This window comes from Thamnophis elegans, chromosome 5 (genome assembly GCF_009769535.1).
Source record: "Thamnophis elegans isolate rThaEle1 chromosome 5, rThaEle1.pri, whole genome shotgun sequence".
Lineage (NCBI taxonomy): Eukaryota > Metazoa > Chordata > Lepidosauria > Squamata > Colubridae > Thamnophis > Thamnophis elegans.
The window spans coordinates 97,317,033-97,387,728 of record NC_045545.1 but is presented as its reverse complement, the minus strand read 5'-3'; the positions used below and the strand labels follow the sequence as shown (position 1 = coordinate 97,387,728).

The 70,696-nt window shown below is 44.8% G+C and overlaps 2 protein-coding genes and 1 non-coding gene across 3 annotated transcripts; all 3 read left to right on the top strand.

The window, feature by feature from the left end:
• The first annotated feature begins 8,502 nt into the window (after window positions 1-8,502).
• LOC116509814 lies at window positions 8,503-8,617 on the top strand. Its single transcript, XR_004255538.1, has one exon. It is a non-coding gene; the product is annotated as a U5 spliceosomal RNA (small nuclear RNA).
• Window positions 8,618-11,571: 2,954 nt separating this feature from the next.
• On the top strand, window positions 11,572-17,832 carry RSPO4 (R-spondin 4). The gene is made up of 4 exons (XM_032218943.1): window positions 11,572-11,754; window positions 13,673-13,816; window positions 15,312-15,497; window positions 16,982-17,832. The coding sequence occupies exons 1-4, from the start codon at window positions 11,577-11,579 to the stop codon at window positions 17,062-17,064; spliced, it is 591 nt and encodes a 196-aa protein (XP_032074834.1). The 5' UTR covers window positions 11,572-11,576; the 3' UTR covers window positions 17,065-17,832.
• Window positions 17,833-34,375: 16,543 nt separating this feature from the next.
• On the top strand, window positions 34,376-68,735 carry ANGPT4 (angiopoietin 4). The gene is made up of 9 exons (XM_032218381.1): window positions 34,376-34,841; window positions 53,179-53,334; window positions 54,546-54,667; window positions 58,826-59,058; window positions 59,162-59,277; window positions 60,531-60,632; window positions 62,104-62,270; window positions 65,706-65,836; window positions 68,527-68,735. The coding sequence occupies exons 1-9, from the start codon at window positions 34,527-34,529 to the stop codon at window positions 68,697-68,699; spliced, it is 1,515 nt and encodes a 504-aa protein (XP_032074272.1). The 5' UTR covers window positions 34,376-34,526; the 3' UTR covers window positions 68,700-68,735.
• The last annotated feature ends 1,961 nt before the right edge of the window (window positions 68,736-70,696 follow it).

Sequence of the window (70,696 nt, the reverse complement as noted above, 5' to 3'; positions counted from 1 at the left end):
TAACAATTAACCAGTGGAACTCCTTGCCTCCAGAAGTTGTGGATGCTCCATTACTGGTGATTTTAAAGAAAAGACTGGGCAGCCACTGGTCTGAAATGGTATAGGGCCTCCTGCTTGAGCAAGGGGTTGGACTAGAAGACCTCCAAGGTCCCTTCCAACTCTATTCTGATGGGGGGGGGAACACCCCACGGAGGCTGCAAACATGACTCAGAGAGAGCAGACCAATCCAAGAATTTTGTTGTTGTTAGTTATGAAGTCATGTCCGACCCATCGCAACCCCTTGGATAACGTTCCTCCAGGCCTTCCTGTCCTCTCCCATCCTCTGGAGTCCATTGAAGCTCACGCCGGCTGCTTCGGTGACTCCATCCAGCCCCCTCCTTCTCTGCCGTCCCCTTCTTCTTCTTCTGCCCTCCGTCGTTCCCAGCATGAGGCTCTTCTCCAGGGAGTCCTTCTTCCTTCTCATTAGGTGGCCAAAGTCTTTTGAGTTTCCTCTTCAGGATCTGGCCTTCTAAAGAGCAGCCAGGGTGGATCTCCTCTAGGACTGACCGGTTGGATGGCCTTGCAGTCCAAGGGACTCAATGCAGGAGTCTTCTCCAACATCAGAGTTCAAAGATCTATATAATACCTGTCATCTTTCTCTCCATCAATGTCTGTCTGTCTCTCTCTAGTCTATATCATTATTAATATGTCTCTGTCTGTCTGTCTGTCTGTCTATCATCTATCTATCTATCTATCTATCTATCTATCTATGCATGCATGCATACATACATACATACATACATACATACATACATACATACATATATATATATATATATATATATATATATATTACCGGTTATCTTTCTCTCAATCAGTGTCTGTTCATCCATCCATCCATCCATCCATCCATCCATCCATCCATCCATCCATCCATCCATCCATCCATCCATCCATCCATCCATCCATCTATCTATCTATCTATCTATCTATCTATCTATCTATCTATCTATCTATCTATCTATCACCTATCATCTTTCTCTCAATCAATGTCTGTCTGCCTATCTGTCTGTCTATCATATCTATATATTGTTGTGGTTAGTTGCAAAGTCATGTCCGACCCATCGCGACCCCTTGGATAACGTTCCTCCAGGCCTTCCTGTCCTCTCCCATCCTCTGGAGTCCATTGAAGCTCACGCCGGCTGCTTCGGTGACTCCATCCAGCCCCCTCCTTCTCTGCCGTCGCCTTCTTCTTCTTCTGCCCTCCGTCGTTCCCAGCATGAGGCTCTTCTCCAGGGAGTCCTTCTTCCTTCTCATTAGGTGGCCAAAGTCTTTTGAGTTTCCTCTTCAGGATCTGGCCTTCTAAAGAGCAGCCAGGGTGGATCTCCTCTAGGACTGACCGGTTGGATGGCCTTGCAGTCCAAGGGACTCAATGCAGGAGTCTTCTCCAACATCAGAGTTCAAAGATCTATATAATACCTGTCATCTTTCTCTCCATCAATGTCTGTCTGTCTCTCTCTAGTCTATATCATTATTAATATGTCTCTGTCTGTCTGTCTGTCTGTCTATCATCTATCTATCTATCTATCTATCTATCTATCTATCTATGCATGCATGCATACATACATACATACATACATACATACATACATACATACATATATATATATATATATATATATATATATTACCGGTTATCTTTCTCTCAATCAGTGTCTGTTCATCCATCCATCCATCCATCCATCCATCCATCCATCCATCCATCCATCCATCCATCCATCCATCCATCTATCTATCTATCTATCTATCTATCTATCTATCTATCACCTATCATCTTTCTCTCAATCAATGTCTGTCTGCCTATCTGTCTGTCTATCATATCTATATATTGTTGTGGTTAGTTGCAAAGTCATGTCCGACCCATCGCGACCCCTTGGATAACGTTCCTCCAGGCCTTCCTGTCCTCTCCCATCCTCTGGAGTCCATTGAAGCTCACGCCGGCTGCTTCGGTGACTCCATCCAGCCCCCACCTCCTCTGTCGTCGCCTTCTTCTTCTTCTGCCCTCCGTCATTCCCAGCATGAGGCTCTTCTCCAGGGAGTCCTTCTTCCTTCTCCTTAGGTGGCCAAAGTCTTTGAGTTTCCTCTTCTAAAGAGCAGTCAGGGTTGACCTCCTGTAGGACTGACTGGTTGGATCCCCTTGCAGTCCAAGAGACTCACAGGAGTTTTCTTCAGCACCAGAGTTCAAAGACCTCCATTCTTTGGCCCTCAGCCTTTCTTATGGCCCAAGAATTATTTACCCATTAGGAATCCTTGAAAGGCTGGTTTGATGCAAATCAGGAGTAGCGTTTTAAGTCACTTATTAGAATGTAAGATTTGCCAGGGACAATGGATGTTGAGACATCTTTCGAGAACTGCAAAATTAACCTTTTCCCCCGCCTTTTAACCACCCATGAGAGTGAAAGCTTCAGACGCCAAAAAGTCTAATGGGCTATTAGTCTTGGGCAGACAGCGTAATGCAAAGTGGTGCCGCCTCACCTTATCGCACCCCCTCTTTTTCGCAGTCCTCAGCCGAATTTCCATGTGGGGGGGTTGGTAGGGAAAACACCCCATTTAGGACAATTGGCCTTGCAAGGAATTAGCCGTGGTTCGGTTTTCCAAGGAAACATTCCAAGGTTATTTCCTTGAATTCTCACCGCAACATAGATTTTACCCAGCTTGGGCGGCAAGGGAAGAGGGTACTTCGAAATACGGGATAGAGTTCACGAGAAGTGAGTGGACTTCAACTCCCAGGATTCCCCATCCAGCCTTAGCAATTATAAGACCAACTCCCAGAATTCCCCAGGCAGCCTTACTAAGTATAGGATGTATGGACTTTAACTTCCAGAATTCCCCAGGCAGCCCTAACAATTATGGGATGTATGGACTTCAACTCCCAGAATTCCCCAGGCAGCCCTAACAACTATAGGATGTATGGACTTCAACTCCCAGAATTCCCCAGGCAGCCCTAACAACTATAGGATGTATGGACTTCAACTCCCAGAATTCCCCAGGCAGCCTTAGTAATTATAGGATGTATGGACTTCAACTCCCAGAATTCCCCAGGCAGCCCTAACAACTATAGGATGTATGGACTTCAACTCCCAGAATTCCCCAGGCAGCCTTAGTAATTATAGGATGTATGGACTTCAACTCCCAGAATTCCCCAGGCAGCCCTAACAACTATAGGATGTATGGACTTCAACTCCCAGAATTCCCCAGGCAGCCTTAGTAATTATAGGATGTATGGACTTCAACTCCCAGAATTCCCCAGGCAGCCCTAACAACTATAGGATGTATGGACTTCAACTCCCAGAATTCCCCAGGCAGCCTTGGGAGTCATAGTTCATCCATTTTTAAAGTTGCCAGCATTGGAACAAACTGATGTAAACATATTGTTTCTATTTCTTGTGCGCTGCCTCTCCGACGGGGTTTGCAACTTCAGCAGGATGTTTTGTTCCGAATAAATATCTCCACCCCAAATAAATAATAATAATTTTTGCAAAAAAAAAAAAAAAACCCAAGGATGGGGCATCAAAGGGAATTTTCTGCCTGACGAAATAAGGGGCCGTCTCTTCCTTTGGCTCCTGCTGGTACCTGTGGCCTCTTCGCCTTAATCGCTGGGTCACAGACTCCCGGGCGATGCCAGAGAGCCGTGGAAATCTGCTCGTTTATGACTTCCACATGCTTCACTGCACATTATTTTCTCTCCTGTCTAATTTCTCTGCCTAATGTTAACATCTATCAAAAACAAGACGCCTGGAAAATGTGCAATTGCTCTCATGCAAGCATTTGGCTTCTTCTTCTTTTTTTGCAATTTACGGATGTATGTATGTGTGTGTGTGTGTGTGTGTGTGTGTGTATGTATGTATCAGGGGTGGGTTTCTCCAGGTTCACACCAGTACTCCAGAACCGGTTCGCGAAATTTAGTGTACCTTTTGGAACCTGTTCAGGAAGGAAGGAAGGAAGGAAGGAAGGAAGGAAGGAAGGGGGAGAGATACACACAGGAAAGGAAGAGATACACACAGGAAAGGAAAGAAGGAAGGGAGGAATGGAGGGAGAGGGAGAGAAAAGAGAGAGAGACAAAGATAAAGAAAAAAGAAAGAAAAAAGAAGTGGGAGAGAGAAGAAAGAAAGAGGTGGAGAGAGACAAAAGGAAGGAAGGAAAGAAAGTGTGTGTGTGTGTGTGAGAGAGAGAGAGAGAGAGAGGGAGAGGGAGAGAGAAAGAAAAAGAAAGAGAACTTACGTCCAGAATTGAGCCCAACATTTTGGTTGCTAAGCAAGAGTGTTGTTGAGTGAGTTTCACCACATTTTCCAAGTTGGCCACGCCCACCCGGTCACATGTCCACCAAGCCACGCCCCCAGTCACATGACCACCGAGCCACTCCCACAAAACAGGCCACACCTACAGAATAGGTTCTAAAAATGTTGAAACCCACCCCTGGTATGTATGTATATGTATATGTATATGTATATGTATATGTATATCCCTAGACAATGATTGCGCCCCGTTTTTTCCCCTCTATCCCCGTTTTCGGAGGGATATTACTCAACTTACAACCACAATGGAGCCCAAAATTTAGGTTGCTAAGTGAGACAGCCGCTAAGTGGGTTTTGCCCCATTTTACAACCTTTCTTGTCATGGTTGTTAAGGGAATCACCGCAGCTGTTAAATTAGTCACACGGTTGTTAAGGGAATCGAGCTGCCCCCATTGTTTTTGCTTGTGAGAAGGTCGCCCAAAGGGGAATCACGTGATCCCGGGGACAATGTGACCCGTCAGGCTTCCGAAAGACGCCCTCATTAATTCATGAGCCTCCAGCCAAGTTTCAAAAGCAACCGAGTCATTTGTTAGGAACTCCATTTCGGCGACGTCCCCTTGCAGTCAGATCTAAACCTCCTTTGAATTATGGCTGAACTGTGCCCCCGTTTCTTCCCTCCCCTCAGTCTGTGTCATAAATCACATTCTCCACTGAGGTGCACCCCTCCCAAGCCTGCTGCGGTAATAATCTGAGATCCGACGCTAGCGTGGAATGCGCCCCTCCCCCTTTCCTCACCATGGCAGCTTGATAACAGTCATGCAAATGCTTTATGATTTGACACGACCGTCATAAATAGGAGACAGTTGTCTGAATTCTGATCACAGGGATGCTGGAACGGTCGTAAGTGTGAAAAATGGTCCTAAGTAACTTTTTTCAGTGATGTTACTTCGAACGGTCACTAAACAGAGTGTTGTAAGCCGAGAACTACATGTATTACAACTCAAGGCTAAATTACATGCAGTAGTCCTTGACTTATGACCACCGTTGTAAATAACAGTGTGTACATCCGTTGTGTGTATGAATGGTCACTAAGCCACCGGAAAAAGAGGACTGTTTTCACACTTATGACCGTTGCGTCGTTCCCAAGGGGCACGTGAGCAAAATTTGGACCTGATTCTATCTATGACGGTTGGGGTGTCCTGGAGGGTCACCTGATCGGGGAAGCCAGATTTGCTTCACAGCTGTGTGGCTCCCTGAACAACGGCAGTGATTCACTTAACGACCGTGGTCATAAAAGGGGGCAAAGCTCACTTAACAACGGTCTCACTTAGGGATGGAAATGTTGGGCTCAGTTGTGTCATAAGCCGAGGACTACTTGAATTTGCACCCCTCTTGTTCTCTTCCCTGCCTTGTTCAACATCAGCCTCATCTCTTTATAGAAGAGCAACAAAGAGGACTAGGGGACTGGAGGCTAAAACATATGAAAAACGGCTGCAGGAACTGGGGATGTCTAGTTTAATAGAAAGAAGGACTAGGGGAGACATGATAGCAGTCTTCCAAGATCTCAGGGGTTGCCACAAAGAAGAGGGAGTCAAGCTATTCTCCAAAGCATCTGAAGGCGGGACAAGAAACAATGGGTGGAAACTAATCAAGGAGAGAAGCAACTTAGAACTGAGGAGAAATTTCCTGACTGTTAGAACAATGAATCAACAGAAGTTGCCTCCAGAAGTTGTGAATGCCCCAACACTGGAAGTCTTTAAGAATATGCTGGATAGCAATTTGTCTGAAATGGTTGAGGGTTTCCTGTCTAGGCAGGGTTGGACTAGAAGACCTCCAAGATCCCTTCCAGCTCTGTTATTCTGCTAATTGAGATAAAAGGAAAAATGTAGTTGTGTGCTCCTTGATGCTCTCTAAGCTTGGCTGTTTTCTTGCAGACGTTTCATGACCCAGCTAGGGAACATCTTCAGTGCTAGAAGAGAGTGGGGTTTGCAGGGAAGAGGAGGACTTGAGGGAAGAGGAAAAGGAGAATTAATCAGTGGAACAATCTGCCTCTAGAAAATACAGGTGCTCCAACACTGGAGATTTTAAAGAAGAGATTGGATAACCAGTAGTCTAAAAAGGTAATAGTGTCTCCTGCTTGAGCAGAGGGCTGGACTAGAAGACCTCCAAGGTCCCTTCCAACTCTCTTATTCTATACCAAGAGTATCACTTTACTGATAGATCCATACAGGCAGAGTAGAAAGCAAAGCCAGATCTGAAGTTTCCCTGCAAAAGTGGCATAGTTAAAATCTCCCGTTTCCCCTCCTTGGCCACCCGCTGTCCAGTCTCCAACAATACAGCACAAGCTCTTTGTTTTGGGAAACCGGCTGCTCGGCTCAGCAGGCTCTCATCCTTAGACCTTGACGTGTTGAGATTCTCCCAGGCTATATAAGGTGCACCAATAATTCCCTCACCACTCTCAAACTCTTTACTAAGGCTGCATTCCTAATACTATTCGTCTTCCCATCGTTCCTATCCCCCATCTCCTCCCACTTAATACTGCAGGACTGTCACTTTGTGGCTTGTATCCTTGCAATTTATACGGATATTGATTGTTTCCTGATTCCTTATTTGCACCTTGTGACTATCATTAAGTGTTGCCCCTTATGATTCTTGATGAATGCATCTTGTCTTTTTATGCACACTGAGAGGATCTGCACCAAAGACAAATTCCTTGTGTGTCCGCTTAGCCAATAAAAGAATTCTATTCTATTCTATTCCATTCCATTCCATTCCATTCCATTCCATATTTTCTACTCTGTTCTGTTCTCTTCTGTTCCATTCCATATTTTATTTTCTATTTCATTCAATTCTACTCCATATTTTCTATTCTGTTCTGTTCTATTCCGTTCCGTTTCATTCCATATTTTCTTTTTTCTATTTTATTCTGTTCCATTCCATATTTTCTATTCTGTTCTGTTCTATTCCGTTCCATTCCATTCCATATTTTCTTTTCTATTCTCTTCCGTTCTATTCCATATTTTCTTTTCTTTTCTATTTTATTCTAGTCAATTCCATATTATCTTTTCTATTCTATTCCATTCCATATTTTCCTTTCTATTCTATTATGTTCTGTTCATTTTCTTTTCTATTCTATTTCATTCCATATTTTCTATTCTGTTCTGTTCCATTCCATATTTTCTTTTCTATTCTGTTCCGTTCCATATTTTCTTTTCTTTTTTATTCTATTCCATTCCATGTTTTCTGTTCTGTTCCATTCCATTCCATATATTCTATTCTATTCTGTACACTCCACTCCATGTTTTCTTTTCTATTCCATTCCATTCCATATTTTCTTTTCTATTCCATTCCATTCCATATTTTCTATTCTATTCCACTCCATTCCATATTTTCTATTCTATTCTATTCTATCCCATTCCATTATATTCTACTCTATTATATTCCATTCCATGTTTTCTTTTCTATTCCACTCCATTCCATGTTTTCTTTTCTATTCCACTCCATTCCATATTTTCTATTCTATTCTATTCCATTCTATTCTACTCTATTATATTCCATTCCATGTTTTCTGTTCTGTTCCATTCCATTCCATGTTTTCTTTTCTATTCCATTCCATTCCATGTTTTCTTTTCTTTTCTATTCCATTCCATATTTTCTTTTCTATTCCACTCCATTCCATATTTTCTATTCTATTCCATTCCATTATATTCTACTCTATTATATTCCATTCCATATTTTCTGTTCCGTTCCGGTCCATTCCATATTTTCTTTTCTATTCTACATGAATTCCTTCCCAACCACCCATAGATGCCAATTATCCCCCCCCCCTCCTTCTGGTCCCTGTGGCGTGGCTGCAGGTGAAAGTGCTGTATCCGCCCCGTATCGTTTTCAAAGGCTGGAGAAGAGGCAAGCCTCGTTTAGCTGACGTCACTTTGCAACCACTGGAGGCGTGGCTCCGATCTGAGCGCCGCTCTTGACTCGGAGGCGGGGAAATGAGCGGCCTCATTTGCATCGGCTTCAACCGTGATGCTTTGCGAAGAGGAAAGACCCGCGACTCTCCCGTGACGGGTGCACCGTTTCGCTTCGTGCGGAAGTCCCGATTTTAGAACCGGCGGAAATGTTCGAAAAAGCCTTTCGGTTCATCCCCGAATACATGGTTGGCCGCAGTCGCCCTAATCTCAGTGTCCATCTCCGCCGTAGGGCCCGGTGTCGGTGGCCGGAGTAAGGTATACTCTGGTTTCTCTTCAGATCGTATAAATCTTTCGCCTTTTACTAAAGATTTCCGTGGAGAGGAACATTTATGAGTTTCCGTTAGTTTTTTGAGGCCCCGCTTCGGTGGGGCTACTTTCGCCTGGTTCTAAAAATAGATCAAAGGGTTATGAATGGGTTATTAACTCTCGCTTTCTACGTGGTCGTGTGGCAGGGACGGCGTTTCTGCGCCTGCGTGCCACTTGTTCATTTGCATTACGGAATAGAGACTATGGAACGGAAGACAATAGAAAATGCAGAATAGAATAGAAAATATGTAGTAGTAAATACAGAATAGAAAAAGGGAATCGACTAGAAAATATGGAATGGAATAGAACGGAATAGAAAAAGGAAATAGAATTAGAATAGGGAAGAAAATACGGAATGGAATGGAAAATGTGGAATGGAATAGAACGGAATAAAAGGGAATAGAATGAAAATAAAATATAGAATAGAATAGAATAGAAAATATGGAGTAGTAAATACAGAATAGAAAAAAGGAATCGAATACAGTAGAAAATATGGAATAGAATAGAACAGGGGATAGAAAAAGGAAATAGAATTAGAACAGGAAAGAAAATACGGAATGGAATAGAAAATATGGAATGGAATAGAAGAGGGAATAGAAAAAGGAAATAGAATTAGAACAGGAAAGAAAATACGGAATGGAATAGAAAATATGGAATAGAATAGAACGGAATAGAAAAAGGAAATAGAATTAGAATAGGAAAGAAAATATGGAATGGAATAGAATATATGGAATGGAATAGAACAGGGAATAGAAAAAGGAAATAGAATTAGAACAGGAAAGAAAATACGGAATGGAATAGGATATATGGAATGGAATAGAACAGGGAATAGAAAAAGGAAATAGAATTAGAACAGGAAAGAAAATACGGAATGGAATAGAAAATATGGAATGGAATAGAATAGAACGGAATAAAAGGGGAATAGAATAAAAATAAAATGTAGAATAGAATAGAATAGAATAGAATAGAATTCTTTATTGGCCAAGTGTGATTGGACACACAAGGAATTTGTCTTTGGTACATAGGCTCTCAGTGTGCATAAAAAGACAAGATACATTCGTCCAGCATCGTAAGGTACAACACTTAATGATCGTCATTGGGCACAAATAAACAATTGGAAACCATCATATTAGAAGACCATCAATATAATTCGTAAGGATACAAGCAACAAAGTGACAGTCCTGCAGTCATAAGTGGGAGGAGATGGGGGATAGGAACGATGAGAAGACTAATAGTAAGGCAGCCTTAGTGAATAGTTTGACAGCGGTGAGGGAATTATTTGTTTAGCAGAGTGGTAGCATTTGAGGAAAAATTGTCCTTGTGTCTAATTGTCTTGGTGTGCAGAGCCCTATGGCATCGTTTTGAGGGCAGGAGTTGAAACAATTGATGTCCCGGATGCGAGGGGTCTGTAGATATTTTCACAGCCCTCTTTGTGACTCCTGCAGTGTCCAGATCCTCAAGGGAAGGCAGGTTGGCAGCAATTGTTTTTTCCTGCAGTTCTGATTCTCCTCTGAGGTCCGTGTCTGTCTTGTTGGGTTTCAGAGCCAAAGCAGACAGTTGCGGAGGTGCAGATGACAGACGCAATCATTCCATCTGCAGAAATTATAATATCTGGATGGCTGAGTAAAAGGGTGTGTTTTCTTTCGGCGCTTATTCTCATGGTTTGTGGGTCCTCGGTTTATGGACTGACAACGGGTCGCACCAATAAGCAGGATGCAGGGAGCACACAAAACCCCACCTCCTCTGGTCCATGGACCTGGTACCCAGAAGGTAGAAGGCCACTGCAGTAGCTGATCATAACCTAGAGCAGTGTTTCTCAACCTTGGCAACTTGAAGATGTCCGGACTTCAACTCCCAGAATTCCCCAGCCAGCGAATGCTGGGAGTTGAAGTCCGGACATCTTCAAGTTGCCAAGGTTGAGAAACACTGATCTAGAGATTGTCTTGCATCTATGCCTTTGGCTGGATCCTAAAGTAGGGTGGGGTAGGTTCCTCAATTGAGTTAAATAGCTCTTGATTTGCTTTTGCTGTTGGTGCAAGGAACAATAATGAATATTTGTGGGTTTGTTTGTAAAATGCATATTGGAGGCTAAAATGTAAGATGAACGGTTGCAGGAACTGGGCCTGGCTGGTCTAGGGAAGAGAAGGACCAGGGGAGACAGGGGAGCATCTTCCAATATTGGAGGGGCTGCCCCAGAGAGGAGGAGGAAGGGGGTCAAGCTATTTCCCAAAGCACCCAATGCCAGACAAGGAAGAATGGATGGAAACTGACCAAGGAGAGGTTCAACCTGGAAATAAGGAGGAATTTCCTGACAGTGAGAACCATCAGCTGATGGAACAGAAGTTGCCTTCAGAGGTTGTGGGAGCTTCATCCCTGGAAGTTTTCATGAAGAGATTGGACTGCCATCGGTCAGAAATATTGTAGGGTCTCCTGCTTCAGCAGGGAGTTGGACTAGATGACCTGCAAGCTCCCTTCCGACTCTGTTATTCTGTAAATTTTTTCCATAAAAACCCAAAAGATTGGGGGGGAGGGGCTGGACTAGATGACCTCGAAGGTCCCTTCCGACTCTGTTATTCTGTAATTTTTTTCCTGTAAAAACCCAAAAGATTGGGGGGAGGGGCTGGACTAGATGACCTCGAAGGTCCCTTCCGACTCTGTTATTCTGTAAATTTTTCCGTAAAAGCCCAAAAGATTGGCGGGAGGGCCTGGATTAGATGACCTCAAAGGTACCTTCCAACTCTGTTATTCTGTAACTTTTTTCTGTAAAAACCCAAAAGACTTGGGGGCTGGACTAGATGACCTCGAAGAGCCCTTCCGACTCTGTTATTCTGTAAAAAAATTTCCCTAAAAGCCCAAAAGATTGGGGGGAGGGGCTGGACTAGATGACTCGAAGGCCCCTTCCAACACTGTTATTCTGTAATTTTTTTCCCGTAAAACCCCAAAAGATTGGACTGGGGCTGGACTAGATGGCCTCGAAGGTCCCTTCTGACTGTTATTCTGTCATTTTTTTTCAGTGAGTGCCGCCATGTTTGAGAACTGCACTGGTTGTGTGATGTGCTCCGAAGACAACGGCTGCGTCTCCTGCCAGCAGCGTCTTTTCCTCTTCATCTGGAGGGACGGCATTCGGCAATTCGGGGCCTGCGTCCACGGCTGCCCACTGGGCTACTACGGGCAGCGGAGCACGGACGTTAACCGATGCATGAGTAGGTAGCCAGGACGGTGGGAAGCCAACTCTGGGAGGAGTTGCGAGCGTGTCAGCCAGGTAGAAACCTGCCGGTAGAAGGAATGCGGGCAATTTGGGACAGTCTTGAAATCCTCATTTCTCAGAACTCGGATAGAGCTGAGGTGGCGCAGTGGTTAAATGCAGCACTGCAGGCTATTTCAGCTGACTGCAGTTCTGCAGTTCGGCGGTTCAAATCTCACCGGCTCAAGGTTGACTCGGCCTCCCATCCTTCCGAGGTGGGTAAAATGAGGACCCGGATTGTTGTTGGGGGCAATATGCTGACTCTGTAAACCGCTTAGAGAGGGCTGAAAGCCCTATGAAGCGGTATATAAGTCTAACTGCTATTGCTATTGCTAACTCTTTATCGGATTCCTTTTTAATTTATTCAAAAAATTAAAATAGGAACTTCCCCAAAAATGATATTACAAAGGCAAAATCAAACTGGGCAAAAGGTTTGAGAAAGAGGTGGATTTTAAAAGGAAAAAGATTGAAACTCAGATACATGTAAGATAAAACCACCTTTATTGTCCCTTATGACGTGGACGGATCCTGGATGGATTAGAGATAAGCTTTCGCAGCTTAAAACAGGACTAGAACTCCCAGTCTCCTGGTGATTGGCCCAAAGGCAGCCAGCCAGCTTTCATACCTAAGGTGGGACTAGAACTCCCAGTCTCCTGGTGATTGGCCCAGATTCACCCAGTCAGCTTTCATACCTAAGGCGGGACTAGAATTCCCAGTCTCCTGGTGATTGGCCCTGATTTACCCCAGCCGGCTTTCATACCTAAGGTGGGACTAGAATTCCCAGTCTCCTGGTGATTGGCCCTGATTTACCCCAGCCGGCTTTCATACCTAAAGTGGGACTAGAATTCCCAGTCTCCTGGTGATTGACCCAGATTCACCCAGCTGGCTTTCCTACCTAAGATGGGACTAGAATTCCCAGTCTCCTGGTGATTGGTCCTAGTGGACAACCGTTTAAATAGGAGCCAGCCGTGTGCAGCAGCTGCCAAAAAAGCCAACACAGTTCTAGGCTGCATCAACAGAGGGAGAGAATCAAGACCACGTGAAGGGTTAATACCACTTTACAAGGCCTTGGTAAGGCCACACTTGGAATATTTGCATCCAGTTTTGGTCGCCACGATGTAAAAAAAGATGTGGAGACTCTAGAAAGAGTGCAGAGAAGAGCAAGAAAGAGGATTAGAGGACTGGAGGCTAAAACATACGAAGAACGGTTGCTGGAATTGGGTATGTCTAGTTTAATGAAAAGAAGGACTAGAAGTTGTGAATGCTCCAACACTGGAAGTTTTTAACAAGATGTTGGATAACCGTTTGTCTGAAGTGGTGTAAAGTTCCGTGCCTAGGCAGGGGATTGGACTAGAAGACCTCCAATGTCCCTTTCAACTCTGTTATTCTATTCTATTCTATTCTATCCTATCCTATTCCTATTCCTATTCTATTCCTATTCCTATTCCTATTCCTATTCTATTCCTATTCCTATTCCTATTCCTATTCCTATTCCTATTCCTATTCTATTCTATCCTATTCCTATTCTATTCTATTCTATTCCTATTCTATTCCTATTCCTATTCCTATTCCTATTCCTATTCCTATTCCTATTCCTATTCCTATTCCTATTCTATCCTATCCTATCCTATCCTATCCTATCCTATCCTATCCTATCCTATTCCTATTCTATTCTATTCTATTCTATTCCTATTCCTATTCCTATTCCTATTCCTATTCCTATTCTATCCTATCCTATCCTATCCTATTCCTATTCCTATTCTATTCTATTCTATTCTATTCTATTCTATCCTTATCCTATTCCTATTCCTATTCTATTCCTATTCCTATTCCTATTCTATTCTATTCAAGATGGCTTTTTCTAACCTTTGTTCTAGAATGCCGGTCGCCCAACTGCGAGAGCTGTTTCAGCAAAGACTTTTGCATGAAATGCCAAGAGCGTTTCTACCTGCACAAAGGGAAATGCTTAAACACCTGTCCTCCGGACACCATGGCCTGGCACAGCACCCGGGAATGCCAAGGTAAGCCAAGCTGCAGGAGGGAGTCGCCTCCTACCCCCCCTTCCCCCCTCCCCCTTCTGCGTCCTGGGAGCAGAATTCTGGTGCAGAAGTGGCATCGAATTGATGCTGCACCCCAACCTGGATTGGGATTCAGGGATGGCTACGGCCAGCTAGGCGCACACACTCCCACGCGGTGGAAACTGGGAGCTGGGCTCCGTGGGCAAAGAGCTTGGCAATTGGTAGAAGGGAATATTAGGGGCTCGGAATTGAACTGCGGGGTCTTTGGTGCTGTGAGCTTGGGGGGATTTCTTGTGGATATTTCATGACGGGGCTGATGATGTTACCTAATAATTAAAATGACGTAATAATTTAATTGTCTAATAATGTAATAATAAGGTAAGGAAATGTCAGCTAGTAAATAAATCAGCAAGCTCAGAGAACACCAAGGACCACACAGTCCTCTTCCTCCCTCCTTCTTTCCCTCAACCACCTCCTTCTCCTCCTCTTCCTCCTCCTCCAACCCCACCCCACCCCCTTCTAGCACTGATGATGCTACCTAGATGGGTCAGAAAACGTCTGCAAGAAAACAACCAAGCTCAGAGAGGAGGAAGGACCTCCCACAGCCGTTCTCCTCCTCTTCCTCTTCCTCTTCCTCCTCCTCCTCCTCCTCTTCCTCTTCCTCCTCCTCCTCCTCCTCCTCCTCCTCCTCCTCCTCCTCGCCTACTCTTCCTTCAACTTCATTCTGCAAACACCATTCCTTTCAAACACAGATGATGTTCCCTAGTTGGGTCATGAAATATCTGTAAGAAAAGAATCCAGCTCAGAGAGCACCAAGAATCCACAGTTCGTCCTCCTGCCTCTTCCGTCCTCCCTCCTCTCCAGGAGCCCCACTCCCTGCTAGCCCTGATAATGTTCCCTAGTATGGTCATGAAAGATTGGGAAGAAAACCATCAGACTCAGACAGTACCAATCTCCTCACAGTCCTCTTTCTCTTTCTCCTTTTCTTTCTCTCCCTTTCGTTTTCCTTTCCTTTCCTCCTTTCCTTCTCTATTTCCTTTTCTTTCTTTCACTTCACTTCCCTCTTCTTCCTCCTCCTCCTCTTCTCTCCTCTTTTCCTTTATGTCTTTTTCCTTTCCTTTCCTTTTTTCCTTTCCTTTCCTTCACTTCACTTCCCTCTTCCTCCTCCTCCTTTTCTCTCCTCCTCTTTTACTTTATGCCCGTTTTATTTTCCTTTCCTTTTTCTTTCCTTTCCTTTCCTTCTTCTCTATTCCTTTTCCTTTTCTTTTTTCCTTTCCTTTCCTTCACTTCACTTCCCTCTTCCTCCTCCTCCTCCTCCACCCCCCCAAACCCTGCTCCCTTCTAGCCCTGACAATGTTCCCTAGTTTGGTCACGAAGCGTCTGCAAGAAAGCCACCCAGCTCAGAGAGCACCAAGGACCCCACCGTTTGGCAAGTGACAAGGTCCTAGTCCTGATTGCGTCTCACTACTCTCCTCCCTTCTCCCCCTCCCCACCCCAGAAAACTGCGAGGCAGCCCCCTGGGGTAATTGGAGCCCCTGCACCAACCAAGGTCGGATGTGTGGGTACAAGTGGGGCTCGAAGGTCCGAGTGCGGGAGTCACTCCAGAGCGGGAAGGACCAGGCGGCTCTGTGTCCGGCGCTATCCGAGTCCCAGAACTGCCTGATGAAGAGACATTGTCCTGGAGGTAAGGTCTGGAGGTCAGCTCACGTGACTGGAGCCCTGCCCCGGGCTGTCCTTACGAAAGATCCTAGGGTCTCGTCGGCCTAACTTTTCAACCATCTTTCTTAGCACTTAGCAGTACCCCTTAGGCCTATAGGCCGCTTCCCAGGGCTCCCTAAGCGGTTTACAGAGTCAGCCTCTGGCCCCCAACCATCTGGGTCCTCATTTTAGCCACCTCGGAAGGATGGAAGGCTGAGTCGACCTGGAGCCGGTCAGGATCGAATTGCTGGCAGCAGGCAGAGTTAGCCAGCCATGCTGCATTCAGGTAGGTAGGTAGGTAGGTAGAGAGAGAGAGAGAGAGAGAGAGAGAGAGAGAGAGAGATGATAGATGATAGATAGATGATAGATGATAGATGATAGATGATATAGATAGATAGATGATAGATGATAGATAGATAGATAGATGATAGATAGATGATAGATAGATAGAGATAGATAGATAGATGATAGATAGATGATAGATAGATAGATAGATAGATAGATAGATAGATAGATAGATAGATAGAAAGAAAGGATGAGTCAACCTTGAACCGGTTAGAACAAAACCCTGGCAGTGGGCAGAGTTAGTCTGCATTACTGCACTCTAACCACTGAGCCACCATGGAAAGAAGGAAGGAATAACAGATTTATATACTGCTTCACAATGCTTTACAGCCCTCTCTAAGTGGTTTACAGAGCCAGCCTCTTCCCCCCAACAATCTGGGTCCTCATTTTATCTACCTCGGAAGGAGGGAAGGCTGAGTCAACCTGGAGCCGGTCTATCTATCTATGTATCTATCTGTCATCTATCTGTCATCTATCTATCTATCTATCTATCTATCTATCTATCTATCTATCTATCTATCATCTATCGATCTATCTGAATGCAGCATGGCTAACTCTGCCTGCTGCCGGCAATTCGATCCTGACCGGCTCCAGGTCGACTCAGCCTTCCATCCTTCCGAGGTGGCTAAAATGAGGACCCAGGTGGTTGGGGGCCAGAGGCTGGCTCTGTAAACCAGCCTCTTGCCCCCAACAATCTGGGTCCTCATTTTACTCACCTCGGAAGGAGGGAAGGCTGAGTCAACCTGGATGGATGGATGGAGAGATAGGGAGGGAGGGAGGGAGGGAGAGAGAGAGAGAGAGAGAGAGAGAGAGAGAGAGAGAATAGATATGATTTCAGAAGCTATCAAGCTGATTTTGCAAAATTTGCTAAAGTCGAGCCAACTTTCATCTCCTCTCACTCCTTGCCCTGACAATATTCTGGCCCAACACCCCCCTCCCGATAAAATCAGTGGGCTGGTGTTGAAAAAGAGAGTGGGAAACCAGATGTGAAGGTGGAGGGGGGGTGAGTTCTTTTTGGCAGAGGGAGAAAATGTTTGGCTTGCTAATAGCAAACTGGGGCTCCCCTGGCCAAAGATTTCACGCTTCGGTAAGGAAGTAGCCTAACTCCGCTCCTTTGCCTTGCAGAGAAGAATGAAAACATGAGGAGAAGCAAGAAGGAACGGCAGCAGAGGAGGAAGAAACGAATAGATGCCTTCAAGGTGGCTTAATGAGCTTCAGAGCGAGTGGCCTTGCCCTGGAGGTGGTCAACACCCATTGAAGTCCATCGAGGAGCTCCATCCCTGGCGAAATTAAATAAAAATTAGGATGGTTTCTATCTCTTTCTTCCTGCCTTCCAAGGATCCTGCTCTCCAGTTCCTCCGTTCTCCTTCAAGCTTGTCCTTGTCGAGTTCTCCTTCCATCGCGATGGTTTGTGGTGGCACCTCTTGACCTTCTCTCCAGCGTGGTTGGACAACAGAAGATGGAAGATAGATCCCATGCACCATCTTTTCCCATATTGATGTCTGAAGCGTCATCTGCCCACCTTTCGTCCATCCACCTCTCCATCACATGACCTTTGACTTGATGAAAACTAGGACATCATCACTGAAGGAACCATGAAGGAACCCAAATAAGAAGGTACTAACTCTTGCTCTTCGACCTGCTATGGAAGAGGAGGAGATGGACCATCCAGAAGAGCTGAAGAACCACACAGAGTCCTATCTAAAGACCCCCAAGAGATGGACCTCGGGAGGGAACGCAAGATCTCATCTAGCTTTCTCCTGGTTTGTCCTCCACCTCCCCTTAGAAGGGTTTTCCTGAATCTTCCTCACTGTTATTCATTCTAGAAATAGAATCGATTGTCCAACGAAGGTGAGATTAAGAGAAAGGAAGAACCAAAGTGGGATTTAGATGTTGTCCCTGTTTTTTCTCAACCAAGAGGTTGAGACAATTGTAGTCATGTGGTCAACCTATGCAGAACCTTTCATTTCTAGAACTCCCCGCTACGACTTTCTGACTTCAGCTGGATTATCTGCCAGTCTTTGTCGACTCAACACGTTTCTCCTTTCGGCTTTCTTGAAACGTTAAGTTCCCATCACCAGATCTTGGTCCGTGTCCCTCCAGCAAAAGTTCAAATTGGCCACGGTGAGGATGAGGACATCTTGGTCCAACCTCAAGTGGAGAATCACACGCTTGGAGCAACCTCGAATGCCATCAGCTCAAGCCAAGGAATAAAAATTAAATCCTTTCCAAGCCATCCTAAGTTCTTGGAGGCTAAATAAAATACAAGAAGAGCAATTGCAGGAATCTGGTTTGGCTGGTTTAGAGAAAAGAAGGGGAGACGCGATAGCAGCCTTCCAGTATTGGAGGGGCTGCCCCCCCCAAAGAGGAGGCGGGGGGTCAACTTATTTTCCAAAGCACCTGAAGGCAGGAGAAGAAACAATGGATGGGAATTAATCAAGGAGAGAGGCAACTTGGAATTAAGGAGAAACTTCCTAACAATGAGAGCAATCGGCCAGTGGAACTGCTTGCCACCAGAAGTTGTGGGTGCTCCATTCCTGGAGGTTTTCCAGAAGAGAGACTGGACAGCCACTTGTCTGAAATGGTAGAGGGTCTCCTGCTTGAGCGGGGGGTCAGACTAGAAGACCTCCAAGGTCCCTTCCAGCTCTGTCATTCTGTCTTTCAAGTGTATAACTTTCTCCAACCTTTTGCACCGACGTGTTTGTGCACTGCTTCCAATATGATGGGGTAAGAAACACCAGAAGAGAAACAGGAGAAGTTGGAGGGTTTTTTTTAATTTCTTTATCAAAGGATTCAAATATGACGTTTGTATTTAATTTTTCAGAGTCCTAATTTTTAACTGCTGCAAAATCCTAAATTCATTTTTTTTTTAAACGCAGCCCTGGCTGTGAGCTAGTCCACGAGTTACAATGATGGCTTTGCTGAGCATTCGAAGTGATCACGGCAAGGGAAAAAAGTCCCTTACGACTGGTCCTCGCACTTATAACCGTCATGAATCCTCAGCATCCCACACTGTCACAATATGGGTACTTGGGAAGCGGAACGTATTAACAAGGCTTGCCGCGTTCTCTGGTCGCGTGATCATCATTTCTGAGCTTCCCGCCGGCTTTCAACCAGGGGGGCCTGCCAACGGGAAAGCCAGATTCACTTAAGGACCGCACGATACGCTTAACAACCGTGGCAGAAAAGGAGTGTAAAATTCAGCGTGCATTACTTCAGCAGCCACCTTGCTTAGCGATGGGAATTCTGCTCCAACGTTTTGGTCGTAAGCCAAGGACGGCCCCTACAGAGTTGGAATAATCCTTGTGTTGGATATCATTCTTATGGAATTTCCTTTCAAATTTTTCTCCCTGAAATAATTGTGAAAGGATATGTCTGGAGATATTCACTATAGATATATATGTTGTTGTATTTGTGCTGATAAATAAATAAAGGGAGACTGGTATAGATCTATTTCAAGCTATTTAGCTCTCATTAGCTAGCCATACCCTTACTGGGATTTGAACCTGGGCTATATTATATACTAGGCAGACATCTTAGCCATTAGGCCACAGGCTCTTATCCATTATCAGCGAAGCCAGGGTGAGATATATATATATATATATATATATATATATATATATATATATATATATATATATATATATATATATATATATATATATATATATATATATATATGTTTATATTTTCAGACTGCTTCCATTCTCTGTCTATCGGCTCGTCACAAGAGACCATCACGACAGAAAGCCATTATTTTTACTGTTGCCTTTGTTACATTTGTGTTGCATTTGTGCTGATAAATAAATAAAGGGAGACTAGTATAGATCTATTTCAAGCTATTTAGCTCTCATCAGCTAGCCATACCCTTACTGGGATTAGAACCTACCTATTTCCCTGGCTCAGCTGATAAAGGAGGAGAACCTTGTGGCTTAGTGGTTAACACAACTGCTTAATATGTAATACAGCACAGGTTCAAATCCCAGTAATACCTATTTCCCTGGCTCAGCTGATAAAGGAGGAGAACCTTGTGGCTTAGTGGTTAACACAACTGCCTAACGTAATACAGCACAGGTTCAAATCCCAGTAAGGGTATGGCTAGCTGATGAGAGCTAAATAGCTTGAAATAGATCTATACTAGTCTCCCTTTATTTATTTAATCAGCACAAATGCAACACATATATATACATACATACATTCCCCCCCCCATCAAGCTGCAGATTTCTGATAGGTTTCTGTATTATGGGACGAAAGAGGGAGCGACACATTCTTATTTCTATAAATAAATAGATTTTATATATATATTATAGAGAATTTATTTCTAGAAGGGCAACGTATTTAAAAGAAAATCCTTTATATCTTTTCGAAGTATATATATTTGGGGGGGACTTTTGTTAAAACGAAGCATTGTAAATAACCCTCGGGGTCTCAGACCTCATCAGATCTTTCCTTCTGCTTTGATTTTTAGCAGAAAAATTAGCCAGGAGTGTGTGTGGGGGAGAGTGTGGGTTTCCCCCGCTGCAGACTTTTTAATTAATGGCCAGGGGGAGGCGCCCAAGAGTCAACAAACGTAATTTTGTAATGAACTCTTGCATTTGGCAATCCATCTTTAAAATCCGCCTTCCTGATATACTGATATACTGATATACTGGGATCACAGAACCCATCCTCCCCAGCCCAGTACAAGAACAACGCCATCCAGTGCCCCCAGCTGAACGAGGAAGCGCGAAGGAGTAAGGAAAGAGTAAAACAATGTGTATTTCTCTTCTTTTGTATTCTGTTGAAAAGCAGGGTAAACGTTGAGTTTGTTCAGTATTCAATAAAAGACATCTGTTTAAAAAAAAAACTCACACTTTGTCTTGTGTGTGCGGGGGCAGATCCTCGCATATCGGCCAGGTTTTCACTTTAAGACGGCCGGCCCCAGTTTGGGACGCTTGGCAGAAACGTGGGGCTAAAACGTGGTAACACCATCAGTGCTGGAAGGTAGGATCAAGTCCCAGCCGGATCATGAAAACATCTACAAGAAAGCAACCAAGTTCATAGAAGATCAAGGGCCCACAATCCTTCATTTCCACCTTCCTCCTCCTCCTCTTCCTCTCCCCTCCTCTTCCTTCTATTTCATTCTGCAAAGACCACTCCTTTCAAACACTGATGAGGTTAAGTAGTTGGGTCATGAAATGTCTAAAAAGAATCAAGTTCTTGGAGCACCAAGGACCCCACAATCATCCTTGTCCACCTTCCTTCCTTCCTTCCTTCCTTCCCTCCATCCCTCCATCCCTCCATCCCTCCTCCTCTCACCTCCTCTTCCTTCTATTTCATTCTGCAAAGACCACTCCTTTCGAATACTGATGAGGTTAAGTAGTTGGGTCATGAAATGTCTAAAAAGAATCAAGTTCTTGGAGCACCAAGGACCCCACAATCATCCTTGTCCACCTTCCTTCCTTCCTTCCTTCCTTCCTTCCCTCCATCCCTCCATCCCTCCATCCCTCCTCCTCTCACCTCCTCTTCCTTCTATTTCATTCTGCAAAGACCACTCCTTTCGAATACTGATGAGGTTAAGTAGTTGGGTCATGAAATGTCTAAAAAAACAATCAAGTTCCTGGAGCACCAAGGATCCCACAATCATCCTTGTCCTCCTTCCTTCCTTCCTTCCTTCCTTCCTTCCTTCCTTCCTTCCTTCCTTCCTTCCTTCCCTCCCTCCCTCCCTCCCTCCTCCTCTCACCTCCTCTTCCTTCTATTTCATTCTGCAAACACCACTCCTTTTAAACACTGATTATGTTACCTAGTTGGGTCTCGAAATGTCTGTAAGAAAACAAGCAAGCTCAGAGAGCATCAAAGATTCACAGTTCTCCTCCTCCTCCTCTTCCTCTTTACTTCTCTTCCATCTTCCTTCCTTCTTCTCCTTCTCATCATTTCTCCCTTTTCTCTTTCTTCTCCTTCCCCTTCCCCCTCTCTGCCTCCGACGCAGAGCCCTCGTCAGAGCCTTCCCCAGACTCCACGACTGGCCCAGGTTCCTCCCCAACCTCCTCATTGTCCGAATCTGCCACCAGCTCAGCTGGCCACTGGTGGGCCACAGCACCAACAGGACCATGACACTGAGTAACAAAACTGTTGTGCTTCCTTGTGGTCGTACGTTCGAGGACTAACAATTGCACCAGTCATCTTTCTCTCTCCCTCCCTTCTCTCCCTCTCCCTCTCTCTCTCTCTCTCCCCCTCTCATTTCTCTCCCTCCCTCCCTCTCTCTCTCTTGTCCCTCTCTCCCTCTCGTTTCTCTCTCTTTCTTTCCCTCCCTCCCTCTCTCTCGTCCCTCCCTCCCTTCTCTCTCTATCTCTCCCCCCTCCCTCCCTCTCTCCCTCCCTCCCCCTCTCTCTCCCTCTCGTTTCTCTTTCTCTCCCTCTCTCTCTCCCTCCCTGTCTCTCGTCCCTCCCTTCTCTATCTCTCCCCCTCCCTCCCTCTCCCTCCTTCCCCCCCTCTCTCCCTCTCGTTTCTCTCTCCCTCCCTCCCCCTCTCTTGTCCCTCTCTCCCTCTCGTTTCTCTTTCTCTCCCTCTCTCTCTCCCTCCCTCTCTCTCATCCCTCCCTCCCTTCTCTCTCTCTCTCCCTCCCTTCTCTCTCTCTCTCCCCCTCCCTCCCTCTCTCCCTCCCCCCTCTCTCTCCCTCTCGTTTCTCTTTCTCTCCCTCTCTCTCCCTCCCTGTCTCTCGTCCCTCCCTCCCTTCTCTCTCTATCTCTCCCCCCTCCCTCCCTCTCCCTCCTTCCCCCCTCTCTCTCCCTCTCGTTTCTATCTCCCTCCCTCCCCCTCTCTCTCCCTCTCGTTTCTCTCTCCCTCCCCCCCTCTCTTGTCCCTCTCTCCCTCTCGTTTCTCTTTCTCTCCCTCTCTCTCTCCCTCCCTCTCTCTCGTCCCTCCCTCCCTTCTCTCTCTCTCTCCCTCCCTTCTCTCTCTATCTCTCCCCCTTCCTCCCTCTCTCCCCTCCCTCCCCCTCTCTCTCTCGTTTCTCTCTCCCTCCCTCCCCCTCTCTTGTCCCTCTCTCCCTCTCGTTTCTCTTTCTCTCCCTCTCTCTCTCCCTCCCTCTCTCTCATCCCTCCCTCCCTTCTCGATCTCTCTCCCTCCCTTCTCTCTCTATCTCTCCCCCTCCCTCCCTCTCTCCCTCCCCCCTCTCTCTCCCTCTCGTTTCTCTTTCTCTCCCTCTCTCTCCCTCCCTGTCTCTCGTCCCTCCCTCCCTTCTCTCTCTATCTCTCCCCCCTCCCTCTCCCTCCTTCCCCCCCTCTCTCTCCCTCTCGTTTCTATCTCCCTCCCTCCCCCCCTCTCTCCCTCTCGTTTCTCTCTCCCTCCCTCCCCCTCTCTTGTCCCTCTCTCCCTCTCGTTTCTCTTTCTCTCCCTCTCTCTCTCCCTCCCTTCTCTCTCTATCTCTCCCCCCTCCCTCCCTCTCTCCCCCCTCCCCCCTCTCCCTCTCGTTTCTCTCTCCCTCCCTCCCCCTCTCTTGTCCCTCTCTCCCTCTCGTTTCTCTTTCTCTCCCTCTCTCTCTCCCTCCCTCTCTCTCGTCCCTCCCTCCCTTCTCTCTCTCTCCCTCCCTTCTCTCTCTATCTCTCCCCCTCCCTCCCTCTCTCCCCTCCCTCCCCCTCTCTCTCTCGTTTCTCTCTCCCTCCCTCCCCCTCTCTTGTCCCTCTCTCCCTCTCGTTTCTCTTTCTCTCCCTCTCTCTCTCCCTCCCTCTCTCTCGTCCCTCCCTCCCTTCTCTCTCTCTCCCTCCCTTCTCTCTATCTCTCCCCCTCCCTCCCTCTCTCCCCTCCCTCCCCCTCTCTCTCTCGTTTCTCTCTCCCTCCCTCCCCCCTCTCTTGTCCCTCTCTCCCTCTCGTTTCTCTTTCTCTCCCTCTCTCTCTCCCTCCCTCTCTCTCATCCCTCCCTCCCTTCTCGATCTCTCTCCCTCCCTTCTCTCTCTATCTCTCCCCCCTCCCTCCCTCTCTCCCCCTCCCCCCTCTCCCCCTCGTTTCTCTCTCCCTCTCTCCCCCTCTCTTGTCCCTCTCTCCCTCTCGTTTCTCTTTCCCTCCCTCTCTCTCTCCCCCTCCCTCTCTCGTCCCTCCCTCCCTTCTCTCTCTCTCCCTCTCTTCTCTCTCTATCTCTCCCCCCTCCCTCTCCCTCCCTGTCCCCTCTCTCTCCCTCTCGTTTCTCTCTCCCTCCCTCCCCCTCTCTTGTCCCTCTCTCCCTCTCGTTTCTCTTTCTCTCCCTCCCTCTCTCTCTCTCCCTCCCTCTCTCTCGTCCCTCCCTCCCTTCTCTCTCTCTCCCTCCCTCCCTCCCTTCTCTCTCTCTCCCTCCCTCCCTCCCTCTCTCTCTCTCTCCCCCTCCCTCTCTCGTCCCTCCCTCCCTTCTCTCTCTCTCCCTCTCTTCTCTCTCTATCTCTCCCCCTCCCTCTCTCTCCCTCCCTGTCCCCTCTCTCTCCCTCTCGTTTCTCTCTCCCTCCCTCCCCCTCTCTTGTCCCTCTCTCCCTCTCGTTTCTCTTTCTCTCCCTCCCTCTCTCTCTCTCCCTCCCTCTCTCTCGTCCCTCCCTCCCTTCTCTCTCTCTCCCTCCCTCCCTCCCTTCTCTCTCTCTCTCTCTCCCTCCCTCTCTCTCTCTCTCTCTCTCTCTCTCTCTCCAGGAGATGGCAGTGCAATCCAACCATGGGAGAAAAAAAGTGAATTTAATTCTTTCTGTCCAGCCTTTTGGGTATCTGGCTTTTTTCTCCTGCAGATTCTCAGGAGGAGGAAGTAGAAAGGCTGAAGGTTGAGGCCCAACACCGGAACTTGGCAACTGGCCTCCGTCCATATCTCCACCCAGCCCAGTGGTGAAATGCCTTGGGAAGGATAGGGTCATCCCTTGGCCCAGCTGGGATCAGCCTCCTGGGCCTTCCGAAAAGGCTATGGGGAAAAATAAACAGACCTTTTCAAAAAACATTAACCCCAATCTGCCTTTTTATCCCTTGGGGGGGGGGGTTTGAAGGCATTTTGCCATCCCTTTTCTGTCCTCCCCCAACTTAGAATAACAGAATAAGAGTTGGAAGGGACCTTGTAGGTCATCTAGTCCAACCCTTCCCCCCTTGCCCAAGCAGGAGACCCTACACCATTTCTGACAGAGGGCAGTCCAGCCTCTTCTTGAAAGCTTCCAGGGATGAAGCTCCCACAACTTCTGAACAAATAATATCAGAAGTGGAAGGGACCTTGTAGGTCATCTAGTCCAACCCCCCACCCAAGCAGGAGACCCTACGCCATTTCATAGATTAAACAGAGTTGGGAGGGACCTTAGAGGACATCTAGTCCAACCCCTCGCCCAAGCAGGAGACTCTACGCCATTTCATAGATTAAACAGAGTTGGGAGGGACCTTGTAGGTCATCTAGTCCAACCCCTCACCCAAGCAGGAGACTCTACGCCATTTCATAGATTAAACAGAGTTGGGAGGGACCTTAGAGGTCATCTAGTCCAACACTCCTCCCAAGCAGGAGACCTTACACCATTCCTGACAGATGGCAGTCCAGTCTCTTCTTGAAAGCCTCCAGGGATGAAGCTCCCACAACTTCCGAAGGCAACTTCTGTTCCATGGGTTGATGGTGTAAGGTTTGAGAATACGTTGAGACCCATAGAAGTTTGAGAACACATGCAAATCAAACATATGTGACTTAAACAGAGGCTTGGATAACAATTGGCATTTAATCTTTGATCAAAGTTTAAAGACATGATGGTCAGCTGTTCCCAACATACCCCAAGGATACGCAGGGATGAACTCCCCTTCAGGGAAGATGTAGCTCCTTTTTTATACAGTTAGAGACATCATAGAATAATAAACATCCTGGCTTTACAATAGTCCTCACTAGCCTTATCAGCATTATCTCTTTTCTCTGTTCCCAGGATTGGCCATTTGGCCCCCTGTTGTGAAGGGCACAGATCAAAGGTGAGATACATTCTCTGGAAGAAGGGGGGACATATCAAAGGTGTCAGTTTTACAGCTCTTTACAGCTCCACTCCGGGGATAAATTCTATGCCCACAAATTGCAGATTGATAAGAGTTCGAACGGCAAGGATTTGACATTTGCCAGATGTTCTACAGACCCTCATAACAGCTGCCCCAGGAGGTCAGTTGCAGGGAACAAAGGCATTTCCAGCACGCAAGCATATATGTTACAAGGCATATTATATGTGTGTTACAGAAAACAAATGTTTCTACTAAATCCAACAAGTTTGTATCCTGATTCCTATTCCCCTTCAATAGAATGGAATAGAAGGGACCTTGTAGGTCATCTAGTCCTGCCCCCTGATCAAGCAGGAGACCCAAAATTCCAGGGATGGGGAACCTTTTCAGCACCAAGTGTCCAATCTGCACACCTGCCTGTATTTTTGGCCATTTTTCGGTCCATTTTCAGGCTGTTTTCGGCACTGTTTTCAGGCCATTTTTGGATCATTTTTCAGATCGTTTTTGGCCCAGAAAAACCAGTCCAAAAACAGCCTGAAAAAGGCCCGACAAATGATGTGATTTGGGGTCATTTTTCAGGACATTTTCAGGCTGTTTTTGGCCATTTTCAGAGCCAAAAATGGCTCAAAACACAGCCCCCAAAACCAGCCAGAAAATGGCTCCAAAACAGTCTGAAAACAGTTTGGTTTTTGGATTTTTTTTTTTTTTGTTGTTTTCAGATCATTTTCTGGCCCTCCGGTCCCTGTGAAGACCAGCTGGTGACGGTGCCCGTGCCCAGAGAGAGAGAGATCTCTGCGTGCCATATGTGCCATACCATCTCAGACAAGTGATTGTCCTGTCCTCTTGAAAACCTCCAGTCCGCGATTTCTGGAGGCAACTTCTGTTCCACTGGTCAATTGTCCTCACTCTTCGGAAGTTTCTCCTCAGTTCCAAGTGGCTTAATTTCCATCCGTTGTTTCTTGTTCTGCCTTCAGGTGCTTTGGAGAATTATTTGACACACACACACACACACACACACCTCTTCTTTGTGGCAGCCTCTCAAATATTGGAATATTACTGCTCTTATTCCCTTCCCCTTCGTATCTTTCCTTCCCTTTTCCTTTCCTCCCTTTCCATCTTTCTTCCCTCTTCCATCTTTCCTTCTCCTTCCCCTTCGTCGTTCCTTTCCTTTCCCCTTTCCATCCCCTTTTCATCTTTCTTTCCCCTTTCCTTTCCTTTCCATCTTTCCTTTTCCTCTTATGTTTCCCCTGTTCCTCCTCTTCTCTAAAGTAGCCAAACTCAATGCCTGCAAGTGTTTGTCATAGGTTTGAGACTCCAATCTCCTTCTCATCTTTGTTGCTCTTCTCTGAACTTTTTCCACCTTTTTGGGTAGACCAAAAATTGGTTGCAGGTATAATCTTGCATTTCGGAGCCCATGCATTATCATTAAATAAAAGCTTTCCCTCCACAAATTCCACATTTTCAGGCTAGTGATTTCCACAAATAATATCTTAACTTTAAAAAAAAATAATTAGGCAGAAATGTTAATCCTGTCCCATCAGGAGAAGCATGTGGTGGGTCAAGCCAAGCCAGGGTTTTCAGACCCTTCCTAAAAATAGGGAGATGTTCTTCTAAAGACATCCAAAGGATCTCCAGGACAGAGATCAGCCCCCTCCCCTCCCCTCCCAGTCCCCCCCATTGCAGCCTGGTGTGCCTCTGCTCTCAGGCTCATGTTGTGTTGTGATTGGCAACTGGTTGCGAGTACAGGGACCTCTTCCCCTCTCCGGCATGCCCTGGAGAGCAAGCTGGCACTGTGAACTCAGAAGGAGATTAATCATGTGCTGGATTTGTTGGGCAGGCTTGGGGGCTGGAAGGGGAGGAGGGGAGGGAGGGAGAGAGAGAGAGAGAGGGTGGCAGATGCCAAACGATGGAGTGATTTAAACACTGCAGGGTTCCCAGGGAAAGGGGCCATCTAGAGCAGTGTTTCTCAACCTTGGCAACTTGAAGATGTCTGGACTTCAACTCCCAGAATTCCCCAGCCAGCGAATGCTGGCTGGGGAATTCTGGGAGTTGAAGTCCAGACATCTTCAAGTTGCCAAGGTTGAGAAACACTGATCTAGAGAACAAGAATGTAAGCACGGTTGATGGACAAAGTTCTTAACTCCTAGGAAGCAAAGATTGTTCCTTTCCTTTCCCTTCCCCTTCCTATCTTTCCTTCCCTTTTCCTTTCCTCCCTTTCCATCTTTCTTCCCTCTTCCATCTTTCCTTCCCCTTCCCCTTCATCTTTCCTTTCCCCCTTTCCATCCCCTTTCCATCTTTCTTTCCCCTTTCCTTTCCTTTCCATCTTTCCTTTTCCTTCCTTTCTTCCTTTTCCATTATTCCTCCCCTCTCCTCCAATCCCCTCTCCTCCTCCCGCTCTCTCCATCTATCCCTTCCAGAAAAACAGAATAACAGAGTTGGAAGGGACCTTGGAGGTCTTCTAGCCCAACTCCCTGCTCAAGCAGGAGACTTATACCATTTCAGACAAATGGCTATCCAACATCTTCTTAAAGACTTCCAGTGTTGGGGCATTCACAGCTCCGAGGAGGAGGAGGAGGAGGAGGAGGAGGAGGAGGAGGAGGAGGAGGAGGAGGTGGTTGGGTCAAATACAGCTCAGGAAAGAGGATAGGTGGGTAGGCCCTCTGAAGCACTATACCGGAACGGTGCCTGTTGCTCCCGGCCCGCAACCCACCACTGATTAGGATACAGAATAAGAATTGGAAGGGAGCTTGGAGATCTTCTAGTCCAGCCCTCTGCTCAAGACAAGAGCCTTACACCATCCTGGTCAAATTGTTGTCCAATCTCCTCTTAAAAACCTCCAGTGATGGAGCACCCACAATCTCTGGAGGCAACTTCTGTTCCACTGATTAATTGTTCTAACTGTCAGGAAATTTCTCTTCAGTTCTAAGTTGCTTCTCTCCTTGATTAGTTTCCACCCATTGCTTCTTGTTCTACCCTCAGGTGCCTTGGAGAATAGCTTGACTCCCTCTTCTTTGTGGCAACCCCTGAGATATTGGAAGACTCCTATCATGTCTCCCCTGGTCCTTCCTTTCATTAAACCAGACATCCCCAGTTCCTGCAACCGTTCTTCATATGTTTGTTGGGTGAATCCATAAAATGGTTAACTTGATGAATGTCAATGTATTCTTGATCTTTTATAAGGGTTGCTGCAAGATCATTATTGAGTTTTCTTTAAACATATTTGAATTCTTCAGTCTGTTCTAATGATGGGTAAAATGGGTCAATAAATGTACGTCTTGGGGGGTGGCTTTCTGAAGATGTCAAAACTCCTAGCTTGCAGTCCTGGAGTTGCTGATCAGATTGCACCAAGCCAGTTGACTCTTTCCCCCTTCACTTGTCTTACCCGTTCCAAAGAGAGTCTGAAAACATGTTCGATGTGCCCTTAGGAAAACATCCCGGTCCCCCCCCCCCTTCCTTCCCATGTGGGGGAGCCTGGCAGCCTTTGAGCCTTTCCCAAAATAGCAGCTTTCTAGCAACACTCTGCCCGGCTCCAGGCCAAATGGATCCCAAATGGGGCCCGAAATCATCACTCTGGATTTTCTACTCAGTTTTGATCCCAGAGGAGAAGACAAGAGGGGAGCTAACACTGCCAGATGGGCAGGGGGAGGAGAGTGGGGGGGGGGCAAGGGGAGGGAGGGGAGAATTAAATGTGAAGAATTTTCTTTAGCGGGGACAAGAAGCTAAACCCTTGCCTTTGAGTGATGCCTTTGCCCACAAAAAAAACAACGGAAAGGAAACACTTCCGGAGCTCTTCCTGTTGCAAACAAGCTGATATCGATCAGGAAAACCCCAGCCAGAGTAAACACCGTCACCTTCCTTCGTGTCGCAGGCAGGAGGTTGGCTTCCAGGAAGCTGGGATTTCGAGGAATCCCTGGTGAAGAGTGACTGGGGAGGTGGACATTTAGGTAGTAAGGTGACCAGACGTCCCGCTTTTGGCGGGACAGTCCCGGTTTTGAACAATTCGTCCTGCGTCCCGCGGCGTTTTTAAAAAGTCCCGATTTTTAAAAAAAAAAAATTTAATCACACACACACACACACAGTCAATGGTGTCCCTCTTTACCAATGTTAAAATCTGGACACCTTACGTTTAGGTGATACAAGAAAAGCCCTCCATGAAATCCCTTCCTCCGCCTTTTAACTAATACTAGCTGATAATCCAGCGTTTCCTGGAACCAATTCCCCTTGCTCTTTCTTTCTTTCTTTCTTTCTTTCTTTCTTTCTTTCTTTCTTTTTAGAGCCAAGGTGGCGCAGTGGTTAAATGCAGCACTGCAGGCTACTGCTAGATCAGCAGGTCAGCGGTTCAAATCTCACCGGCTCAGGGTTGACTCAGCCTTCCATCCTTCCGAGGTGGGCAAAATGAGGACCCAGATTGTTGGGGGCAATATGCTGACTCTCTGTAAACCGCTTAGAGAGGCCTGAAAGGCCTATGAAGCGGTATATAAGTCTACTGCTAAGTCTACTGCTATTTCTTCCTTCCTTCCTTCCTTCCTTCCTTTTCTCCCTCCCCGGGCTTCAGGAAACCCTCTGGAGCAGTGTTTCTCAACCTTGGCAACTTGAAGATGTCTGGATAGCATTCGCTGGCTGGGGAATTCTGGGAGTTGAAGTCCAGACATCTTCAAGTTGCCAAGGTTGAGAAACACTGCTCTGGAGCCTAGAGAGGGCTAAAAACAGGCCCAACCGGAAGTTTGTTTGGGGAACAAACTTCCGGTTGGCCTGATGCGCCTGTTTTTCACCCTGCCCAGGCTATGAAGCCTGGGGAGGGCAAAAATGGCTTTCCACCGTCCCTCTGAGGCCAAGAGGGCTGGGGGAGTCTGTTTTCTCCCTCCCCGGGCTTCAGGAAAGCCTCCGGAGCCTAGAGAGGGCGAAAAACAGGCCTAACCGGAAGTTCGGAGAACAAACTTCCGGTTGGCACAATGCGCCTGTTTTTCACCCTCTCCAGGTTATGGAGGCCTTCCTGAAGCCCGGGGAGGGAGAAAACTGCCCAGGGGCCCAGGGCAGTCCATTTTCGCTCTCCCCAAGCTTCAGGGACACTTCCATAGCCTGGGGAGGGCGAAAATTCCCCCCCCCCCGCGTGGAAGTCACTCATGCAAAGTTAGCATAACAAACTACAAAAACGTTAGCCATCCCTGTGCTAGAGTCCCCACATCGTTTTTATATTGTGGCGACCAAAACTGGACGCCGTATTCCAAGTATGGTCTTACTGAGGCCTTATCAAGGGGCATTAACAATTTCAGGTGATCTTGATTTAGATATCAAAACTGCTATTGGTTCTATGAAATTTGGGGGCTATAGAACTCCGACTGGGGAGAGAACGAGGAAGTAGACCCACCAACTCAAATGGCCTTATGTCATCTTAGTTAGAGCCCTGGTTAGGCTATCTAGAAGAGGGTTCTAGGTTCCCCATGGAAAGTCGTTCAGCTTCACGATTCTGAACCAACTGTGATCTGCCAGAATTTAACATCAAGTAGATGGGGGGGGGGGTCCTTGGTGCTCTCTGAGTGTGCTGGTTTTACTCCAGATGTTTCATGACCCAACTTGGTACCATCATCAGTGCAAGAAGGGAATGGGCTCCAAGGAGGAGGAGGAGGAAGAGGAAGAGGACTGTGGGGTCCTTGGTGCTTTCTGAGCTTGGTGGTTTTCTTGCAGACATTTCATGACCCAACTAGGTAACATCATCAGTGCTGGAAGGAAATGGGCTCTGAGGAGGAGGAGGAGGACTGTGGGGACCCTGGTGCTCTCTGAGCTTGGTGGTTTTCTTGCAGATGTTTCATGGCTCAACTAAGTAACAATACAATAGCAGAGTTGGAAGGGACCTTGGAGGTCTTCTAGTCCAACCCCCTGCCTAGGCAGGAAACCCTATACCGTTTCAGACAAATGGCCATCCAACCTCTTCTTAAAGGCTTCCAGTGTTGGGGCATTCACAACTTCTGGAGGCAACTTCTGTTCCACTGATTAATTGTTCTCACTGTCAGGAAATTTCTCCTTAGTTCTAAGTTGCTTCTCTCCTTGATTAGTTTCCACCCATTGCTTCTTGTTCTACCCTCAGGTGCCTTGGAGAATAGTTTGACTCCCTCTTCTTTGGGGCAACCCCTGAGATATTGGAAGGCTGCTATCCTGTCTCCCCTGGTCCTTCTTTTAATATCCAGATGGATAGAGATAATTGATAAATACAATAGCAGAGTTGGAAGGGACCTTGGAGGTCTTCTAGTCCAACCCCCTGCCTAGGCAGGAAACCCTACACCGTTTCAGACAAATGGCTATCCAGCATCTTCTTAAAGACTTCCAGTGTTGGGGCGTTCACAGCTCCGAGGAGGAGGAGGAGGAGGAGGAGGAGGAGGAGGAGGAGGAGGAGGAGGAGGAGGAGGAGGAGGAGGACAACGACGACTATGGATCCTTGATGCTCTCTGAGCCTGGTGTTTTTTTTGCAGACATTTCATGACCCAACTAGGTAACATCATCAGTGCTGCAGTAGAGGAGGAGGGTGTGGTTCATGGAGAGCTCTGAGCTTGGTGGTTATTCCTGCAGACGTTCCATGACCCAACTAGGTGACATCATCCGTGCTAGAAGGGAGTGGGGGGCCTGCTCTAATTTTAATCTCTAATTCAAACATTTAGGGGGAGGGAAATGCAGACAAAGCAGAACCAATTCTCTCCCTTTAATGAAGGCATGCGAGGAAACTTTAAGCCAATATCTTTTTTTTTTTTTAAAAAGGGAGGTGGAGGCCAAAAGTGGGGAGTGGGGGGGGGGCTTTCCTTGCAGTTGCAGAAGTCAGTTGGATGCAAAACTGAAGCATGCCAAGATTGACAGGCTTCTACTCCCCCCCCACCCCGTGCAAAAACCAACGGGGTACATTGACTTAAGGCGCTCCATGTGGATTTTTAAAAATCATATCACCCCACTCACTTTTGGGGTGCCCAGTTGTGAGTGTGTAACCTTCAGACTTAAATATGAGCTCTTGTAATAGGATTGGAGTGTGATTGTGTGTTTGTGTGTGTGATTCTTGCCAAGGAGTTCGTGTTTCTTTCTCTTCCTTTTCTCCTCCTTCCTCCTCCTGTTCCCATCTTTCTTCCTCCTCTTCCCTTCCTTCTTTTCCTTCTGTCTCCATTTTCTCCTCCTCTCCCCCCCCTGCAAACCCCACTCCCTTCTAGCACTGATGATGTTCCTTAGTTGGGTCATGAAACGCCGGCAAGAAAACAGCCAGGCTCAGAGAGCACCCAAGACCCCATAAGTACTTCTCCCCTCTCCCCTTCTCATTCCCCTTCTCCTTCTCTTCAATCGGAAGAGAGCTTGGAAGGACTTGTAGTCCAACACTCTACTGACGCAGGAGACCCTACTTCATTGCAGACTCTCCAGTCCCTTCTTAAAAACGTCCAGTGATGGAGCAGCCACAACCTCTGGAGGCAAATTCTGTTCCACTGGTTAATTGTCCTCACTGGCAGGAAATTTATTCCAAAGTTCTAAGTTGCTTCTCTCCTTGTTTAGTTTCCACCCATTGCTTCTTGTCCTGCCTTCAAGGGGCTTTGGAGAATAGCTTGACTCCCTCTTCTTTGGGTCAGCTCCCCAAATTCTCCTCCTCCTCTTTCTCCTCCTCTTGCCCCCCTCTTCTTTGGGGCAGCCCCTCAAATTCTCCTCCTCTTCCTCCTCCTCCTCCTTTAGCCCCCCTCTTCTTTGGGGCAGCCCCTCAAATTCTCCTCCTCCTCCTCCTCTAGCCCCCCTTTTCTTTGGGGCAGCCCCTCAAATTCTCCTCCTCCTCTAGCCCCCCTCTTCTTTGGGGCAGCCCCTCAAATTCTCTTCCTCCTCCTCCTCCTCTAGCCCCCCTTTTCTTTGGGGCAGCCCCTCAAATTCTCCTCCTCCTCCTCTAGCCCCCCTCTTCCTTGGGGCAGCCCCTCAAATTCCCCTCCTCCTCCTCCTCCTCTAGCCCCCCTTTTCTTTGGGGCAGCCCCTCAAATTCTCCTCCTCCTCCTCCTCTAGCCCCCCTCTTCCTTGGGGCAGCCCCTCAAATTCCCCTCCTCCTCCTCCTCTAGCCCCCCTCTTCCTTTGGGCAGCCCCTCAAATTCTCTTCCTCCTCCTCCTCCTCCTCTAGCCCCCCTCTTCCTTGGGGCAGCCCCTCAAATTCTCCTCCTCCTCCTCCTCCTCCTCCTCCTCCCCCCTCTTCCTTAGGGCAGCCCCTCAAATTCCCCTCCTCCTCCTCTAGCCCCCCTCTTCTTTGGGGCAGCCCCTCAAATTCCCCTCCTCCTCCTCCTCCTCCTCCTCCTCCTCCTCCTCCTCCTCCTCCTCCTCTAGCCCCCCTCTTCCTTGGGGCAGCCCCTCAAATTCCCCTCCCCCTCCCCCCTCCTCTTTGCAGGACTGACCTCATCCCTCCTGAAACCAGCCGGGTGATTAAAGAAAGCGAAAAGAAAAAGAAAAAAAACTCCAGACGGGTTGAGGAAGAAGGGGGGGGGGGCTGTCAAAAGAAAGAGCGGGGAGGGGGAGGGGCAGAGGGAGAGAGGAAGTTCTAATTTTACCGAATGTGAATGCATTGAGAAAGGGGGGGGGGGAGGTAGAGGATCAGCCTGACCCACAGAAGGAAGAGAGCAGCCCTCCCCGCTGGCACCATCCCCGCCGCTGGCTGCGAGCGGAGAGTTTTAGCGGAGAAAACCCAACTTTAAAGGACCGGGGAGAAGGGTGAGTGGGTGGGCTTTTCCCCCACCTGGCCGCCATGCAGTTCAGCCTCCTCGCTCTCCTGGCTCTCCTCGGTGCCCTGCTGGCAGCCCGGGGGGCGAAGGGCAGCCAGAGGAGAGCCAGCGAGGGGGTCTTCCGCCGCCGCGCCCACCGCGTCCAGCAAGGGCGCTGCAGTTACACCTTCGTCCTGCCCGAAGCGGATCCTCCCCCCTGCCAAACCCCCGGAGACCCTCCGGCCATCAACGCCCTGCAGAGGGATTCCCCCGGGGACCCTTTTCCCGAGGGGCAGCCCACCCCCAGGGTCCAACAGCTGGAGAGGATTTTGGAGAACAACACTCAGTGGCTCCTGAAGGTATTTTTTATAATTGTTTTTTATTTTAAAAAATATTTAAAATAAATATGATTTATTTTAATAAGTTAATATGCATTAAAACAATTAATATAAATTAATATGTATTAAAATAATAAATATAAATTAATATGTATTAGAACAATAAATATAAATTAATATTTATTAAAATAATAAATATAAATTAATATTTATTAAAATAATAAATATAATATTATATTTATATATAAATAAAACTGCATCCAGTTTTGGTCGCCACAATGTAGAAAAGACTCTGGAAAGAGTGCAGAGAAGAGCAACAAAGAGGATTAGGGGACTGGAGGCTAAAACATATGAAGAACGGTTGCAGGAACTGGGTAGGTCTAGTTTAATGAAAAGAAGGACAAGGGGAGACATGATAGCAGCCTTCCAATATCTCAGGGGTTGCCACAAAGAAGAGGGAGTCAAACTATTCTCCAAGGCACCTGAGGGCAGAACAAGAAGCAATAGGTGGAAACTAATCAAGGAGAGAAGCAACTTAGAACTGAGGAGAAATTTCCTGACAGTTGGAACAATTAATCAGAGGAACAGAAGTTGCCTCCAGAAGTTGTGAATGCCCCAACACTGGAAGTCTTTAAGAAGATGCTGGATAGCCATTTGTCTGAAACGGTATAGGGTTTCCTGCCTACGCAGGGGGTTGGACTAGAAGACCTCCAAGGTCCCTTCCAACTCTGCTATTGTATTGTATTGATGATGTTACTTAGTTGAGCCATGAAACATCTGCAAGAAAACTTGTCCATCAGAATGGCTGGCGGTTCGAATCCCTAGTGCTGGGTAACGGAGTGAGCTCCCGTGACTCGTCCCAGCTTCTGCCAACCTAGCAGTCCGAAACCATGTAAAAAATGCAAGTAGAAAAATAGGAACCACCTTTGGTGGGAAGGAAAATGTTCCGTGCGTCTTCGGCGTTGAGTCATGCCAGCCACGTGACCACGGAGATGTCTTCGGACAGCGCTGGCTCTTGGGCTTTGAAACGGAGATGAGCACCGCCCTCTAGAGTCGGGAACGATTAGCACGTATGTGCCAGGGGAACCTTTACCTACAATGCCTTGGAAAGGCCACACTTGGAATATTTGCATTCAGTTTTGGTCGCCACGATGTAGAAAAGATGTGGAGACTCTAGAAAGAGTGCAGAGAAGAGCAAGAAAGAGGATTAGGGGACTGGAGACTAAAACATAGGAAGAACGGTTGCAGGAACTGGGGATGTCTAGTTTAATGAAAAGAAGGACTAGGGGAGACATGATAGCAATATTCCAATATTTGAGGGGCTGCACAAAGAAGAGGAGATCCACCTCTTGTCCAAAGCATCTGAGAAGAAGAAGCAATGGCTGGAAACTCATCAAGGAGAAAATAACAGAATAACAGGAACCTTGGAGGTCTTCAAGTCATTTTAGACATGTAATCGTCCAATATCTTCTTTTAAAAAAAAACCTGTTCTCCAAATGAGCCGAGGTGGCGCAGTGGTTAGGGTGCAGTACTGCAGGCCACTTTAGCTGACTGTTATCTGCAGTTCAGTGGTTCTAATCTCACCGGCTCAAGGTTGACTCAGCCTTTTATCCTTCCGAGGTGGGTGAAATGAGGACCCAGACTGTGGGGGTGATATGCTGACTCTGTAAACCGCTTAGAGAGGGCTGAAAGCCCTATGAAGCGGTATATAAGTCTAACTGCTACTGCTATTGCTAAAGCCCCAGAAGGCAGAACAAAAAGCAACGGATAGCAATTAATCAAGGAGAGAAGCAGAATGAAACTAGGGAGAAACTTTCTAACAGTGAGGACAATTCACCAGTGAAACAACTTGCCACCAGAAGCTATGGATGTTCCCACACTGGAAGTGTTTAAGAAAGGATTGGACAACCATTTTTCTAAAATGGTATAGGGTTTCCTGCCTGAGCAGAGGGTTGGACTAGAAGACCTCCAAGGTCCCTTCCAACTCTGCTTTCTGTTAGCTGGAATTTGAAAATTTTGGGGGGGGCAGCAGCGTTGTCTGGGGCATCTACCTGAGTCACCTGTTGGGTGGAGGGGCAAGAGAAGGCACTTGGCTCACTTCCAAGATCTCTTGCAGTCCACCTGGATCAGTTGACCTGAGCTTTAAATGTAGCAGGATGAGGGCAGGAGAGCAAAATGGATTGTATTTCACTTTCCTTCCCAAAGTTCATTATTTCTTAAATTTATATGCCACCCATCTAACCACAGGATGACTCTTCGGTGGCTAATGAAATTGAGTGGGTTGTTTATTTGTTTATTTAATTATTTATACCCAGCCATTGCTCTTTGTACAAATAACTCAATGCGGCAAATATACCCAACACATTTTTCTCCTCCTGTTTCCCCCATAAAAGTAACTCTGTGAGGTGAGTATAGGAATATGTTCCTCTTGACCCCTTTAGAAATTGTGGTTGAAAGGAGGAAAGAAGGAAAAGGATTTACTAGTAGAATAGAATGAAATTTGGTGATGTAGCCAATGCTATATAGCTAATGTGATGTGAGGGAAATAGATTAATACTATTAATTGTGGACAATTAACTAAGTGAAATGTTTACTGTATAAAATTGAATTTGGGGATGTATGTTGGTTGAGAGTAAAAAAAAAAGAATAATAGATGGAAATGTTATGTTAAATCTAATTAACTTGGAGAGGCAATAAAGATATTGTTTAACAATAGCAATAGCAATAGCAGTTAGACTTATATACCGCTTCATAGGGCTTTCAGCCCTCTCTAAGCGGTTTACAGAGTCAGCATATCGCCCCCACAGTCTGGGTCCTCATTTCACCCACCTCGGAAAGATGGAAGGCTGAGTTAACCTTGAGCCGGTGAGATTAGAACCGCTGAACTGCAGATAACAGTCAGCTGAAGTGGCCTGCAGTACTGCACCCTAACCACTGCGCCACCTCGGCTTCTTATATATTAAGAAGAAATTAAAATTAAGCTGGAAAACGTGGAAAGAAAATAAGATGGCTGAAATGTGAAATGAAAATATGGTGCAAAATAAACCATGAATAATAGAAGATGTAAAGGGGGGGTGGAACCCGAAAAACACTTAGTTTATCAAAGAAGTTAAAATAGGTAATTAAAAAAAACTTTTTTAAAAAGAAAGTATTCAGTATAGAATTCATAGGGCCGGAAGGGACCTTGGAGGTCTTCTAGTCCAACCCCCTGCTCAAGACAGACAGGGGTGGGTCCTTATATAATCCTGATCAAATGGTGGTCCAATCTTTTCTTGAAAACGTCCAGTAATGGAGCAGCCACGACTTTTGAAGGCAGCTCTTCCCTTGGTTAATTATTCTCACCATCAGGAAGTTTCTCCTTAATTCTAGGTGGGATCTGCCTCTAATGATCTTAAACCTATTACTTCCTGTCCTGCCTTTGGGGGGCTTTGAAGAATAGGTGGATCCCCTCTTTTTTGGGATAGCCTCTCAAATATTGGAAAACTGGTATCTAATTCTTCTCTTCATTAGTCTAGACCAGTGTTTCTCAACCTTGGCAACTTGAAGATGTCTGGACTTCAATGCGAATGCTGGCTGGGGAATTCTGGGAGTTGAAATCCGGACATCTTCAAGTTGCCAAGGTTGAGAAACACTGGTCTAGACATATTTAGTTCCCTCAACTGTTCATCCTACGATTTAGCCTCCAGACAAGCCTAAATTATCTTTGGCCAAAAAAGCCAACACAGTTCTAGGCTGCATCAACAGAGGGATAGAATCAAGATCACGTGAAGTGTTAATACCACTTTATAAGGCCTTGGTAAGGCCACACTTGGAATCCTGCATTCAGTTTTGGTCTCCACGATGTAAAAAAGATGTGGAGACTCTAGAAAGAGTGCAGAGAAGAGCAACAAAGAGGATTAGGGGACTGGAGGCTAAAACATAGGAAGAACGGTTGCAGGAACTGGGGATGTCTAGTTTGATGAAAAGAAGGACTAGGGGAGACATGATAGCATCTTCCAATATCACAGGGGTTGCCACAAAGAAGAGGGAGTCAAGCTATTCTCCAAGGCACCTGAAGGAGCAATGATGGGAAACTAATCAAGGAGAGAAGCAACGTGGAATTAAGGAGAAACTTCCTGACAGTGAGAACAATTAACCAGTGGAACAGAAGTTGCCTCCAGAAGTTGTGAATGCTCCAACACTTGGAAGTTTTTAAGAAGAGGTTGGACAGCCATTTGTCTGAAGTGGTGTAGGGTTTCCTGTCTAGGCAGGGGGTTGGACTAGAAGACCTCCAAGGTCCCTTCCAACTCTGTCCATTCTATTCTTTCTTTGTTGCTCTTCTCTGCACACTTTTTGCAACCTCAGCATCGGGTGCCCAAAATGAATCTTGTCGTTTGTGAGAACTTTGGGCTGATCCTCAAGTGCGAACTTACAATTGATTCAACGATCCATGGCTTCCCTTTTTTTTTGTCTCTCCGTGGTCTTCTCATGGATCTTCTCCAACATCAAACCATCAATACCTTTCCAGCTTTTGATGATCTGTATCCAGTGCTCCAGCTTTCTCCCTTCCTTGGCAGCTGATCAAATTTTTCACCTGCATTGTTTGCAATTTTCCACCATCACGTGGCCTCCATTTTCAATGTCCTTGCTTGGGAATTGGCGTTTACTCCCGGTTTACTTCCTGATGTAGTTAATGCATGGAGCAAATGGTTCTTAAACTTCGCCGCCTGAAGTTGGTGGACTTCAATTCCCAGAATTCCCCAGCCAGCATTTTGGCTGGCATTTTGATTTTCGATTTTTTTTTTTACTCTCAGACACAGACCCCTATGACCAATGGATATTTCATTTTATTTTGCTTTGCTTATTGTTTTATTGTTTTATTTTATTTATCATTTTATTCAGTTTAAGCCTCACTCAATTCCAATTAAATCCGGGTGGTTCACGATAGAACCACAGTTCTGGGTGTTGGAAGTCCACACATTTTTTTAAATTAACAAGCATGTAAAATAACACACACACACAAAACTTAGGCGTACACCACATTTACACAATACAATACGAACAGGAGCTTCCTGTTCTTTCTAATAGCAATTATCAATCGATACCGCTCACCTTATATTATTTCCCCTTCTATTGTATTTCATTTGGATTTCACCATTCTTAACCCTCTTGTTTTACTCATAACTATTATTTTGTGAGTTTTGTTATGTTCCCCACATTTTTAATTGCTCAGATTGAGGTAAACTGAGATGGAAGATTTACCACAACTTGACCCCCTCATGTCAAAAGAATGATAGGAGAACTACATGGGGCAAAAAATATATATAAAGAACTCCTAATCCTAATCTCTTTTTGCTTTCATCATCGCTTTACTGCCTAAAATTAGATTTTTTTTAAAAAGGGTAACCAACCAGAGAGAGGGGAGGGCAAAAAAGTCAAGATGGCGGCCACAACCACGATTGAAGCCCCAACTGTTAAAAAGGGGTGGAGGAGGTTTGGTCTCATGGTTATGGCCGCTGTTTTGATGTTTTTGACCCTCAGACACAGACATCCCTGTGACCAATGGTGATTTGATTTGATTTGATGTACTCTTTTATTTTTTTTCCTTATTATTTCACTTCACGTCGCATTATTGCGTTTCACTTCACTTCATATTATTTTATTATTTCATTTCATTTCACTTGGTGTCACTTTAATTTTATTTTATTGTTTCATTCCACTTCATTTTATTTTACTTTATTACTTCACATCACATCAAGTCATGTCACATCACATCATTTTACTTAATTTTATTATTTCACTTCACATCAGTTCAGAATAGAAGAGAAGAGAAAACATGGAATGGAATAGAATAGAATAGAAAAGAAAACATGGAATAGAATAGAATAGAATATAACAATATACAATACAATAGGAATAGAACTGGAAGGGACCTTGGAGGTCTTCTAGTCCAGCCCTCTGCTCAAGCAGGAGATTGTTACAGAATTATAGAATAACAAGAGTTGGAAGAAACCTTGGAGGTCTTCTAGTCCAGCCCCCTGCTCAAGCAGGAGACTCTTACAGAATTACAGAATAACAGAGTTGGAAGGGACCTCGGAGGTCTTTCTAGTCCAGCCATCTGCTCAAGCAGGAGGCCCTTACAGAATTACAGAATAACAAGAGTTGGAAGGGACCTCGGAGATCTTCTAGTCCAACCCCTGTTCAAGCAGGAGACCCTTACAGAATTACAGAATAACAGAGTTGGAAGGGACCTCAGAGGTCTTCTAGTCCAGCCGTCTGCTCAAGCAGGAGACTCTTACGGAATTACAGAATAACAAGAGTTGGAAGGGACCTTGGAGGTCTTCTAGTCCAGCCCCCTGCTCAAGCAGACGAACCCATATCATTTTAGATAAATGACCTTATCTTATTTTGTTTTATTACTTCACTTCATTTTATTTTATATTATTTTATTACTTCATTTTATTTTATAGTATATTATTCACTTCACTTTATTTTTTTTTTTATTTTATCATTTATTTTTCAGTTTAGGCCTCATCCGATTCCAAAGGGATCTGGGTGGTTCTCAGTGTAACCACAGTATAAAAATACAATGCTGGATGAATAACCAGGGGGAAAAAGATAAACAGTGAACAAGAAAAATAAGAACATTTTTTAAAAATAATGTTCAAAAATAAATCAAGAACAGGAACAACATGATGGTCTAGCAACAATACACAAAACAGAGCGGTTTGATCCGGAGGGAACTTTGTGAAAATTTGAGAAGAGATTTGGGGATCACTGCAATCCCATCCTTGTCTGTTCCTCTTTTCCCTTTCATGGCACTTTATATAAACAAGGTACTAATCCCATCCTGGGAAACAGAGTTTAAAACAAAATGTTTATGTCAGCTTCTGGCAACTGCTGGAATAAATATTGGCTGCATTCAGGACATCCTTGGAAGTTCTCAATCACACAAGGAATGTTGATTTGATTTTGTACCCTCAACTCGCAGTGGACTTTTACTAACCACAGAGAAAGTGTCTATGGAGATTCTCCGTCATCCAGGTTGTCCTAAAGGTGCTTTTTTCAAGAGGCAACTGGACTTTCTTGGTTTTTCTTTCGAAGACGTTTTGCCTTTTCATCCAAGGAGCTTCTTCAGCTCTGAATGGATGGTGGAATCCATCAAATGAATGGTGGAATCCATCCCTTGGTAAGGCCACACTTCGAATATTGGCATCCAGTTTTGGTCGCCACGATGTAGAAAAGATGTGGAGACTCTGGAAAGAGTGCAGAGAAGAGCAAGAAAGAGGATTAGGGGACTGGAGACTAAAAACATAGGAAGAACGGTTGCAGGAACTGGAGATGTCTAGTTTGATGAAGAGAAGGACTAGGGGAGACATGATAGCAGTCTTCCAATATCACAGGGGTTGCCCCAAAGAAGAGGGAGTCAAACTATTCTCCAAGGCACCTTAGGGTAGAACAAGAAGCAATGGATGGAAACTAATCAAGGAGAGAATAAACTTAGAACTAAGGAGAAATTTCCTGACAGTTAGAACAATGAATCAGTGGAACAGAAGTTGCCTCCAGAAGTTGTGAATGCTCCAACAGAGGTTAAGAAGATCTTGGATAGCCATTTGTCCGAAGTGGTGTAGGGTTTCTTGCCTAAGCAGGGGGTTGGACTAGAAGACCTCCAAAGTCCCTTCCAACTCTGTTATTCTAACTTGAATTCCATCACATCTGAGTCCTTCCATTCCCCACCATCCATTCAGAGCTGAAGAAGCTTCTTGGATAGCAATAGCAATAGCAGTTAGACTTATATACCGCTTCATAGGGCTTTCAGCCCTCTCTAAGCGGTTTACAGAGTCAGCATATTGCCCCCAACAACAATCCGGGTCCTCATTTCACCCACCTCGGAAGGATGGAAGGCTGAGTCAACCTTGAGCCGGTGAGATTTGAACCGCCGAACTGCAGATAACAGTCAGCTGAAGTGGCCTGCAGTACTGCACCCTAACCACTGCGCCACCTCGGCTCTCCTCGGATGAGAAGTGAAATGTCTTCCAAGAAAATCCAGTTGCCTCTTGAAAAAAAGCACTTTTGGGACCAGAGAGAAGGTTTTTCCCCCCCTATCATGATGGGTTCCTAATATGGTCTTTCAGGTCTCCCAAATGGTATCCCCAACCCCCCCCTGTTCTGAATGATAAAATCATACACCCGTAAGAGCTGGAAGGACAAAGAGTTGGAAGGGACCTTGGAGATCTTCTAGTCCAGCCCTCTGCTCAAGCAGGAGACCCTTACGGAATTACAAAATAATAAGACTTGGAAGGAACCTTGGAGATCTTCTAGTCCAGCCCTCTGCTCAAGCAGGAGATTGTTACAGAATTACAGAATAACAAGAGTTGGAAGGGACCTTGGAGGTCTTCTAGTCCAGCCCTCTGCTCAAGCAGGAGACCCTTACGGAATTACAGAATAACAGAAGAGTTGGAAGGGACCTTGGAGGTCTTCTAGTCCAACCCTCTGCCCAAGGCAGGAGTGCTTTCTCCATCTTGCACTAAGGTCTGTGTAGATTCTCAATCATCCAGGTCACAGTTGTCCCAAAAATGCTTTTTTTTTTCAAACGGCTTGGGTGCCTGGAATCCAACGCTCATTTGAAGCGGATTCAAAAGTTTTGCAGGAGAGTTGGGATCCCGCCCACGCTGGAGCCTTGGCTGGGTTTTCTATTTTAATCAGTTTTAAGTTGCAACTCTCTTCCCTGAGATCTTGTTGCTTTCCCCTTGCAACTGTGCAACGGGACGTGACTAACCTCTGAAGATGACGGGGTCCCTTTTAGGAGGAGAAGAAGGAACCACCATGTCTTTCAGGGGCCTCTCTGAAAACACTGCATCCCCCCCCCGTCCCTTTCTGCCTCTCCAAAATAGTCTGCTTTTCACAAAATCAGCTGGAACCACTTAACAAGCCCTGTTTTCTTTGGATTCGGATCCCGAAGGAAAGAGGTGGCTGGAAATGAGGGAAGAGAGGAAGAGAAGAAACGAAACAAAAAGCAGGGGGGTTGTGGCCCACCAGTGGCCATCGGAGCTGGCAGCAGATTCGGACAGTGAGGAGGGTTGGGGAGGAACCTGGGCCAGTCCTGGAGTCTGGGGAAGGCTCAGACGAGGGCTCTGTGTCGGAGGCAGAGAGGGGGCCAGGGCCGTCTGACAGTTATCAGCTGCCTTCAGAGTCGGACATCAGTGAGGCAGAAGAACATCTGGAGCCTGTTCCCAGTGTGTGCATGCACAGAGTTGCCAGACGAAGGGAACAGCTAAAGAATAGGGGTCGACTTGGGAGTTAGGACACAGGTGGATGATGAATGGCCATAGGGAATAAAAGAGGAGTGAAAGGGGAGTGGAGTTTGCAGGAGATCATTAGTTCACTTAATTGGCTCGTGACTCTCCAAGACTTTCCCAAGTTCTGCAGAGATCGGCCTGGCAGCTCTCCAAGCCAGATAAGGTCTGTGACTGTAAATCCTCCCTTGAAAGACTCTGCTGGATGGGAATGAGCAGAATTCACAGCAAGTTAAAAAAAGGGTTTTTTTTGTCGGGACAAGGAGTTTGCTTCATGCTCTTGGGAAGCCTCGCTCAGAACAAGGGGCCAGTCAGTATAAAAAGAGATTGGACAGCCATTTGTCTGAAATCTTAAGGGTTTTCTGCCTGAGCAAGGGGTTGGACTAGAAGACCTCCAAGGTCCCTTGTTCTTCTGTTAAAAGAGAAAATCTGGATGGCTGGGCTGCCAGACAAAATTAAATTGGGGTTTTTGAAATGTCAGGAAGAAGAAGAAAGAAGGGGCTTGATTACTTAAGGCCACGGTAATGCTAGGACCACCAACATAAAGATTGTAAAATCAGTCACAGTCCCTTGGTGACCTACTTTACGACTTATGACCGAAGTGGCGGCCTCGTTTAACGGACGTAAATCGAGGATTGTCGGCATCCAAAATGAAGCCATAGGACTGAGGGTGGGAGTCCTTCGAAATCCAGCTATGTTTTTCACCCGCAGAGGAAAAGAATTTTGGCCGAAGGAGAACTTGGAGTACTGTGTGAGTGCTTGTGGGAGCGGCCGAAAGCCAGGAGGGTTTGCGTCAAGGGCCAGTTTGGGAGTGAGGTACCATGATGAAGAACGAACAATCCAGATGCTAAATCATTTTGTCCTAGACAACTAAACCCAGACGGTTCCCAGGAAGCTGCAAAGTTGGAAATTTGGGCCGTCTGGTGCTAGACGAGAGTTACTGGAGAAGAGGTTTGCGGTGCTCTGAGAATCCCAAGGACTTCAAAGAGAGGAATAGAATAGAATAGAATAGAAAATGTGGAATAGGAATAAGAAGAGAAGAGGAGAAAATATGGAATAGAATAGAATAGAAAATATGGAATAAGAATAAGAAGAGGAGAAAATATGGAATAGAATAGAATAGAATAGAATAGAAAATATGGAATAGGAATAAGAAGAGGAGAAAATATGGAATAGAATAGAATAGAATGGAATAGAATGGAATAGAATAGAATAGAACATATGGAATAGGAATAAGAAGAGAAGAGGAGAAAATATGGAATAGAATAGAATAGAACATATGGAATAGGAATAAGAAGAGAAGAGGAGAAAATATGGAATAGAATAGAATAGAACATATGGAATAAGAAGAGAAGAGGAGAAAATATGGAATCGAATAGAATAGAAAATATGGAATAAGAAGAGGAGAGGAGAAAATATGGAATAGAATAGAATAGAAAATATGGAATAGGAATAAGAAGAGAAGAGGAGAAAATATGGAATCGAATAGAATAGAAAATATGGAATAGGAATAAGAAGAGGAGAGGAGAAAATATGGAATAGAATAGAATAGAAAATATGGAATAGGAATAAGAAGAGAAGAGGAGAAAATATGGAATAGAATAGAATAGAAAATATGGAATAGGAATAAGAAGAGGAGAAAATATGGAATAGAATAAAATAGAACATATGGAATAGGAATAAGAAGAGAAGAGGAGAAAATATGGAATCGAATAGAATAGGATAGGATAGGATAGAATAGGATAGGATAGAAAATATGGAATAGGAATAAGAAGAGAAGAGGAGAAAATATGGAATAGAATAGAATAGAAAAGAAACTATGGAATAGGAATAAGAAGAGGAGAGGAGAAAATATGGAATAGAATAGAATAGAACATATGGAATAAGAAGAGAAGAGGAGAAAATATGGAATCGAATAGAATAGAAAATATGGAATAAGAAGAGGAGAGGAGAAAATATGGAATAGAATAGAATAGAAAATATGGAATAGGAATAAGAAGAGAAGAGGAGAAAATATGGAATAGAATAGAATAGAAAATATGGAATAGGAATAAGAAGAGAAGAGGAGAAAATATGGAATAGAATAGAATAGAACATATGGAATAGGAATAAGAAGAGAAGAGGAGAAAATATGGAATAGAATAGAATAGAACATATGGAATAGGAATAAGAAGAGAAGAGGAGAAAATATGGAATCGAATAGAATAGGATAGGATAGGATAGAATAGGATAGGATAGAAAATATGGAATAGGAATAAGAAGAGAAGAGGAGAAAATATGGAATGGAATAGAATAGAATAGAAAATATGGAATAGGAATAAGAAGAGGAGAAAATATGGAATAGAATAGAAATAGAAAAAAATGGAATGGAATAGGAATAGAATAGAATATTAGGATAGGATGGGATGGGATGGGGTAGAAAAGAATGGAATGGAATGAAATAGAATAGAATTGGAAGGGACCTTGGGGGTCTTCTAGTCCAACCCTTTTTCTTAGGCAGGAAACCCTACACCACTTTATGGTTGAATAGTTATCCAACATCTTCATAAAAACTTCCAGTATTGCAGCATTCCTAACTTCCGGTGGCAAGCAGTTCCACTGATTAATTGTTCTAACTGTCAGGATATTTCTCCTTAGATCTAGGTTGCTTCTCTCGATTAGTTGCTTCTTGTCCTGCCTTCAAGTGATTTGGAGAATAGTTTGACTCCCTCTTCTTTGTGGCAACCCCTGAGATATTGGAACACAGCTATCATGTCTCCCCTGGTCCTTCTTTTCATCAAATTAGACATACCCAATTCTTGCAACCGTTCCTCATATGTTTTGGCCTCCAGTCCCCTAATCCTCTTTGTTGCTCTTCTCTGCACTCTTTCTAGAGCCTCCACATCTTTTCTACATTGTGGCGACCAAAACTGGATGCAGTATTCCGTAAGTTGCTGGTCCTTCAGACACCTCAATACTGCAATAATGAATCCAGTCCTGGGGAGTTGGGGGATTGGCCACCCTGTCCTAGAAGGTGTTTTCCCATCCGGTGGTCTCTTGAGGCGAGCCAGGGATGATGGGACTTATGGTGCAACACACCTTGGAGGGCATCAGCTCGGGAAAGCCTGAGTATCGTGTGTGTCTAAAACCAATGTTTCTCAACTTTGGCCATTTAAAGTTATGTGGACCACAACTCCCAGAATTCTCCAGCCAGCATGGCTGGCTGGGGAATTCTAGGAGTTGAAGTCCACAGATCTTAAAATGGGCGAGTTTAAGAAACACTGGTCTAATCTCGAAATCAGGGTACATTTGCTAATTATTTCCCGTATTTTCAAGTCTTCTCCCTCAATAGAAAAGCATCTGTTTGTGTATTTCGTTCTCTTCTCGTTCTAGCCTCCCAAGGGCCTACTTTCCATTTATTTTTCCAAAAAGATCAGAGAATTATTAATAGTTTTCGCCCACTTCCTGTGTCAATTCTGGGGATTGTTCCTTCTTTTTAAACAGCAGTTTCTTAAAGGGAACATTCATCCCCCTCAGAGAGCATCAGGCACTCGGGATTTCAGCAAAGGCAGGACTGTCCGAGGGAGTCAGAAAAGTCAAGATGGCAGCCGGGACAAGGAGAGCTTAGCCCCTCTGCAGATCCTTTCATTAAAAGGAAAACAAATAGTCAATTCCTCCGTCCTAATTTTGTTCTTTAAAAGAGAATGAGATCCGGGGCGGTTTCTACAATCTAATGGCCATTCTCGTTCAATAAATCTAGTTAAAGAAGACTGTGAGAATCTACCTTTCAAAAAAATCAAAAGGAGGAAGTGGAAAACTAAGAGTCTGTTCGTGAAATCCAAAACACCGTAAAAATATCTTGAAAACAGGGCAGGGAGCATGGATTTTTCAAGGATCCTCTCATTCTAATCAAAATGCTATCAAGTATTCCCGTCCAATGTTTCACTGAAATCAAGATATATTACGTCTACTGCATACCCCCAATCAACTGATGGTTAATTTAAAAAATGAAGTCACTGTGAACAAAACTTCTGTTGGAGAAATCATGATGGTGGCTATTAATCCCTGCACCCTTTTCCAGGTGCTGCTTATAAATGGATATAGTTCACCTTCTCTTCCAAGTGTTACAGGGAAGGGAGGGTCCATTTATTCTCCAAAGCACTTGAGGACGTGACAAAGACCAGTGGGTAGAAGCTCCTCAAAGGGAGATCCAGTCTGGAAGTCAGGAGGAGTTTCCTGACTGGGAGATCAATTAATCAATGGAACAGATTGCCTCCTCCTAGGATTGTGAGTGCTCCATCGCTGGAGGATTCCAAGATTGGACATCCATTTGACTGGGATGGTATAAGGTCTCCTGCCTTGAGCAGAGGGATGGATTGGAAGACCTCCAAGATCCCTTCCAGCCCTAAGATTCTGCTTTTGCAATTCTGTGATTCTGTTTCTCTGATTCCATGATTGTATATTTCTGATTCCATGATTCTGTGATTCCGTGATTCTTTGATTCTATTATTCTGTTTCTATGATTCTGTGATTCTATGATTCTGGTTCTTGATCCCGTGATTCTGTGATTCTATGATTCTGGTTCTTGATTCTGTGATTCTATGTTTCTCTGATTCCATGATTCTATGCTTCTGTTTCTATGATTCCGTGATTCGTGATTCTATGATTCTATATTTGTATGATTCTATGATTCTGTGATTTCATGATTCTATGTTTCTGTGATACTATGTTTCTGTGATTCCGTGATTCTGTGATTCCACAATTCTAGTATTCTGTTTCTATGATTCTGTGATTCTATGATTCTGTTTCTATGATTCTGTGATTCTATGATTCTGTTTCTGTGATTCCACGATTCTGTGATTCCATGTTTCTGTGATTCTATAATTCTATGATTCAATGTTTGTATGATTCTGTGATTCCGTGATTCTACGTTTCTATGGTTCTGTGGTTCTATGATTCTGCGATTCTATGATTCTGTAATTCTGTTTCTATGTTTCTCCAATTGTATGAATCGTAGACTGGGAGAATCATAGACACACCTCTACCCTTGCTGAATTTTGACTTCCCAGCTCACGCTGAAGCTCTTAGCTTCTGTGCTGCCACCGAAGGGGAGCTCTTGGCTCGGCTGACCTGTCGTTGGAAGCCCCAGCTTCCCAGAGCCTCTGCAAAATGCCGGAATTTATTAAACAAATCTGTTATAAGGATCTCTCTCCCCAAAATAGAGGACTTCAGGAAACGCATCTCCCCTGGGGATTTCAAAAGACGAACATCTGCGCTTCATCACTGATCTAAACATGCGCCTTCTTTCTGTCTTGCGGGAACACGGCCACTGTCCCAAGGAAGTGGCTGTGAAGGCCCCGGGGAGGAGGGAGGGGGTGGTGGATTTTAATCATCTGGATCCAGTTGATCCTGGAACCTTATTTATTAATCCTAACATGTCTTCGTGAAAGATGTCGTGGCAGTCTTTCTTTCTTTCTTTCTTTCTTCCTTCCTTCTTTCCTTCCTTCCTTCCTTCCTTTCCTTCCTTCCTTCCTTCCTTCCTTCTTTCTTTCTTTCTTTCTTTCTTTCTTTCTTTCCTCCCTTCATTTCATTTCTTTTCCCCTATTTCTTTTTTGAGAGCTCAAAACGACTTCCGAAAACGATTTTCGAAACAACACCCTGAGAGGCAGGCCGGTGCTGAGAGAGCATTTCTGCATTCACACAACCCCCTGAATTAACTGAGCCGGAAGTCTAAACTTTGCATTTAAACCGCCATGCCAAGCATGGGGAGTGTTCCCTGGTGTTTGTGTATTGGTATGGGATGCAATGGCTCAGTGGCTAAGACGCTGAGTTTGTCGATCAGGAAGGTCGGCAGTTCAGCAGTTCGAATCCCTAGCACCCACGTAACCGAGTGAGCTCCCGTGACTTGTCCCGGCTTCTGCCAACCTAGCAGTTCGAAAGCACGTAAAAAATGCAAGTAGAAAAAGAGGGACCACCTTTGGTGGGAAGGGAACAGCGTTCCGTGAGCCTTCGGGGTTGAGTCATGCCGGCCACATGACCACGGAGACGTCTTAGGACAGCGCTGGCTCTTCGGCTTTGAAAGGGAGATGAGCACTGCCCCCTAGAGTCGGGAACGAGTAGCATATATGTGCAAGGGGAACCTTTAGCTTTACCTTTTTATTGGTATGGGTGTGATGCAAAGTTAGCCTGTCTGTGTAGGTCCATCTTTCCCCACTTTGGCCATTTTAAGATGGATGGACTTCAACTCCCAGAATTCCCCAATCGGCTTTCATGCCTAAGGTGGGGGACTAGAACTTACCGTCTCCTGGCAATTGGTTCAAAGTCACCTAATTGCTTCTGTGCCTAAGGCAAGACTAGAACTCACAGTCTCCTGGCGATTGCCCCAAAGACACCCAGTTGTCTTTCATGCCTAAGGCAGGACTAGAACTCACTGTCTCCTAGTGATCGGCCCAAAGTCTCCCAGCTGGCTTTCATGCCTAAGGCAGGACTACAACTCACCGTCTCCTAGTGATTGGCCCAAAGTCACCCAGATGATTTTCATGCCTAAGGCAGGACTAGAACTCCCCGTCTCTTGGCGATTGGCCCAAAGACACTCAGTTGTTTTTCATGCCTAAGGCGGGACTAGAACTCCCTGTCTCCTGGCGATTGGCCCAAAGTCTCCCAGCTGGCTTTCATGCCTAAGGCAGGACTACAACTCACCATCTCCTGATGATTGGCCCAAGGACACCCAGTTGTCTTTCATGCCTAAGGCAGGACTAGAACTCCCTGTCTCTTGGCGATTGGCCCAAAGTCACCCAGTTGTTTTTCATGCCTAAGGCGGGACTAGAACTCCCTGACTCCTGGCGATTGGCCCAAAGTCACCCAGTTGTCTTTCATGTCTAAGGTGGGACTAGAACTCTAGGTTGCTTCTCTCCTTGATTAGTTTCCACCCATTGCTTCCTGTCCTGCCTTCAGGTGCTTTGGAGAATAGTTTGACTCCCTCTTCTTTGTGGCAACCCCTGAGATATTGGAAGATGCTATCGTGTCTCCCCTGGTCCTTCTTCCCATTAAAGTAGACATACCCAATTTTAAAAAAAACCCTGGAAAAAATGTTTTAGTTTTAAGGTTTTCGACGGTCACAACTTTCAAAATAAAAAGCTGCAGATGAGATTTAAGCCACAATGGCCTGGGAGCCCAGCTGGCAGAATTTTGCCCAGCAAGTTGTTTTGTCTGGATGGCAGAGCCCATGCCCGTTGCGCGGCATATCCGCGGCTCAAACACAGCATGTTCTTTCTATGAACCTTGTGTTGCTCGCAGCCGGGGACGCCGAGAAGCGGAAAGGAAGGGAGCTCCGTGGAGCTGGCAATTTGTTCAATTAGTCAGCCAGAAGGAAAGCAAAGAAGGAAAGGCTGCCATAGCTGTGTGGCTCCAAAATCCTCCCACCTCCCAGGAGGGGATGAAAACTGGCACTCTCTGACAGAGGCTTTGGCCAAGAGCTCCAAGAGGGGAGAGTGACTTACCAGAAAGAGAGCCTGATTCCTCTTACATGGGCATAAAGCGTTCGGCGTGTTTTCATTTTCAGCTGGTGCTGCTGGGTCCCCGGGGAGAGTCGGGCAGACATTTCCAAGTCGTTGAGCAAGGGGGCGAAGGAGGGCAAAGAGACACCCCCTCCCCAGAGAGGTTTTGCATCAGGGCTTGTGTTGTTTTGCCCAGGAGAGTCACAGAGTTTCCATGCATATTCTCATTCCCATTCTCTCTCTCTCATTCTCTCTCTCTCCCTCTCTCTCTCTCTCCCTCTTCCTCTCCTATCTTTCTATCTCTCTCTCTTTGTCTATGTCTGTCAATCCATCCATTCATCCATCTATCTACCTACCTACCATCTTTCTCTGTATCTGTCTGTCTGTCTGTCTGTCTGCCCACCCACCCACCCACCCACCCACCTACCTATCTACCTATGTCTCTCTCTCCATCCATCCATCCATCCATCCACCCACCCACCCACCCACCCACCTACCTATCTACCTATGTCTCTCTCTCCATCCATCCATCCATCCACCCACCCACCCACCTACCTACCTACCTACCTACCTGCCATCTCTCTCTCTCTCTCCATCCATCCATCCATCCATCCATCTATCTATTTGTCATTCCATTTGCAGGGCCAAAACATACCGTTTAGGTTGCTTTGTTTACCATCCCTTCTGCCTGTTGTAACACCACCTTCTTTTACCTTTCTTTTCTCCTTCCCTCTCTTCTCTACTTCCTTCCTCCTCTCCTCTCCTTTCCCTTCTTCCCTTCCCTTTCCCCTACTACTACTCTTCCTCTTCCCCTTCCTGCCCTTCTCTCCTTCTCCCTTCCATCTTCCTCTCCTGACCTCTATCTTCCTTCCCTCCCTCTCCTCTCCTCCTCTCCTCATTTCTTTTTATATTGTTGTAGGTCATTTCTTTTCTCCCTCACTCCCTTCTCTACTTTCTTCCTTCCTCCTCTCCTTCTCCTTCCTTCTTCCCTTACCATTCCCCTCCTCCTACTCTTCCTCTTCCCCTTCCTACCCTCTCTCCTTCTCCTTTCTATCTTCCTCTCCTCACCTCTATCTTCCTTCCCTCCTCTTCCTCTCCTCCTCTCTTCCTTTCTTTTTCTATTATTGTAGATCCTTTCTTTTCTCCCTCCCTCCCTTCTCTACTTCCTTCCTTCCTCTCTCCTTTCCATTCCTGCTTCCCTTACTTCTCCCCTACTCCTACTCTTCCTCTTCCCCTTCCTGCCCTCTCTCCTTCTCCCTTCCATCTTCAATTCCTCATTTCTATCTCCCTTCCCTTCTCTTCCTCTCCTCTTCTCTTCCATTCTTTTTCTATTTCTTTCTATTGTCTCTTCCAGCTATTAATTTTTATTTTCTTGGGGTGGTATATCCGCAGATCCAAAAATAATTGAATATCATTTCTTTGTTCCCTTTCCTTCCCCAAATCTATCCTGATTATGTTCCCCCTCCCTTTGTATCTTACTTTTGAATGTATATATTATTATTATTTGCTTCCCTATTTCCCCTCCCCTTTTCTACTTAATGACGTATTGTCTGGTAACCCAGACGATGCACCTTCCTTCTCATATTAAGGTGGCTGTTTTCTCTTTAGTTGGAGAATTTCATCCAGATGAACATGAAGAGTGAGATGGCCCACATCCAGCAGAATGTGGTGCACAACCAGACGGCAGCCATATTGGAGATCGGCACCAATCTTTTGAGCCAGACAGCTGAGCAGACACGGAAACTGACCGATGTGGAGACCCAGGTGATTTATGACATGGGTGGGACAGTTTGAGGGGGGGGCGGAATTATACATATTTAGAAGCATTTAACTTTCAGCCTGACTCTGCCAAGGAAGGAAAAGTTTGCCAAATATTCCATTTGGATTTCTGGATTTTTTGTTCTTGGAATTGGCTTTAAGAAAAGAGAGTTCCTCTTATACCAAAAAGAAAACCGCTTTTCTGGTTCTTCGCATTACTGTATTTAAAATTTCACTGGAATAGAATGAAGCCACAATTTATTAAGTTAGGAGGAGGCGGAAGAGGGGAGGGGAAGAGGAGGAGGAGGAGAATGAGTGGTCCTTGGAGGTCTCTGAACTAGGTTGTACAGTATAGGTGGTACCTTGCTCAATAGTAGTAACTGTGAGAGGGATCTTGGAGTCCTAGTGGACAACCATTTAAATAGGAGCCAGCTGTGTGTAGCAGCTGCCAAAAAAGCCAACACGGTTCTAGGCTGCATCAACAGAGGGAGAGAATCAAGATCACGTGAAGGGTTAATACCACTTTATAAGACCTTGGTAAGGCCACACTTGGAATATTTGCAGTTTTGGTCGCCACGATGTAGAAAAGATCTTGTGACTCTGGAAAGAGTGCAGAGAAGAGCAAGAAAGAGGATTAGGGGACTGGAGGCTAAAACATATGAAGAACGGTTACAGGAACTGGGTGTGTCTAGTTTAATGAAAAGAAGGACCAGGGGAGACATGATAGTATCTTCCAATATCTCAGGGGTTGCCCCAAAGAAGAGGGAGTCAAGCTATTATCCAAAGCCCCTGAGAGTAGAACAAGAAGCAATGGGTGGAAACTAATCAAGGAGAGAAGCAACTTAGAACGGAGGAGAAATTTCCTGACAGTGAGAATCATTTAATCAGTGGAACAGAAGTTGCCTCCAGAAGTTGTGAAGTTTTAAAGAAGAGATTGGATAACCATTTGTCTGAAGTGGTGTAGGGTTTCCTGCCTAGGCAGAGGGTTGGACTAGAAGACCTCCAAGGTCCCTTCCAACTCTGTTATTCTATTCCACTCCTCTTTTTGCTGCTGGGGTTTTGATGCTACCCATGTTTTTAATGCACGGTTGAGTCCCTTCTGAGGCTGAACTCCATCTTCCTTTCTCTCTGGTTTTGCTCTGGCGCTCAGGAAGGACCGCGGATCTCTAGCTCAGTTCCCAAGTCTGATCTTGGCTTCTTTTGTGCTCCATGCGCAGGTGCTGAACCAAACCTCCCGCATCGAAATACAACTCCTGGAGAATTCGCTGTCCACGAACAAGTTGGAACGGCAGCTCCTGGTGCAGACCAGCGAGATCCACAAGCTCCAGGATCAGAACAGGTGAACTGCTGGCGGGAGAAATACAGGCCTGTGATGGCGAACCTGTGGCATATGTACCACAGGTGCCACACGGAGCCCTCTTTGCAGGCATGCGAGCCGTCGCCCCAGTTCAGCCCCACCACGCATGCACATGCTCAGAGTTTCCACACATATTCTCTGTTTTTCTCTCTGTCTCTCCCTCTCTTTCTCTTATCTCCCTCCCTCCCTCTACCTAACTACGTCTGTTTGTCTGTCTCTATTAACTATCTACCATTTACCATCTATCTCTGTTCTTATTCTGCATATCTCTCTCTCTCTCTCTCTCTCTCTCTCTCTATCCGTCTGTCTATCTTTCTATCTCTCAACCTACCTACCTACCATCTATCTATCTATCTCTGTGTCTGTCTGTCTGTCTGTTTATCTATCTATCTATCTATCTATCTATCTATCTATCTATCTATCTATCTATCTATCTATCATCTATCTATCTATCTATCTATCTATCTATCTATCTATCTATCTATCTATCTCCTATCTACCAGCTACCTCTCTCCCTCATCTAATTTCTCTCTTTCTCTTTCTCTCTTTCTCTCTCTCTACCTACCTACCTAGCTATCCATCAATCCATCCAGCTAGCTACCTACCTACCTATCTTCCTCATCTAATTCTCTCTTTCTCTCTCTCTCTCTCTCGCTATCCATCAATCCATCCACCTACCTACCTCTCTTCCTCATCTAATTAACTATCTAACTATCTACCTACCTACCTACATCTATCTATCTATCTATCTATCTATCTATCTATCTATCTATCTATCTATCTATCTATCTATCTAACCACCTATCTACCAGCTACCTCTCTCCCTCATCTAATTATCTTTCTCTTTCTCTCTTTCTCTCTCTCTACCTACCTACCTAGCTATCCATCAATCCATCCATCCACCTACCTACCTCTCTTCCTCATCTAACTCTCTCGCTCTCTTTCTCTACCTACCTAGCTATCCATCAATCCATCCATCTACCTATCTACCTATCTACCTACCTACCTACCTACATCTCTCTCTCTCTCTCTCTCTCTCTCTCTCTCTCTATCTATCTATCTATCTATCTATCTATCTATCTATCATCTATCCATCCATCCATCCATCCATCCCTCTCTCTCTGCAGGCATGCGAGCCGTCACCCCAGCTGAGCTCCACTGCCCATGTTTGTGTACATGCAGCCGGCCAGCTGATTTTTGAGTCTCTGCTGCATGCGTGGGGGGCGGGTCACATGTGGGAGACGTGTGTGCATGCGTGTGAGCTCCAGTTCCCACCAATCCGCTTCCTTCTCTGGGAAACAAATTTTTGGGGGCCACGATCCACGGGAGAAGCCTTGGGTCACTCCAGCCGTCCGAGAAAGAAACGGTATTTTGATCAACACCCAGCAGTTAGTTGTAACCAGCAGGAAAAACGGCCTTTGCAATCAGGAGTGGTGTTTGTTTAAGGGAACAAAAATAAGGCCGCTAAAATCTTCGGGGTGGGGGGAGCATTTGAATTCTGGACCAAATGACATGATACTGGTGGCGGGTGACCTTCCCTTCTCTTGGCGAAAGAAGGTTCCCCCATCCAGCGGCTTCCTAAAATATCTTCCTGGCCCCGGCAGGAGGCCTTGTGGAGCAAGCCAAGATCATGCTGGCCGTGAAGAGCGGCCATCTCCTCCTCCCAAGGATTGTGGTCCCAGAGCCAGTTGGCCGGCATGAACTGCGATCTTAGCCTTGTTGGAAACATTCCCCAAAACAGGAGGGATTCAAGCGTGGAAAATTATTGTAAACTCAGTTCCAAGGCTCTCTACGAGTACACATATATACACACAAATATTTACATTTACATTTACATTTACAGTTATACTTATATAGTTATAGTTACAGTTATATTTATATTTTTATAGTTATAGTTATAGTTATAGTTACAGTTATATTTATATTTTTATAGTTATAGTTATAGTTATAGTTATATTATTTATATTATTCATATTCATATTATTAATATTCATAGTTATAGTTAGTTGTTATATTTATAGTTATAGTTACAGTTACAGTTACAGTTACAGTTACAGTTATAGTTATAGTTATAGTTATAGTTATAGTTATAGTTATAGTTATAGTTATAGTTATAGTTATAGTTATAGTTATAGTTATAGTTATAGTTATAGTTATAGTTATAGTTACAGTTCAGTTACAGTTACAGTTACAGTTACAGTTATAGTTAGTTATAGTTATAGTTATAGTTATAGTTATAGTTTAGTTATAGCTATAGTTATAGTTATAGTTATAGTTATAGTTATAGTTATAGTTATATTATTTATATTTATATTATTCATATTCATATTATTAATATTCATAGTTATAGTTAGTTGTTATATTTATATTTATAGTTATAGTTATAGTTATAGTTACAGTATAGTTACAGTTACAGTTACAGTTAGTTATAGTTATAGTTATAGTTATAGTTATAGTTATAGTTTAGTTATAGTTATAGTTATAGTTATAGTTATAGTTATAGTTATAGTTATAGTTATAGTTATAGTTATAGTTATAGTTATAGTTATAGTTATAGTTATAGTTATAGTTATAGTTATAGTTACAGTTCAGTTACAGTTACAGTTACAGTTACAGTTACAGTTACAGTTACAGTTATAGTTAGTTATAGTTATAGTTATAGTTTAGTTATAGCTATAGTTATAGTTATAGTTATAGTTATATTATTTATATTTATATTATTCATATTCATATTATTCATATTCATAGTTATAGTTAGTTGTTATATTTATAGTTATAGTTATAGTTATAGTTTAGTTATAGTTATAGTTATAGTTATAGTTATAGTTATAGTTATAGTTATAGTTATAGTTATAGTTATAGTTATAGTTATAGTTATAGTTATAGTTATAGTTATAGTTATAGTTATAGTTATATTATTTATATTTATATTATTAATATTCATATTATTAATATTCATAGTTATAGTTAGTTGTTATAGTTATAGTTATAGTTATAGTTATAGTTATAGTTATAGTTATAGTTATAGTTATAGTTATAGTTATAGTTATAGTTATAGTTATAGTTATAGTTATAGTTACAGTTACAGTTACAGTTACAGTTACAGTTACAGTTTAGTTCTAGTTATAGTTATAGTTATATTATTTATATTTATATTATTCATATTCATATTATTAATATTCATAGTTATAGTTAGTTGTTATATTTATATTTATATTTATATTTATAGTTATATTTATAGTTATAGTTATAGTTATAGTTATAGTTATAGTTACAGTTACAGTTACAGTTACAGTTACAGTTCAGTTACAGTTACAGTTACAGTTACAGTTACAGTTACAGTTATAGTTATAGTTATATTATTTATAGTTATATTTATAGTTATATTTATAGTTATATTATTTATATATATGAATAGAATAGAATAGAATAGAAGATGGAAAGAGGAGAAGGGAAGAGAAGAGAAGAGAAGAGAAGAGAAGAGAAGAGAAGAGGGGATAAGGGATAGGATAGAAATAAAACATTACTTTGGTCCCAGCTGGGTCAAATCCAGCTCAGGAAGGAGGATGGGTGGGTAGGTCCTCTGACGCATTATACTGGGACGGTGCCTGTTTCTCCCAGCAAAAGCCACCAGGCATACGGCCCGCAACCCACCACTGATTAGGATACAGAATAAGAATTGGAAGGGAGCTTGGAGATCTTCTAGTCCAGCCCTCTGCTCAAGACAAGAGCCTTACACCATCCTGGTCAAATTGTTGTCCAATCTCCTCTTAGAAACTTCCAGTGATGGAGCACCCACAACTTCTGGAGGCAAGCAGTTCCACTGGTTAATTGTCCTCCCTGTCAGGAAATTCCTCCTTAGTTCCATGTTGCTTCTCTACTTGGTTAGTTTCCATCTGTTGCTTCCTCTCTTGCCTTCTGGTGCTTTGGAGAATAGCTTGACCCCCTCTTCCTTGTGGCAGCCCCTGAGATATTGGGCTATCACATCACCCCTAGTCCTTCTCTTCATTAGACTACACCGGGGGTCTTCAAACTTGGCAACTTCAAAGCTTGTGGACTTCAACTCCCAGAATTCCTCAATCAGCCATGCTGGACTAGTCATTCTCAGTTCTCTCTGTGACCATCTTCCCGTCTCTGCAGCATCTTAGAAACTCGAGTCCGGCAGATGGAAACGAAGCACTTGAAGGAGCTGGAGGACATTCGGACCGAGAAGGACCAGCTCCAGCAGCTGGTGAGCCACCAGAGCAACACAATTGAAGGTCTGGAGAAGTCCCTTCATGTCGCCAGCAGTAACGCCAGCCTTCTTCAGCAGCAGCAGCTGCAGCTCCTGGAATCGGTCCAGAATTTGGTCTCCTTAGTCTCCGAAGGAAAAGGTACCTTCTTTGCACATCCAAAGGAAGAGTTGGTTTTATTAAATTGACAGTCCACCTCCGAGTAGTTCCAAAACTTTCCCCCCACCTGTTTTTCCTTCAACAGTTCTTCTGAAAAAAGAAGACCGGCTGTTCCAGGACTGCATGGACATCCTTCAATCTGGATTCAACCTCAGTGGGGTTTACACACTCCACATTAACAATCTGACTGAACCCAAAAAGGTCAGTTGGCCCAAAGATTAGATGAATCTAGTTGGTTGGTTGGGCTCGGTTGGGTTAGTTGGATGGTTGGGTTGGTTGGTTCGTTCATTGGTTGGGTTAGGTTGGTTGGGTTGGGTTGGGTTGGGTTGGGTTGGGTTAGTTGGTTGGCTTGGTTGGTTAGTTGGTTGGGTTGGGTTGGGTTAGTTGGCTTGGTTGGTTAATTGGTTGGGTTGGGTTGGTTGGGTTAGTTGGATGGTTGGGTTGGTTGGTTCGTTCATTGGTTGGGTTAGGTTGGTTGGGTTGGGTTAGTTGGTTGGCTTGGTTGGTTAATTGGTTGGGTTGGCTTGGTTGGGTTAGTTGGATGGTTGGGTTGGTTGGTTTGTTAATTGGTTAAGTTACGTTGGTTGGGTTGGGTTAGTTGGTTGGCTTGGTTGATTAGTTGGTTGTGTTGTGTTGGGTTAGTTGGTTGGCTTGGCTTGGTTGGTTAATTGGTTGGGTTGGTTGGGTTAGTTGGATTGGTTGGTTTGTTCATTGGTTAGGTTACGTTGGTTGGGTTGGGTTGTGTTGGGTTAGTTGGTTGGATTGGTTAGTTAGTTGGTTGGGTTGGGTTAGTTGGATGGTTGGGTTGGTTGGTTCATTCATTGGTTGGATTAGGTTGGTTGGGTTGGGTTAGTTGGCTGGCTTGGTTGGTTAGTTGGTTGGGTTGGGTTGGGTTGGGATGGTTTGGTTGGGCTTGGTTGGTTTGGTTTGGTTTGGTGGGTTGGGTTGAGCTGGGTTGGTTGGTTGGATTAGTTTAATGGGTTGGGTTGGGATGGATAGATGGATGGATGGCTGAATGATCATATGCCATCAGGTCAATGCTGGCACAGAAACATAGAATCATAGAATCGTAGAATTGTAGAATCATAGAAACAAAATCATAGAGCTGGTAGGGACCCTGGAGATCTTCTAGTCCAACTCTCTGCTCAACGCAGGAGACCTGATACCATCTCTGTCCAATCTACTTGAGATGTAACCACATAACAACCACATAGACCAGTATTTCCCTACCGTAGCCATCTGCCAGGGGTATTCTGGGAGCTGAAGTCCACATCTCTTAAAATGCGTAAAGTTGGGAAACCCTGGCATAGATCCACCTTCTCCGGGCTGACCTGTCCTTCTTTCCAACAATCGATCAAAGGTCCTGTTGACCACTCTGTACATTTCAAGCTGGTTATTTCTTCTTGCCTTGTTTCCTTTTCTCCCTTTATTGCTTCTTATTTCTACTTTTCCAGGCCTTTTGCGACATGGAAACTGATGGAGGAGGCTGGACGGTCATTCAACGCCGGATCAACGGCAGTGTTAGCTTCCAAAAAACCTGGAAAGAATATAAACAGGTTTGCTACTGGTGTTTTCCAGTGACCATGGCTGTGTCCAGATGTGGATAGGATAGGGATAGGATGGGATGGGAAGGGAAGGGAAGGGATGGGATGGAATGGAAATAGGAAATAGGAAATAGGAAATGGGAAATAGAAATAATAGAAATAATAGAAATAGAAATAATAGAAATAGAAATAGAAATAGAAAGAAATAGAAATAGGAAATAAAAATAATAGAAATAGGAATGGGAAATAGAATAGAATTAGAATTATTCTAATTAGATTTTAGATTTTTAGATTTTTATTAAATTTATAGGCCGCCCTTTTCCCTGAGAGGACTCAGGGCGGCTTCATGGGAGGGGGAGTGCAGGACAAAACATAAGACAATACGTGAGTAAAAAAATAATAAACAATAAAACACAACTTTCATTCAACATTCGGGTGGGGCAGATAGAATCTTTATCCCCAGGCCTGACGGGATAGCCAGGTCTTGAGGGCTGTGCGGAAGGTCTGGAGGGTGGTGAGGGTTCGAATCTCCACGGGGAGATCGTTCCAAAGGGTCGGAGCTGCTACTGAGAAGGCTCTCCTCCGCGTAATCACCAGTCGGCACTGACTGGCGGATGGAACTCGGAGGAGGCCTAATCTGTGCGATCTAATAGGTCGAAGGGAGGTAATTGGCATAGATTAGAATTAGAATTAGAATTAGAATTAGAATTAGATTAGAATTAGAATTAGAATTAGAATTAGAATTAGAATTAGAATTAGAATTAGAATTAGAATTAGAATTAGAATTAGAATTAGAATTAGAATTAGAATTAGAATTAGAATTAGAATTAGAATTAGATTAGAATTAGAATTAGAATAAGATTAGAATTGGAATTAGAATAGAATTAGAATTAAAATAAGATTAGAATTAGAATTAGAATTAGAATAAGATTAGAATTGGAATTAGAATAGAATTAGAATTAAAATAAGATTAGAATTAGAATTAGAATTAGAATAAGATTAGAATTAGAATTAGAATTAGAATTAGAATAAGATTAGAATTAGAATTAGAATTAGAATTAGAATAAGATTAGAATTGGAATTGGAATAGAATTAGAATTAAAATAAGATTAGAATTAGAATTAGAATAGAATAGAATAAGAATAAGATTAGAATTAAAATAAGATTAGAATTAGAATTAGAATAGAATAGAATAGAATATGGAATGGAACAGAACAGAAAAGAAATGAAATTGAAATAATTAGAATAGAATAGAATTAGAATAGAATTAGAATAGAGTAGAATGGAATAGAATTAGAATTCCCTCCCTCCTTTTCTTCCCTCTCTCCTTCCCTCCCTGCTTCTCTCCCCTTTCTTGCTTCCCTCCCTACTTTCCCTCCCTCTCTCCTCTTTATTCTTTCTTCCCTCTCTCTCCCCTCCTTCCCTCCTTTCCTTCCTTCCCTCCCACTCCCCTTTGACCGTGACTGTGTTCCCCTCCCTGCAGGGCTTTGGAGTCGCGGCTGGGGAATACTGGCTGGGGAACGAGGCCATCCATCTCTTGACCAGCCAGGCCGCCTCCGCTCTCAGGGTGGAGCTTCTGGACTGGGAAGGCAACCAGGCTTATGCCCAGTATGACAAAGTCCGTCTGACAGGCGAGCGCCAGCGCTACAGGTGAGATCCTTTTCCTGGTGGAAACATTTGGGATTCCAGAGGGAGCATCAGCCAGAAATGGGCTGCAGCTGCAAACGAGGCAGATCTAATCTTCGAGCCACAGTGGCGCAGTGGTCAGAGCGCAGTACTGCAGGCGGCTTCTGCTGACTGCGGGCTGCCTGAAATTTGGCAGTTCGAATCTCACCAGGCTCAAGGTCGACTCAGCCTTCCGTCCTTCCGAGGTGGGTAAAATGAGGACCCAGATTGTTGGGGGGCAAGAGGCTGACTTTGTAAACTGCTTAAAAAGGGGTGGAGAGCACTGTGAAAAGGTCTAAATGCTATTCCTTCTTTCCTTCCTTCCTTCCTTCCTTCCTTCCTTTTTTCTTTCTTTCCTTCCTTCCCTCCCTCCCTCCCAGTGGTTAGAATGCAGTATTGCAGGCTAACTCTGCCCACTGCCAGCAGTTCAATCCTGATTGACTGGCTCAAGGTTGACTCAGCCTTCCGTCCTTCCAAGGTTGGTAACGTAAGGGTCCAAATTGTTGGGGGAAAGAGGCTGACTCTGCAAACCATTTAGAGAGGGCTGGAAAACACTGTGAAGCTGTATATAAGTCTAAGGGCTATTGCTATTCCTTCCTTCCTTCCTTCCTTCCTTCCTTCCTTCCTTCCTGCCTTCCTTCGAAAGCACTGTGAAGCTGTATAGAAGTCTAAGAGCTATTGCTATTCCTTCCTTCCTTCCTTCCTTCCTTCCTTCCTTCCTTCCTTCCTTCCTTCCTTCGAAAGCACTGTGAAGCTGTATAGAAGTCTAAGAGCTATTGCTATTCCTTCCTTCCTTCCTTCCTTCCTTCCTTCGAAAGCACTGTGAAGCTGTATAGATGTCTAAGGGCTATTGCTATTCATTCCTTCCTTCCTTCCTTCCTTCCTTCCTTCCTTCCTTCCTTCCTTCCTTCCTTCCTTTGAAAGCACTGTGAAGCTGTATAGAAGTCTAAGAGCTATTGCTATTTCTTCCTTCCTTCCTTCCTTCCTTCCTTCCTTCCTTCCTTCCTTCCTTCGAAAGCACTGTGAAGGTGTATAGAAATCTAAGGGCTATTTCTATTCCTTCCTTCCTTCCTTCCTTCCTTCCTTCCTTCCTTCCTTCCTTCCTTCCTTCCTTCCTTCCTTCCTTCGAAAGCACTGTGAAGGTGTATAGAAATCTAAGGGCTATTGCTATTCCTTCCTTCCTTCCTTCCTTCCTTCCTTCCCTCCCTCCCTCCCTCCCTCCCTCCCTCTTTGTGGATTGAATGCAGTATTGCAGGCTAACTCTGCCCACTGCCAGCAGTTCAATCCTGACCAACTGGCTCAAGGTTAACTCAGTCTTTCGTCCTGCCGAATTCAGTAACATAAGGGCCCAGATTGTTGGGGGCAAGAGGCTGACTCTGCAAACCGCTTAGAGAGGGCTGGAAAGCTCTGGAAAGCAGTATATAAGTCTAAATGCTATTGCTATTCCTTCCTTCCTTCCTTCCTTCCTTCCTTCCTTCCTTCCTTCCTTCCTTCCTTCCTTCCTTCCTTCGAAAGCACCGTGAAGCTGTATAGATGTCTAAGGGCTATTGCCCTTCCTCCCTCCCTCCCTCCCTCCCTCCCTCCCTCCCTTCCTTCGAAAGCACTGTGAAGCTGTATAGATGCCTAAGGGCTATTGCTATTCCTTCCTTCCTTCCTTCCTTCCTTCCTTCCTTCCTTCCTTCCTTCCTTCGAAAGCACTGTGAAGCTATATAGAAGTCTAAGAGCTATTGCTATTTCTTCCTTCCTTCCTTCCTTCCTTCCTCCCTCCCTCCCTCCCTTCCTTCGAAAGCACTGTGAAGCTGTATAGATGCCTAAGGGCTATTGCTATTCCTTCCTTCCTTCCTTCCTTCCTTCCTTCCTTCCTTCCTTCCTTCCTTCGAAAGCACTGTGAAGCTATATAGAAGTCTAAGAGCTATTGCTATTTCTTCCTTCCTTCCTTCCTTCCTTCCTTCCTTCCTTCCTTCCTTCGAAAGCACTGTGAAGGTGTATAGAAATCTAAGGGCTATTTCTATTCCTTCCTTCCTTCCTTCCTTCCTTCCTTCCTTCCTTCCTTCCTTCCTTCCTTCCTTCCTTCCTTCCTTCCTTCGAAAGCACTGTGAAGGTGTATAGAAATCTAAGGGCTATTGCTATTCCTTCCTTCCTTCTTTCCTTCCTTCCTTCCTTCCTTCCTTCCTTCCTTCCCTCCCTCCCTCCCTCCCTCCCTCTTTGTGGATTGAATGCAGTATTGCAGGCTAACTCTGCCCACTGCCAGCAGTTCAATCCTGACCAACTGGCTCAAGGTTAACTCAGTCTTTCGTCCTGCCGAATTCAGGAACATAAGGGCCCAGATTGTTGGGGGCAAGAGGCTGACTCTGCAAACCGCTTAGAGAGGGCTGGAAAGCTCTGGAAAGCAGTATATAAGTCTAAGGGCTATTGCTATTCCTTCCTTCCTTCCTTCCTTCCTTCCTTCCTTCCTTCCTTCCTTCCCTCTACCTTTCTTCCCTCCTTCCCTCCCTCCCAATAGCACCCCAAGTGCTACTGTTATTACAATCATATTGAAAGGTTAGTTTCCAAAATTCAAAGAGAGGCTTCATCTCATCTTAAGAGCCGAGGTGGCGCAGTGGTTAAGGTGCAGTACTGCAGGCCACTTCAGCTGACTGTTATCTGCAGTTCAGCGGTTCAAATCTCACCGGCTCAAGGTTGACTCAGCCTTCCATCCTTCCGAGGTGGGTGAAATGAGGACCTAGACTGTGGGGGCGGATATGCTGACTCTGTAAACCGCTTAGAGAGGGCTGAAAGCCCTATGAAGCGGTATATAAGTCTACTGCTATTGCTATAAAGTCTGCATTTGGCATCATCAGAGGATTTTTCTGCTTTTAACCCTTGCTTAACTCGGCTTGAGTGATCATAAAGTCAAATGAGGCACGTGGTTCTCCCGCCTCCTCCTGTAGAGGGCGCTTTTTTAGAGGCTTTTTTAAACAGTTAAGCACTAAGCAGAGTCCTCCACTGTGACTCTGGCAGCAACTAGCTCAGCCTGACCTCCGCTCTTGCCTTTTTCCTTTTACATTTATTTTTCTTTTCATGATGACAGTGGTGAGGCTCTGCCTCCTCTGCCTCCCCTGACTGCATGTGACTGGAAGAAATGACACCCCTAGCCCTTCTTTTCATTAAGAGCCAAGGTGGCGCAGTGGTTAAATGCAGCACTGCAGGCTACTTCAGCTGACTGCAGTTCTGCAGTTCGGCTGTTCAAATCTCAGGGTTGACTCAGCCTTCCATCCTTCCGAGGTGGGTAAAATGAGGACCCGGATTTTTGTTGGGGGAGATATGCTGACTCTGTAAACCGCTTAGAGAGGGCTGAAAGCCCGATGAAGCGGTATATAAGTCTAATTAATAAATAAATAATAAATAAATAAGCTCCCGTCGCCTTCGCTGTTGTTTCAGGCTCGCTCTGAGAGGCTACAAGGGCTCAGTGGGTCTCCAAAGCGCACTGCCATTCCAGGGAACATCCTTCAGCACCTGGGACTCCGATAATGACAACTGCATGTGCAAATGTGCCCAAATGCTCTCTGGCGGTAAGTATGCTTTAGGCTGCATCAACAGAGGGATGGAATCAAGATCACGTGAAGGGTTCATCCCACTTTATAAGGCCTTGGGAAGGCCACACTTGGAATACGGCTGGGGAATTCTGGGAGTTGAAGTCCACAAGTCTTAAAGTTCCCAAGTTTGGACACGCCTGAATTAGACATATCCAATTCCTGCAATTGTTTTTTCGTATATTTCAACTTCCAGTCCCCTCATCATCTTGGTTGCTCTTCTCTGCACTCTTTCTAAAATCTCAACAGACCAAAACTGGATGCAGGATTCAAAGTGTGGCCTCAATTATGCAGCATAAAGCGGGATTATTATAATTTCTTGTGATTATTATAAATCAGTTCCCTAACGGAGAGAATCAATTGGTTGTTCAGAATTTTAAACATAGCTCCAAAGAAACAGCCAATCACATGACCAGCTGACCAAAACAGGCGTACAAGACTTTTATAAGCTAAGAATAGGACAATTTTTCTTGCTGATGATGTTACCTTGTCTGGTAACGAAACATTCCGAAATTAAATTGAAACACGCTTGGGGTGCAAGCCACTGCCAGTTCCATAACTCTCCAATCATTCACCGGAAGAAGATGTATCAGAGTTAGAATAACAGAGTAGGAAGGGACCTTGGAGGTCTTCTAGTCCAACCCCCTGCCTAGGCAGGAAACATGTAAACTACTTCAGACAAATGGCCATCCAACCTCTTCTTAAAGACTTCCAGTGTTGGGGCATTCACAACTTCTGGAGGCAACTTCTGTTCCACTGATTAATTGTTCTAAGTGTCAGGAAATTTCTCCTTAGTTCTAGGTTGCTTCTCTCCTTGATTAGTTTCCATCTGTTGCTCCTTGTCCTGCCTTCAGGTTTCTTTGGAGAATAGAATAGAATAGAACAGAAGAGAAGGGACCTTGGAGGACTTCTAGCCCAACCCCCTGCTTAGGCAGGAAACTGTAAACCACTTTAGACAAATGGTTATCCAATCTCTTCTTAAAAACCTTCCAGTAATGGAGCATTTACAAGAATAATACATAGAATAGAATAGAATAGAATAGAATAGAATAGAATAGAATAGAATAGAATAGAATAGAATAGAGGAATGGAATGGAATAAGAATAGAAAATAGAAGAGAAAATAGAAGAGAAGAGAACAGGAATAGAATAGAATAAGAATTTAGAATAGAATAGAATAAGAATTTAGAATAGAATAGAATATAGGAATGGAATAAGAATAGAAAATAGAAGAGAAAATAGAAGAGAAGAGAACAGGAATAGAATAGAATAAGAATTTGGAATAGAATAGGATTTTAGGATTTTTAGGATTTTATTAGTATTTATAGGCCGCCCTTTTCCCTGAGGGGACTCAGGGCGGCTTACATAAAATAAGGAAGGGAGGGGTACAGACAATAGACACAAACAATACATAGAAGTAAAATAGTAAGCAACATTCATTCATCATTCGGGTGGGGACAGATTACGATCTTTATCCCCAGGCCTGTTGGGAGAGCCAGGTCTTAAGGGCTGTGCGGAAGGTCTGGAGGGTGGTGAGGGTACGAATCTCCACGGGGAGGTCGTTCCAAAGGGTCGGAGCTACTACTGAAAAGGCTCTCCTCCGTGTAGTTGCCAGTCGGCACTGACTGGCAGATGGAACTCGGAGGAGGCCTAATCTATGCGATCTAATTGGTCGCAGGGAGGTAATTGGCAGGAGGCGGTCTCTCAAGTACGCAGATCCACTACCATGGAGGGCTTTAAGAATAGAATAGAATAGAATTCTTTATTGGCCAAGTGTGATTGGAAACACAAGGAATTTGTCTTTGGTGCAGATGCTCTCAGGGTACACAAAGAAAAGAAAACAATACAATAAAATATATTCATCAAGAATCACAGATACAACACTTGGTGATAGTCCTAGGATACTAATAAGCCATCAAATCATACTAGGAAACAATAAAACAATGCAAGTCATAAACAAAAAAGCAACATAATGATAGTCATAATAGGAGATAGGCAATAGGAAGGATGGGAAAAAGAATAGTAATTTAGAATGGTTTGACAGTGTAGAGGGAATTATTTGTTTAGCAGAGGGATGGCGTTTGGGGAAAAACTGTCCTTGTGTCTAGTTGTCTTGGTGTGCAGTGCCCTATAGCCTCGTTTTGAGGGTGGGAGTTGAAACAATTTACGTCCAGGATGCGAGGGGTCTGTAGATATTTTCACAGCCCTCTTTTTGACTCCTGCAGTGTCCAGGTCCTCAACGGAAGGCGAGTTGGCAGTAATTGTTTTTTCCTGCAATTCTGATTCTCCTCTGAGGTCCGTGTCTGTCTTGTTGGGTTGCAGAGCCAAACCAGACAGTTATGGAGGTGCAGATGAGAGACTCAATCATTCCTCTGCAGAACAGAATCAGCAACTCTTTGGCCAGTTTGAGCTTTCTGAGTTGGTGCAGAAAAAAACATTCTTGGTTGGGCTTTTTTGATGGCGCTTTTGACGTTAGGTGTCCATTTTAGGTCTTGAGATATGATAGAACCTAGAAATTTGAAGGCCTCTACTGTGGATGCCATGTTGTCGAGTATTCTAAGAGGTGATAGTATGGGAGGGTTTCTCCTGAAATCTTCTGGGGGCAAAATGTAATAATGGTGTGGCTATGCGATCCAGGACTGACACCTTTCCAATCCTTCCATGAAACAGGTTGGTGGTTTGACGCCTGCGGCCAATCTAACCTAAACGGTATTTACTATCCGGCTCGCCATAACATCCGGAAATTGAATGGCGTCCGCTGGCATTACTTCCAAGGCCCAGGATACTCATTAAAAGCCACGCGGATGATGATCAGGCCTTCTGGCGGCCGCGAAGGGGCGTGATGAGACTGAGCGGGATGCTCTACCTCCGAGTCAGATTGCACAGAATAACAAAGAGTCGGAAGGGACCTTGGAGGTCTTCTAGTCCAACCCCCTGCTCAAGCAGGAGACCCTACACAATTCCGGACAAAAACAGCAGTTCCAATCTCTTCTTTGAACCCTGCAGGGATGGTGCACCCACAACTTTTTGGAGGCAAGCAGTTCGTTGTTCTCGCTGTCAGGAAATTCCCCCCAATTTCTAGGTTGGGTCTCTCTTTAATTAGCATGGGAGGACAAGGTTGAACTTCAAGTCCCATGTTGCTCTGCACCAGGGTGGAGGCCTCCCCAGCAGGCAAGAAGAAAATTACATTTCAGATCAGCGAGGCTGTTTGTGGAAGCCTCCCGCGACCTTATACGGAGGAGAAGATAGCAGCCTAATCTTCCAAATTTATCAAAAGTGACTTGTGTCATTTAGACCTTGGCAGAGGTGGCCTACAAAGAAACAGATGTTTTAGCCCAACCAAAAAGAAAGAAAAGAAAATCTAGAAAGTCACATCTGCTTCTAACAGCCGGCCAAGACGGATCATGTATATGTTACCGTCAAGGTGTGAAATTAGGCATGTCCCAGAACACTGATGGCGAATGTATGTGCCAGATTATATGCGCGTGCTTGCAGGCGCCGGAGAACCAGAAACCGAAAGGCCACCTGGCCAGTACAGATATGCCTGTTTTAGGGGCATTTTGGGGGGCATTTTCAGGCTGTTATTTGGAGCGTTTTGCCCCCCTCCCAAATGCACTGAAAAGGGCATGAAAATGGTCTAGAAAACAGCCCGAAAATGGCCAGAAAAATGACTTGGTTCTTGGCTGTTGTTTGGGCCATTTTCGGGCTATTTTCAGCTGCTCCGCCACCCGTGAAGAGCAGTTGGCAATGGTGAGTGTGCCCACAGAGAAGGCTCTGCATGCCACCTCTGCAGCGTTTCTCAACCTTGGCGACTTTAAGTCCCGTGGACTTCAACTCCCAGAATTCCCCCAGCCAGCAGAGCAATCCTAACCTTAATCCTAAACCTAATACTTCCTAATTTTTAACCCTAACCCTAATCCTAACCTTAATCCTAACACTTCCTAACTTTTAATCCTAACTGTAACCCTTAACCCTAACCCTAACCCTAACTCTTAAACCTAACCGTTAATCCTAACCCTAATCCTAACCTTTATCCTAAACCTAGCATTTCTTAACTCTTAACCTAACCCTGAACTTTTAACCCTGACCCTAACTCTAACCTTAACCCTTAAACCTAATTGTTAATTTTAACCCTAACCTAATCCTAACCTTAATCCTAAATCTAACACTTCCTAACCATTAACCCTAACCCTAACTCTTAATCCTAACTGTTAATCCTAACCCTAATCCTAATCCTAACCTTAATCCTAACCCTAACCCCAACCCTAATCCCTTTTAATCCTAACTGTAACTCTTAATCCTAACTGTTAATACTAACCCTAATCCTAACCCTAACTCCAATCCTAACCTTAATCCTAAAGCTAATACTTCCTAACTTTTAACCCTAATCCTAACCTTAATCCTAATCCTAACACTTCCTAACTTTTAATCCTAACTGTAACCCTTAACCCTAATCCTAATCCTAACCCTAACCCTAATCCTAATCCTAACCCTAACCCTAACCTTAATCCTAATCCTAATCCTTACCCTTTTCATGACCCCCTTTTCCTACTTTGCCAAAGAATCCTTGTCATTCTGCCTAAGACCTGCGTATTCTATACGATGCCTTGGGAAAGCATGTGGCATATTACAATAACACAAACATTACTTTGCCTGAAAAAGTCACTCATTCTATAGACTTCCTCGGCATGCTACACAATGCCAGCTCTTCACACATTGTGGGCATAGTATGTATTTGAAACAGCACATCTAGGCTTAGTTCACACACAACAATGGGGTTTTCCATGGCTTGAGCGCCCCCTGCTGCCTGAAACCGGCTTCTTGGTTTGTAAACCTTACT

Excerpts from the sequence above, each read along its gene's own strand:
- RSPO4 (XM_032218943.1), top strand. The coding sequence starts at position 11,577 with ATGTTTGAGAACTGCACTGGTTGTGTGATGTGCTCCGAAGACAACGGC. Across the intron at positions 13,817-15,311 it reads CAGCACCCGGGAATGCCAAG|AAAACTGCGAGGCAGCCCCC; the intron begins GTAAGCCAAGCT and ends TCCCCACCCCAG. Across the intron at positions 15,498-16,981 it reads GAAGAGACATTGTCCTGGAG|AGAAGAATGAAAACATGAGG; the intron begins GTAAGGTCTGGA and ends TTTGCCTTGCAG.
- ANGPT4 (XM_032218381.1), top strand. The coding sequence starts at position 34,527 with ATGCAGTTCAGCCTCCTCGCTCTCCTGGCTCTCCTCGGTGCCCTGCTG. Across the intron at positions 34,842-53,178 it reads ACACTCAGTGGCTCCTGAAG|TTGGAGAATTTCATCCAGAT; the intron begins GTATTTTTTATA and ends TTTTCTCTTTAG. Across the intron at positions 65,837-68,526 it reads TGCCCAAATGCTCTCTGGCG|GTTGGTGGTTTGACGCCTGC; the intron begins GTAAGTATGCTT and ends TCCATGAAACAG.